The sequence below is a fragment of the Acinonyx jubatus genome, chromosome D3 (assembly GCF_027475565.1).
Source record: "Acinonyx jubatus isolate Ajub_Pintada_27869175 chromosome D3, VMU_Ajub_asm_v1.0, whole genome shotgun sequence".
Classification (NCBI taxonomy): domain Eukaryota; kingdom Metazoa; phylum Chordata; class Mammalia; order Carnivora; family Felidae; genus Acinonyx; species Acinonyx jubatus.
This window is the reverse complement of record NC_069392.1, coordinates 51291948-51363174: the sequence shown is the minus strand read 5'-3', so window position 1 is coordinate 51363174 and position 71227 is coordinate 51291948. Positions and strand designations below refer to the sequence as shown.

Genomic DNA, 71227 nt, shown 5'->3' with positions numbered 1-71227 from the left:
TCCGCTCAGGTCATGATCTCACTGTTTCTGAGCCTGAGGCCCGCATTTAGCTCTACTGACAGTAGGGAGCCTGCTTGGGATTCTTTCTCTCCCCCTCTCTCTGTCCCTCCCCTGCTCATGCTCTCTCTCAAAAATAAATAAATAAACTTACAAAAAAAAAAAAAAAAGCTCATAGGCTTTAGGATTTTTGAAGATTTGCTGACCGTGAAGAAAAGCTTTAAATCTCAGCCTTACTATGTCAAGCCTACAATGAACATGTTATAGTCACAGTAAATGACTGAATTGGAGCAAGAAAAAAATTCAGCATCTAACATTATTATATTTTAATGTTCCCTTTTACAAAGTTTTTAAAATAAACATCAATTTATTTTTATTTTTTTAATGTTTTATTAATTTTTAAGATAGAGAGAGAGACAGAGCATGAGCGGAAGAGGAGCAGAGAGAGAGGGAGACACAGAATCTGAAGCAGGCTCCAGGCTCTGAGTTGTCAGCACAGAGACCGACACGGGGCTCGAACTCATGAACTGTGAGATCATGACCTGAGCCAAAGTTGGATGCTTAACCAACTGAACCACCCAGGCACCCCAAACATCAGTTAATTTAAATTCCCTTTTTTTTTTTGCATAACACATATAGAAAGCATATAAAGATCATTTTAAAAATTTTCTACGTAATAAAAATATTTCTTAAAGCTCCATATAGTTCATTGCACATAAGGCTTCAGAAAATAAGTTATAGGACAATAAAAGAATTTGGATAGTTTCCTAGAAATCAGAACAGGACTTAACTTGCAGATTCAGTTTTGTTTTCCACAGTTATAACTGGGCGTACTATTTCTTCCAAGAATGATAATAATTTAAGCCTTGCCAAAACATTTTAGGTTTAAGCAGGAGAGAAAGAAAACAACACTATTGCTTTCAACCATTTTGGTTTTGATTAGCTGATTCATTTATCTCCATAAGGTTTTTTAAGGGAAAGGAATAGGGGTCTAAAATTCTGGAGTGTTATCTAAGCCTTCTCATCTTAAGGTAAGTCACCTAACGCCCTCTTTGGGTATATGTTTCTTCAATAAAATGAGAAATTGTACTAGATTAAATATATAGCCACTTTTAGGTATAATTTTCTAGGGTTTTATATGAATTAAATATGAGTGAAATGGTAATTCAGTATTAGTAATACTTAAAACTAACTTACTAACTTGGGAATACTTACTAACTTGGAATGTAGTGATTGGGTTAGTTTGGTTTTAGCTCCACACCTCCATGAATCTGGTAAGTGGTCCTGATAACATGTCTTTAGCTGACAAATGCATAGGTCTCTGTCTTAATCCTGGGACTCTTCTGATGCTTGGATTTGTATCATTTGTCTTCACCTGAAACTGAATTCCTAAGGAAGTTCCCTTTTGATTTTTCAATACAAGTTTCTTTAGTAAAGTTGTCAATAATATTTTTGGCAATTTCTAGTCTCTTGTAACTTAGACAAAGTTCCTCCCTGAATCTCAGCATTTGTATAGGAAATTTAAGATGGCAACATTCCATCATTTGTTTTTTTAGTCATTTTGCCATTTTTCCTTTAAAGGAAGTCTTATTAAGCCTTGTAAAGTTGACCCTCTAAAGAAAGGATGAACTGAATGGCTTCCCAGCAGATGTCTTGATATGATCCAGGGCTCCCTGTGCTAATGGGTAATATTGTAGAGAAGGATGGCCCTACATTCAAAAGTCATCCCATTTGAGATAGGACAGAAATTACATATAAATTCCGTTTGCATTTGAATATGTTCCATATTAGGATATCACAATCAAATAATGCTTTACGTTTTTGAAAAAGTATATTTGAAAACTAGATTCATTGCTTTCACCTAATGGTCCTCTTAACATTCTAACACTAAGTTAAGATAAAGTGTAACACTATGGATGAACTTTTGTATTCTCTTTTATTGCATAATGAGAGCCATGTAACTCCAAAATTAAAAGTATCATACTTTGCCTGAATATCCAGGAAGTTAATAAGCAAAATCCAGGACTCGATGATAGTAAATAACCCACCTCAATTGCTTTATTGATACCTGATTATTTTTATCTGCTTTATATAATTTAATTTGATAAGCCTTTTTAAAAGTGGGTAGGATATAAACTTGAGTTAAATAAACAAAATGCTTATCAACTCTTTTTTATTCTGATAGTATAAACCATCAAAGAGAGAAGACAACATTAACATTCTAACACCTGTCTGTGAAAGTTTTTATATTTTAAGTAAAACAAATCATTATTCTAATTATTAGTAGGATGAACAAGGACACAAAAGCCTAGACACAAAAACCTAGAAGATGGCATCCAAAGATCTCTGCCTCCCAGTATTCATGCCCTTATGTAATCATCTTCTGTTGACTTTAGAGTATCTCTGGTGACTTACTTCTAGCCAACATAATTAGGCAGAGCTAAAAGAAGATCACTTCTGACACTAGATTACAAACAGACTGTGTGTGACATCCACTTTGGTTACCTGATCTTTCCTGCTTGCTCTGAAGGAAGCCTCTCCCTAGAGAGGACCATGTGGCAAGGAACTGATGTCTCAAAGGAAGCTTGTCAAAAGTCACATAAGTGAACTAAGAAACAGATCCTGTGGAGCCTTGAGATGATGGCAATGTCAACTAAACACCTTTTTGCGAGTGCCTGAGCCAGAGACAGCTAGCTAAGCCACGCCTGCATTCTGTAGAAACTGTGAGATCATGAATTCTTGTTTTAAGCCACTAAATTGTGGAATATTGCAAAAGTGATGTCCAATAGATAAAAAGTGATGCAGTAATAGATAACCGTGTGTGATGGTAACGCAGCATGTCATTCCATTTATGTGACATTACAAGGAAGTCAAAATTACTTAATGATTGAAAGCAGAACGCGGTTGCCTCAGCATGGGGATAGGTATTGACTTGGGTCAAAACATTTTTCTTTTTCTTTTTAATTTTTTTATTGTTGTTTTTAATTTTGAGAGAGAGAGAGAGAGCATGCAGGAGGAGCAGAGAGAGAAGGACAGAGACAGAGAGAGGGAGAGAGAGAGAATCCCAGGCAGGCAGTGCAGAACCTGATGTGGGGCTCTAACCCAGGAACCGTGAGATCATGACCTGAGCTGAAACCAAGAGGTGGACACCCAACTGACAGAGACACCCAGGCACCCCCCAGAAAATGTCCCATATCTTGATTTGAATGATGGTAACACCAGTATATATATACATTTGTCAAGACTTATTGAAGTGTCCATTTGAGGCCTATGAATTGTACTCTATGTAAATTATACCCCAATAAAGAAAAATAAAAGGCTCCAGAAGCATCATGTTTGACCATTTGGGTGAGGTAAATTGGGACCTACTCAGGTATATAGATCAATCACATAGTTGGATCAAATGGGAAGGAAAAAAACTTTCGTAGAATTGTATGTTTTCACAAGATGGAAAAGCCAGAGATTCTAAAACCAAATAGGCTTACCCCAGGACAATTATGTTGAAAACAAACAATTTATAACTTTACTTAGAATCTCTAAGCAAATGGAGCTAGAATACCCAGGTCATGCTGACTTAAATTTTCGTCTTTTGTTTCCTTTTTATTTATTTATTTTTTTAAAGTCATCTCTATACCCAACATGGGACTTGACCTTACGGCCTTGAGATCAAGAGTCACATGTTCTACTGACTGAAAGAACCAGTCACCCCTTGAATTCTTGTTATTTTTGAAGTGTTCTTCTTCATTTTATTAATATAATGCTGTTGTCAAAACAGTCTCTTTCATTTTGCCTCAACAATAGCCAAGTACAAAGATCTACTGTGACCTAAGGACCACTGTTCCCATTTGTTCAAAATTAAAAGAGGGAATGAAGGGGAGGAAAAAACTCGAGGCCTTTGAACAAACTTGGGGGAAGGGGGACCTGGCATATTCCTGGCCAACTGCCATAACACAGTACTTCCTTCTATAAACAGATGAATTTTGAAGACTGTCATGGGAGAGCCTGGTGCAGCAAGGCTCAGGCCACCTTATTCTCAGGGAATCATTTATATGTTACAATATGGGAACATGGCAGAAAACAATATATCCTTTGTCTTTCATTTTGTCATAAGAACTTGTGTGTGCTTATCAATTACCAGTATCTCTGGAGAGAGAAAACTTGAATCTCATTGTACCAAATGAGAAAGGAACACGTGAGAGTGGGTGACACTGGTGTCAATTATCTTAGAAATATTACAGAAAGGCAGGTCATCGTAAAGGAGAAAAGATGTCCAAGCCATATCCATAGTGCTTGTTCCTCCCCAATTTCTTTTTGTCTCCCCTTTCTGGATGAGAGGAGTGTGGGAGACAGCGGTCTCCAGGCTCTGCCCAGACTTTGGAACAGGACAGCAGCTGAGGTCAGATAACTTGTCGTTAGATGTTGAAAAGCTGTTCCAGATAATATCTGATTGCTACCTAAATGTTCTCTTGAATAGGAAATAAAGTTCTTATGGATGCTTCTGAGTTTGGAATCATTTATTCTGAGACTTGTAAAAAAATACTTATTACTTTGAGGGCCTAGCAGGGAGATTTTGGCCAAAGATTCTTGTTTAAAAGGGACATATTATAGTTCAGATTAGACCTTTCTCCGACCACCATATGAATAGAACTTGTAATCTGGGAGAGACAGCCAGTTTTATTGAACATGTAAAGAATACTGCAGGGGCACCTGGGTGGCTCAGTGTGCTGACAGCTCAGAGCCTGGAACCTGCTTCGGATTCTGTATCTCCATCTCTCTCTATCCCTCCTCCTCTTACTCTTTATCTCTCCCTCTCTCTCAAAAATAAATAGAAAGCATTAAGAAAAATTTAAATAAATAAAAATATTAAAAAATAAGGAACACTGGCAAAGTTAGTCGAAAGTAGGGGGTGCCTGGATGTCTTAGTTGGAAAAGCCTGCGACTCTTGATCTCAGAGTCATGAGCATGAGCCCCACATTGGATGTAGAGATTATATAAACAAACAAACAAACAAACTTAAAAAACAAAGTTAGTGGAAAGTGACAACAAAATAGCTTTCCTGATACACACTCACATACCTACTAGAAATATTACTAGCTCTTCGGTCTTTTTGTTTACATCTTTGTAAATATTCAGGAAGGACCATTGCATTAGAGTTGTTTAGAGGAGTAAGATTCTGGTATAATCTTACATAGATACATGCACGTTAAGACTACAGCTTACCAGGGGCGCCTGGGTGGCTCATCTGGCTAAGGGTCCGATGCTTGATCTCAGCTCAGGTCTTGATCTCAGGGTCATGAGTTCGAGGCCCCATGTTGGGCTTCACGCTGAGTGTGGAGCCAACTTAAAAAAAACAAAGAAACAAAAACTACGGCTTACCATTTAGGAAATTGTGCAGCTTATAACATTGAAAGGCAAACAAATAGGACGCTTGAAAGGAACGCAAAGAAAGAACGGGGGCACTGGCTGAACAATTTAGCAAACACTGAATAGCTCATTGGTGGAAAACCTCATCTAGTGACAGAGGGCTTGAGAAACCGGGCAGGCTGAAAAGAAGAGACAAATCAAGAATAATAAATCTTGAGCAAATAAAAATAACGAATGGATCATTGATGATCAATAAAATGAATTGATAACAATAAATCAATACATGTTGAAGAAATAATTTACTGCCCATATAGGGAACTGGTGGGAAAAGCAGTTTTCTAGTTGTGAGCTAGACGATAGGCACTTGAGCTGGGGGATATGCTGCTTCCCCGAGCTGTGGTTGAGGAACCGTCCTCTCAAACGTGTGGGAGAAAAGAAGGCTGATGGGGCAGTGAATCAGAGGATGACGTGGAGATAAATGACACAGGAGATCTGGATGTCAGCCCACTCACACCTGTAAACCTTCATGCTTGAGCAATGCCCTTTGAACAGACAGATGCACACAATGAGCTCTTAGGAACATGAGAATGTCCAGGAGAGACGACAGCCTCACCCACTGGGAGGAGAGTTCCACTCTGAAGTAAAGGGAAGTGAAGAATCATGGGATGATTCCACGATGGATGAGAGGGACTAAAATTTCACCTTGTACCAGAGCTTTGTTACATTGCTTTTATCTGGTTCCTGGAGGGAGTTATTCCCCATACAATGGAGTTTTGTTTTCTCAGGGGAAATCACCATTCCTTCCAGCCCAGTGAGAAGTCACTGGAAGACCACTTCCCTGCCTTAAAAAGGCCCATGCGCAGAAGATGTTTGTAAGGGTGTCTCAAGATTTTAGTGGGAGAAGATTTGCTGAAACTCTTATAATAGTTCTTGAATCTTTAATTAATAAGGAGAGACTGAAAGGACACTTTCTTTCTTTAAATTTTTTTAATGTTTACTTATTTATTTTGAGAGAGAGTGCGAGTGGGGGAGGGGCAGAGAAAGAGGGTGAGGGGGGAGAGAATCCCAAGCAGACCCCACCCTATCAGCATGGTGGAGGTTGATGAAGGGCTCACACCCTGGAACCGTGAGATTCGACCTGGGCCCAAACCTAGAGTCGGTCACTCAACTGCCTGAGCCACCCAAGTGCTCCTAAAAGGAGCCTCTCTGAGCCTGGCACATTCTGTCTGGATTGGATGATCGTCATGGTGTTACTTATATTGGACAATTCTGAATTTGCGAAATGTACAAAGGTCCAATTTTTGTACGATTGCTGCCAAGGATATAGTGAAAAGCTACACCCCTGTGGATGGGAGTAAGTTTTCTCCTCAAGGGCATGTGTAGTCCCTCTGCCAATCACTCTGGGTAGAAATGAATTCTAGAGTGACCTGACACTGACAGACCCAGCATGGAAAAGGTGAAGGGGAAACTTCTCTGCCTGGTGGGCCAGGGTCATTCTGGTCTAGACTTGAGGTTCTCTTAGCTGCTTGGAGAATTTCCATGGGGGAAATGTACTTGCCATGGAAAGACAGGAGAAGAAGGAGGCAGACAGGGATTCTGGGATGGCTCTTTTTCTGGGCAACAATGCAGTATCATAGTTTTTTGTTTTTGTTTTGTTTTTGTTTTTTTATGTTATTCTTGACTTCAATTGTCTAGTATCCCCAAGTCTCCAGCAGTCTTTTTAAATGACCAAAAAGTCAAGGCTGTTCTCAGTGGTGTTCTGGGAAATTAGTGGAGAGCCTCTAGACACACTTTGGAAAGGTGATACAGGAAAAGCAGTGTCCTCTCCTGGAACCTGAGTAGCAATAGCAGGAGGTGGTTACTCTTGAAGGAAAATGACCACTTGGTTCCCAAGTATGAGGAAGGAGTCTCTCCGAAAGAGCAAGTGGGTATATTAAGGAGAGCTAACTTCCAAAAATAAAGTCTGCAAGGGCTCCCAGCATGTGAGGACACATTTGTACGGTATTCCTCACTGTTGATTCAACAAGTAATTTGCTCAATTACTGTTTATTACTGTGACCATTTATCCTAAGCAGTATTCTAAAAGTGCTTCTGAGCTACTATTCTAAAAGTGCTACATGAACTTGAGTTCATGGCAGAACTCATGTTACATCTTCAGAAGGCCTATTCAAACCAATCTTTAACTTGATTTTAATTCAAGCTTCTTTTCATACACTTCTTTCCTTACTAGCAAGTTTGTTCCAAAAATCATACAGTTTCCCTGGTTGTATTTTATAGGCATGGTTTGAGGAGACCCACACTTGCCATGTCATAGCCCATGCAAGCCACAGAGGCGAGTAGGTGTGTGAGACCAGAGCCTGTTGGCGTTAAGTTGTGCAAGGCAGCCTTGTCAGTGGGCCGGGGGTTAGCTTCCACTTCTCTTCCACTCTTTCTGTGGCCAGAGATCCCTCCTAAGTACAGAGAACTCTTAATAATCTTAGGTTTGCTTTCTACTGAACATTTTTGAATTCACCTGGATTCCTGAAGTTTTGTACTTCAGCCTAAAATCATTTCCCATATTGATCCTTTATTATTGCTGCCCTTACCTTTATTATAGCTACTCAGACTAAGAAAGTAACAAGGGGAAATAATGCTTCTTTCCCATTTTTGTACATTATCCTTTTAGGGGTGACTTCCAACTGATTTGGCAGCTTGGGAAATGAGTATTAAAATAAAGACATTTCAGAATAACTTTTTACGCTTTATGATGTCTCATGGTGATTTAAAGTTGACTTGATTACAGAAGGATCCAGTTCTCACAATGCTCAAACTGAGGTTCATATTGTAAATAGATTTTTAACAAACTCATTTTATATTATAATTTACACAGGAAAAATAAAAGTAATTTTAATTTATCCTCAAGTCACATTTATAATTATAACTGCGTAGGAAGATTCTTCTAAGCTATAAAAATGCATTTTCATTAGAGCGTAGACCAATCTACTCATGATGGGCAAGTACATGCTATAGCAAAACAGGAAATGTCAACACGGTAATTAAAAGTATGTCTGTTATTCAGAATTTGCAATTTAAATCGAAAATATCCCCAACATGCTTTCTTATCATATTTCTGGAATAGATTCCTATAACTTTTATTTTGTAGGAGCTAAAAATGGAAGCTCAGAGTAACTGTTACATAGTCAGTAGGCTTAACAATCGCCTCAATTACCCAGTAGAGCTGAAACAAGCAGATAATAGCTATCTTATAGTTTTAGTCATTTGGATGACAGTAATAAATAGGTCAGACTCGCTCTAGTAGATAAAACCGAAATCACTGAAAAGTAAGACTACTTAGAATACAGGAAAACATTTCAAGCCTTTTATTCCCTAGGAAAGCTACATGAAGACATAAATAGGTTATGAAGGAAGTTAATGACTTCATTAACTCACCCAAAGTGATAATTCTGTAACTGTAGTTAGCAACTGTTTTTACAGATTGAGTAGATGATTCTTCCATCTTTTCCAGGATGAAATTCAGCTCCTCAACCTGGTTTCTTATAAGCCTAGCTTTCTAACCTAATTCCCAGTCATTGGACTTCTTCTGAACTCCAGTGGTTCTGAAGAATCTCCCTTCCTATATTCCTGATGTAGGAAGGTGTTACCAGGCTCTTCAGTGCTACACCAGTATTGTTGCCTTTGTCTGGAACATGGTCCTGCCCTCTCCTTTTCTCTGTTGGTTCTTATATCAAGCATTTGTTCTCAGTTCTGAGGGTTGAGGGTTCAAAATTAAGGTGCTGGCCTATTTGACCTCTGATGAGGACTCTCTTACTGGTTTGTAAACACCCACCTTCTCACTGTGTCCATAAGGACACTAATTCCATCAGATCAGGGCCCCACCATCATAACGTCATTAATGTCAATTCCTTCCTCATCGGGCCTATCTCCAAATGCAGTCATAGGCAGGTTAGGTCTTCACCATATGGATTTTGAGGGGACACAGTTCAGTCTACGGCATCACCTATGTTACAGGAAAGCCATGATTCACTTGTGTTTCTAAAGGCTGTCTAGGGCCAGAGGAATCTTTGAGAGCCTTTTCCTGAGGTCTTGGGTAACATGAAAATGATTGGGGCGGAGAAAAGTTTGGAGAACTTTCTCTGAGACTGGAAGGCTTCTTTCATTCAGAGGCCTCCAGAGGAGGCCTCCAGAGGTGAGACAGGATTTCTGATGGGTGCCTTGGATGCCTCAGAGCTGGGACTGGAAGTGAATTTAGTGTCTGAATCCTCAGAGCCTGTGAGTTTCAGGGAAGCCCCAGACTTCAGTTTACAAGCCTACTGGATGGGCGGGGTGGGATGAATGAAGGCCATAGCACCTTCCCTGATTAATCTAGACTATCTGAGGGTTCTGACATTGGAACTTGTACATGGACTTTGAGGAACAGCAACGCACCTAAGGAGTTCCTCCTGAATCCGACAAGTGGGGGCTTTGGGGATACAAAATTCCATCGAGAGGGAAATAAAGGAATGTGTCCAGGTGTTGTTAGCTGCCTCTCCATTAAAACATTTACCCTGCTGGGCTAAGATGCTAACCTTTATGCCCTCCTAGACTTTGGGTTGCTTTGGGCTGCACTGGGTTTTGTACATTCTCTTTCCTCCAGCCCCTCGCACAATGCCTTGGTGACCTGGGTGACATTTATTGAGTAATATTGAATTTGCAAGCTTCATTTTAGAGGAGAAGCTTTTGGGTGGTAGATTTACTTTCCTTTTACCACAGACTGAAAAATGGCACCTTAGCACACTTACCATGTAATTACTAAATCAATACTTCACATAGAAGAACAAATTCTTTCTTAGAAGGTTCATATAAGGTCACAAAATTGGCGGTAAAGAAGACTCTTCATGTAATCACTCATATTTGGGACACTTCAAATGGTCAGATATCGGAGTTTCTTCTACTTGGTTTTAATTTCTGGTATACCGAATGCCAGTTTATTCAAGCCACTTGGGATAATCTTCCCTCGGTCGTTTATCTTACCATGTTAGTCAAATTTGTAAAGAATACATAAATGGTTTATTACCCGGGAGACATTGGCCGGCATTCGATCAGGAGCGGAATGAAGGGAGGATGCGCTGATGCAATGACGGAGGTGTTCCTGGCACCCCGGAGCGCCCGTGTTGGGACAGGGATCCCTGCAGGCGGATTTGGGTCCTGCAGCGGGAGCGCGCAGGCGGCGTCGGCCAGGGGGTTCGCTCCAGGAAGGTCTGGGCGGCCCGAGCCGCGCGGAGGGAAGGCGGGGCGGACGAGGGGCGTGGGGCGTGGGAAAGGCGGTAGAGGGTGGGCCTGGGACCGCTTTCCCGCGAGAGCCAGCGCCCGGCGCGGCCCCGGGGGAGCGGAGGGGCAGGCTCGGGCAGCTCCCTAGCTGCCCGCGTGATTCGACTTGAGAAATAACCAGGAGGGGCAGCCCGGCGTCTGCCGCGTCCAATCCCGTCTCAGGAGCGAACACGCTCCCGGGCAGGCAAGCCTGACAGATCCAAGGGGACTTGGAGAGGAGCGGCAGCGAGGCACGCCCGCACCGCTGCACCTCCGCCCGCTCCAGTCTCTGGCCTCCCGCCCGGCGCCCGCGGCCCCCTTCCTGCCTCGCGGCCCCTTTTCCGTCCCCCGATGGCCGCCGCCGAGCGTCCGACCCCCCTGCGCGGAGCCCTCTCCGGGCTGCTGCTGACCCTCGTGGTGAGTGGGAGCCGGGATCGGGAAGGGCTGGACCCGCCCTGTCCCGCGGGGAGAGCGGAGCCCGGGCCAAGCGGACCGAGAACGGACCGCCGCGCCTCCGCTCAGTCCTGCGGGGCAGGACCAGCCAAGTCTGGGCCTGGACGGGTGAGGGCAGAAAACGAGTCTTGGAGGGACGACTCGGGACGGGGTTTTGTGTTTGGGACATCACGGTCGCGCCCCGGCGTGTCTGCGCTCTCCTGGGCGGTCGACGGTGCCTGGGGCTCACGCCCTCCCCTGGCTCCCCAGGCTAGGGACGAAGGTGGGGGGGGTGGGTGGCACGTCTGGGTGGAGAGCGACGAACTGTACTTGGGCAGGTGTTTCAGGATCCCTGAGTGAGCGAAACACAGGTGTGAGATGGGGTTCAGGAGGCTGCCCCACCCCAGGCTTACCTGGGATGGGGACGTTAGTGACTGGAGGGGCTGGAACGGTGCCTCTGGGTCCCGGCGTGGAGTGAACTCTGAAAACCGACTTCCAGATTCTGCCTCCGCTAAATGTTATTCGGCGCTCACGCCGGAGTCTCCTGGCCCGAGGCGAAGTGTGCCTGAGGCACGGGGGGCGTGGGAAGGCTGGATCCTGGCTGCGGTTGGGGTCGTGGTTGGTGATGCGGGGGAGGGGGGACTGTCGGGGTGGGCAGAGAGCGTAGAGTCTGGGTGGGTGGAGTGGGGGGATAGGCGTGGGCTTGGGTGGTCCAGTGTCCAGCTCCGGGAAGTACTGCGCAAACCCGGAGTCCACCTTCGGGCCCTATGTGCCCCGGAAACCTGCCACCCAGGATCAGATTCACCTGGATAGGAAGTTAGGGACAATTCTCTGAGAATTCAGGAGACACACGGCGAAGAAGCCGGAACTCTGTCGGCGCGATTACGTGCGGAGATTCAGACTAGACCAGCGTCGCGCTCAGGCTGTGCTGTGGAAAGGAGCCGCGCGCGACCCAGCAAACCCGAATCTAAGGATGGGCCTCGGGTCGGATTCGGAGAGAACCTACCTAGCTGGGGAGTAGGTTGGCTGTGGCTACACGGATTCTTGCTGCTCCTCTGCCTTTGGGGCTAGTGGATCAAAGCTTTGTCTTCTCTTTGAATCAGCGAGTTATGAATATTGGGTTGGTATTTAAGATCTAAGTTAATTTATGGACAATGACTTGTACAAATGAGCGCGTCGCCCTGCAAGGCAGCTGTTCCAACAAAATGAGCTGATGAAATGACTCTTTACAAATAGGAACTGGTCTCAAAGTGTGATCTTTTGTAATAAATTTGAGTTTCCCAGTTTTGATGTTTAAAAGCGTGGGTTTAGTGTTGTGTGATTTTTCTGCGAAAGGGACTAGAGAATGGGGAGAGGAAACTGCAAAGGTGCTGTGTTGCCAAGATTTCCCCTGTATTCCCCCAGGGGAGGGTGTGGAATTCAAGGAACTGTTGCGGTGCCCAGAACGGGGGCGGGGTGGGGGGTGTGCGGGTGTTGGGGTGTGGCAAGGCAAACGAGTGTGCGTTACTCTAAATGGAGATAGCATCAGCTCTAGTATATGACCTATTCGTTTAGGATTGCTTTAAAGAAGAATTTCCTAAAGTTTAGACTAAATGAGGAGACTTGAATACTGGAGAGTGTACATAGAATAATTTATTTCATCCGAAATCCCCAGTATACAGATACCTTGGATTTCTTCCCTGATGGGTAAATTAAGGTCTCTACTGACCATCTTCTGTTGTATTTCCTTTTGATTCATCGGACCGTCAACTTTTCAGTATAATATTAAAGTCACAACACTTTTCCTTTTATAGATACCTTAACGAATCTCAAAAACAATTCCTTGTTTGAAGGGAGAGCGCTTCAAAGCAAGTCTTTAACACAAAACTGAGACTTTTAACAGGTTAGCCTTTCCACTGAGCTGGCCCATAGGCTGAGGAATCTTCCCATTTGCACCCTTCTCCATCTTTCACAGCCCTCTGTCCTCAGTACTCTGTAAACTGCCACAAAATACAACTCCTAATGGCCACCGCCACTCCCTCCCCCAGACACAAAGAAAAAGAAAACAAGAAAAAGAAAAAAGGATCAGGGGTGGGGATTGGGGGCTAGAAAATAAATATATCAGACCATCACTGGACTGTTGAAAGTGTAGTACCGAAAGTCTCTTAAAATGTTTCTCCTCTGACTGTAACAAAAATTGAAAACGAATTTGCATGAGCTCAGCTCTCCTTCTGTCCCATTACAAATAACGGGATCCTTTCAAATATGCATTTAATATTGTTCATCGCATCAAATCCACTTGGGGAATCGTTACTATTATATATTTTAAATAGTATGGACTTGGGCACAGTTAATCTATCATTTTCCTTCAAAAGGAATTAAAATAGTTTTTTTTGTTCTAGCATAGAATACTTTTTCCCCTTGGAATATATGAATTCTGCCTGTAATCTATGCTGACAAATGGGCATTCTAGCTTTTCCGATTTTATAGCGTTAATTAACAAGAATAACGTGACTGCTTTAGTAGACTTTTTGTTGTTCTTCTTGTTGATAACATTTGATGTAGTAATCTTTTAAAAATAAGAGTACAATAATTTCTATTAGCTTTTGCATTAGTGACAAAAAGCCTTAGGCAAATAAAGGAAGTAAATGAGAACTAGTCTATTTTAAAATCATAATCCTAAGAAAGTCAAGTTTTGGTATATATTTAGTGGGTGCATTATCAGGTATCTTTTTTTTTTTTTTTCTTAGAGAAAGAGAGCAAGCAGGGGAGGGGCAGAGAGAGGGAGAGTGAGAATACTAAGCAGACTCCAGGCCCAGAGCCCAGAGCGGGAGCCCTAAAAGGGCTCAATCTCAAGACCATGAGTGAGATCATGACCTGAGCAGGAGTCCATCACTTCACCAGGTGGGCCACCCAGGCACCCCTCAGCTACCTTTTTGAAAGTAGATTGTTGATGTTCATATTGAGATACAGCTAGATTCTGAAACACCTGCTGAATCACTAAATACATGTAAGCCTATGCACATTTTTTGGTCCTATTGTAATCCCCTTGGCAGTTTCCATTCCATATATGGAGCCTGTGGTTACCTGTGGTTCATCATGCTTTTCATTTAACTAGAACTCTTGTCTTACAAAGAGTTTGGTTAGAAAGAAATTTAATGGCATTACCTAAGTACCGAGAGTTAGTTACAGAGAGGTCAGTCTTAACGATTTACCTTTGAGCTGGTGAGAATTTGAAAGTAGTATTTCCATTTTGCAGAAGGTAAATGCCTAGAGGAGAAATAACAGATTTAAAATTTCATAACTATTATGCTCAACTAAGAAGATCCCATTTACTTTTTGGACTTTCCATAAATTTCCATTCTTTGGCTTCTTTTTCCTCTGTTGAAAAAGGATGTCATTTTAGAAAGCCTCCCTGTGAATTCACTGTAAAACTGTCCACAGGAAAAGTAAAACAATCTCAGATAACCCCTCTCACTTTCAATCTCCTTTTGGCGTTAATTTTCTTATCAAGATTTATTATTAGTATGATAGCTTTCTATCATACAATTAATAAAATTTGGATGATACTGTAAAATGAAACAAAGTAATTATTTTTCCCAGACTACATGGAGGATACTTTATATTATCTTTTTTAAAACTCCATTTGCTACATTTTAATTTAAAGTTGTGCAGCTCTCAGCTTTATAAATGAGATATTTAAAGTTGACCTGGAGGATTTTCCATTAAAAGAGATTTTTTTGAACTCAAATAGTCAATCCATAATTCGTTAATCTTTTTTTAAAAGCTATTTATTTTGAGAGAGACTGACAGAGTGTGAGAGGAGAGGGACAGAGAGAGAGGAAAGAGAGAATCCCTCTGCGAGGTCAGTGCGTAGAGCCCAAAGCCGGGCTGGAACTCACAAAACCGTGAGATCATGACCTGAGCCAATTCGTGTCCGACACTTAACTGACTGAGCCACCCAAGCACCCCAATAACTCATTAATCTTAAAATTATTTTTGGATGTTGCATTTTGTAATTGGGCATTCTTCCATACAAAATTTATTTTTAAATTAACTTTAAAGGTCATTAATTCATCATTGAAAATCTAATGGTCCTTTACATTTTTAATTTTACATTCAATAATATGTCCAATCTCCACAAATATAGTATCAAATTATTTTATAGTTTTAAGAAGCATGACATAACTTAAATTTATATATGAATATTATCCCTTTCAAAAATTATATTAATGAATTAATTGTGCATTATTTCTAATGATGTCCTATATAGCAATGAAAATGAATGAACCTCTCTGTATGTTCAGCATGGATAAATTTCACAAACATAATTTGAGCAATGAAATCAAGTAGCATATAATTAGCATATGGCTGCATATACGTAAAAGCTAAAAATTGGCAAAATAAAACTGTTATCTTCTTTAAAGACACATATACATGGAGGCACCTGGGTGGCTCAGTCAGTTGAGCGGTCGACTTCGGCTCAGGTCGTGATCTGGCGGTTTGTGAGTTCGAAGCCCCGCCCGGCTCTGTGCTGACAGCTCGGAGCCCAGGGCCTGCTTCAGATTCTGTGTCTCCCTCTCTCTGACCCTCCCCCGTTCATGCTCTGTCTCTTTCTGTCTCAAAAATAAATAAACGTTAAAAAAAAATTAAAAAAAAAGACACATATACATGGGATAAAATTAAGCAGAGGCAGGAAAGTAAATGATTAACACAAAAATCATCCATTAGTGATGACCTGAGTTTTAGGGGGTGTGGGAGGGAAGAAAATGCTACTGAGGAGCGATATATAGAAACATTGAAAATAATAGTAATATTTTATTTCTTAACTTTGAAGGTGAGTGCCCTAGTGTTCATCTTATTGTTTCTTAAAACACACATGTACGCTATATGTGTATGTAAGTGTGTGTGTGTGTGTGTGTGTGTGTGTGTGTGTGTATAGTCTTTTGTATGTATACTCTGTCTTACAAAGAACATTAAAAAAAGAAACCAGCAATAGAAATCAACAAAACCAAAAGCTATTCTTTGAAAGTAAACACAAATGCTACTATGATTGGGCAAGTAAACAATAGAGAAGACACAGATAAAGCAATATTAGGAATAAAAGGAGGTACAGTCATGGAGAAGACATGTTTTAGACAAACAGTAATATTAATGTATTATTTCAATTAATTTGAAAATACAGACAAAATGAGCAATTTCCTACAAAATACAAATTACCAACATTGGCTCAAAGAGGTATACAAAACTTAAATAGACTTAAAACCATTAAAGATATTGAATTAAAAGCTAAATGTCTTCACACACAGACACCTTCATATATTCATCAAGTCCAGGCTTGTGGTAGGTGAATTCTTCCATAATTATATGGAATGGATAATCTCTATCTTATGTAAATTGTTTCAAAGGACAGAAAAAAGTGGAACTGTCTTTAACGCATTTAGTAAGGATTTATGATATTGAAAAATAGTAGCCTGATCTCACTTGTGAACATATATTTGAAGTACTAAAATAGATACCAACAAGCCAAACCAATAACATATTTAAAAAGTTAGCATGTCCATGCAAGATTTGTCTCAGGAATGGAAAAATGGTTTCACATTAGAAAATCTATTATTGTATTTTAAGATAGTAATATATTCAGAGAGAAAAATTATTATGTTTCAAACTAAGTAGGAAATTATTTTTATTGCTATAAAATATTCTTAGTAGACTAGGAGTGTAGGGGAATGTACTTTATTTTTTTAACATACTGAAGCATACCTAACAATACTTAATGATTGAAAAAAAGAGAAAGGAAGAAAGAAAAAATGGAAAAGAGGACAGGATAGGAAAGGAAAGGAAAGGACAGGAAAGGAGGAAGGAGGAGGGAGGGAGGGAGGAAGGCAGGAAGGAAGGAAACTCATAATGAATGGTGAAATGGTAAATGTGTTATCTTTAAAGTTAGAAACAAATCCACAATGGTCACTATAGCTGTCCCTATTCAGCAGCTACGGGAGGTCCTAACGAGGACATACATGAGATAAAATATGTAACAGCAATAGGAAAAGAGGTTAAGGATTTAAGGAAGAGAAATCTGCCATTTTGCCAGCTATAGGATTAGCTACATGTGAAATCCTACACTTCTTCAACAAACTACTGAGAAGTAGTAAAAGTAAGCAAGGACTAGTAAAAGCAAGCAAGCAAACCCTAGAAAGGGTTTTCATGGACTTGGTCAGCTGGTCATAAGAATTTTTTGAAAGAGTAGAAGGCTAAAAAAAACAAACAAACAACAAATATAATTTAAAGGAAGATAATAAGGATTGGGTCACCAAAACAAATACTGCAATCTATAATAAAGCTATGTTAATTAAAACTATATAGTGTTGGTGTAGAGATAAACTCTGATGAAATAAAGCAGAGTCCTGAAATAGATTCTATAATTGGGGTCCATGCATATGATATATGCAGCAGTATCATTATTAGTTAAGAAGGGAAGAACTACTCAATGATGGTTCTAGATAGTTGGCTATCCATATGGCAAAGGACAAGATTAGATATCTACACACACAAAATAATTCCAGATGAGTAAAAGATTTAAAAGTTGGAAGTAACTTTAAAATTTTTGTAAAGAAGTATCAGATAGTGTGTTTATGACAGGGCAGAGGGGAGATATTAATATACAAAAGTATAAACTGGAGGAAAGTTTTAATGAAACTACTTTAAAAAACTAAAGGAAACACTTAATAAATTTGACTACTTTCAAAGTGAAGCACTGATTATCAAAAGATACCACTAAAAGATTACAAAAGCAAACCACCTAAGCCTACAAGTAAAATATGATTTAAAAAAGACAAGCAATACAAAAATGACTAAATGAGAGCAACAGACGATTTACAGGAGGTAAATGACAAATTAACACAAGAAGTGATGTTCAATCTCACTAGAAATTAAGAAAATGCACATTAAAGCATCAGCTGTAAGATTGGCAACAGTTAGAAAAGTCAAGTATAATGAACTGGTGTAGAGGATATGAGAAATAGAGGTATCTAATACTCTGGGGGACATGAAATAAATTTATGTTCACGCTGGACAACAAGTTGGCAGTAATTATTGGAATTGGAGATCCTCATATGTCTCTATCGCAGGTATGCATCTTAGTATCTTGCACCTGTAAGGCTGTTTACTGTAGTGTCATTTGTAATAGAGAAAGTAGGAAACAAGAATATAATCTAAATGACCATCATAGGAGAATGAGAAAAATAAACTGTGGTATATTCACAGAAAAATCTTAAGTGTATTGTTGAGTGAAAAATACAAGTTGTAAAAGGACGCATGAAGACACAAGCTGTGCACAGTATCAGCTTATACTTTATAGGCACATGTGTATATAATAAAAGTACAAAAGCCTACAAGGGAAGTATAAATGCCAACTTAGAAGAAACTATTCCTTGAAGAAGAGGAAGGAAATGGAATAGAGCATAGCCACATCTGTACATTTTAATTAAAAAAATGAAATGAAGGAGTGCCTGGCTGGCTCAGTTAGAAGAGCATGAGACTCTTGATCTTGGATTGTGAGTTCAAGCCCCATGTTGGGTGTAGAGGTTATTAAAACAAAATAAATAAACTTATAAAAAATGAAGCAAAAATTGCAAAATATTAATTTAAAAATCTGAAAATGTACATGCATATTTATTTTAGTATGTTCTATTTGATTTAAACATTTCATATTTAAATTCAAATATTTTTTTTAAACAGTTGTGATTAAAATGTATTGAACATGGCTTTCTATTGATATTCAGGAATACCAACTATAGAGCTAAAACTTATTTGGACCAATGGGTGCATTATTAAATAAAACCATTTTTCACCCATGGTGACAACTATATTCTTAGAGACAATTCAGTTGAGCATATATAATACGGTTGAATTGTTTTTAAGAACAAATAACTTATTACTTTATTGTAACAGCAATATGATTATGACTTTCTGAAAATGACTTTTTTGATTACTATATTTAAAATAAACAATACTATTACATATTGACTCTATTTTTGAGTTGTTTTCCTCGATAAATGTAGATAGATCTATCATTGATAGATCTTACATTGCAGTAATATTTAGAGCACATATTAGCATAAGATTTGATTATGCATATATGTATATGTGTATACAGTTTGTTACCACCGTGTTTTAAAATCTTTTAATTTTATGAAGGAACTTGTTTTATATTTGATTGTATCAGAAATGAAATACATTTTTGTAGTTATTATCCAGTTTTGTTTTGCTGAAGTTACATGAATTTGTAAATTTGGGATACTGCTCACTGCCGATTTGTAGAGGTGGGCGTGGAAAGAGTGATTTTTATGGTTTTTATATCATTTTTCAAAACTGCTTTTTCAAGATAATAATGTATACTCCATAAAACTCACCTTTGCTGTGTGCAGCTCAGTACAATTTAGCAAACTTAAAGAATGCACAATCATTACCACAATCTAATTTTAGAACATTTCTATCATCTCAGAAAGAAGTCTCATACTCATTTATAGCCACTCCCCAATCCTACCCCCAGTCCTAGGCAACTAATCTAGTCTGTTTCTGTATATTTGCCTCTTTTGGACGTTTTTATAAGTGAAATCATACAGTATGTGCTCCTTTGTGTCATTTCTTTCACTGAGCATAATTTTTTTTAGGTTTATCCATATTGGTATCGTAGCATTACACCAGCTCCTTGTCCCTTTTTATGGCTGAATGGTATTCCATTTGGATGTATCACATTTTGTCTATTCATTCATAACCTAATGGACATGTGGGTTGTTTCCACTTTTTTTTGTTATTGTAAGTAATGTTGCTGTGAATATTCATGTACAAGTTTTTCCATGGACATAGGTTTTTATTTCTTAAGGGTAGGAGTGAAATTGCTGGATTATATGTTGTATATGATCAACTTTTTAAAAAACTGCCAAACTGTGTTCCAAATTTGCCACACCGTTTATGTTTCCACCAGCAATGCATGAGGGTTCCGGTTTTTCTACATCCTTGGCAACACTTGTAATTTTCTGTCTTGTTTATTTTAGCCATCCTCATGGGTATCTCACTGTGGTTTGCATGACTGTAGTGCCTAAGGATGTTGGGCATCTTTTCATTCGCTCATTGGCTGTTTATACATCTTTGGATAAAATCTGTTCAAATCCTTTGCCCATTTTTTGTGTTGTTTGTTTTTTATTATTGAGTTGTAAAAGTTTTTTTTTTTTATTTTTTGATATAAGTCCTTTATTGCTATGTGATTAGAAAATATTTTCTCCCATTCTCTAGGTTGTAATTTCACTTTCTATATGGTATCTTTTGAGAAGCAAAAGTTTTAAATTTGATTAAGTCCTATTAATTGCTTTTTTATCATTTGTGCTTTTGGTGTTACATCATTGCCTAACCTAAGATCATTAAGATTTGTTTTTTAGTTTTCTTCAACAGTTTTAGTTCTTTAGGTCTGTGATCCACTTTGAATTAATTTTACACATGGTATGAGGTGGGGGTTCAAATTCATTTTTTTAATGAGGATATTTAATGATCTCAACACCATTTGTTGAAAAGACTGCTTCTTTCCCTTGAACTTACTGAAACCTTTGCCAAAAATTGGCTAACCACAAAGGTACAGGCTAAGTTATGGGATTTCAGTTGTGTCCTATTTGTCTCTACACTTACCTTTATGCCAGTACCACTCTGTCTTGATGATTGTATCTTTGTAGTAAATTTTGAAAATGGGAAATGTGAGTCCTACGACTTTGTTGTTTTCAAATTTATTTGGGTCTTTGGGTCCCTTGCGTTTCTACAGGGATTAATTTTTAATTTTTGGAGAAATACTTTTGAGATTTTAATAAGGATTGCATTGAATCTGTTTGGTGAATTGTGGAAATATATCTTCTGATCCATGAAGATGGAACACCTGTTGTGAAAGGAAGTGGTTGCTTACTTCTGTTTCCAGAGTTTTATATTGCTAGTGTATAGGAATGTAATTGACTTCTGTATGTTGATCTTGTATCTTGCAATCTTACTGAACTCATTTATGATTTTTGATAGTTTTTTTTAGTGGATTCTTTGGGATTTTCTATGTACAAGATCACATCATCTGCAAATAGAGACTATTTTTCTTCTTCCTTCCCAATCGAGATGCCTTTAATTTATGTGTGCATGTGCACATGTGCAATTACCCTGTCTAGAAGTTTCCATATAATGTTGAATAGCAGTGGTGAGAAAGGACATCATTGTCTTGTTCCTGATGTCAAAGGAAAGCATCCAGTCTTTTTTATTAAGTATGATATTGGTTCTAAGTTTTCCATAGATGCCCTTTATCATGTTGAGCAAATTTCTTTTTAGTCCTAGTTTGTTGAGGACTCTTAATGGTAAATAGAAGTTGGGTTTTGTCAGTTGCTTGCATCTATTGAGATAATCATGTGCTTTTATTCTTTTTTTGTAAACAACTTTATTGAGTTAAGATTGACATACAAAAAGCTGTACAGATTTACATATACAATTTGATGAGTTTGGAGATAAGTATACATCTGTCACATCATCACCACAGCCTTTGGCATAAATATATCCATCATTTCTAAAAGTTTCCTCTCACCCTCTTTATTTCTATTATTTTTTTATGACAGAGCTCTGAACATAAAACCTATTCTTTTAGCAAAAATTTTAAGTACATAATATGATACAGTTAACTATGATACAGTTACAGTTAACAGTGGATCTCTAGGACTTATTTTTCTTGTTTGTTTGAAACCTTATTCTTTATTCTACACTGTATTAATGTGACTTTTTTTTTTTTTAATTCTAGGTCTTCAGTTTTGCCTGTGAAGCCTGCAAAAAGGTGACATTTAATATACCGTCCAAACTAGAGGCAGACAAAATAGTTGGCAGAGGTGAGACATTTCAAAACAAGTGGTTTTAAAACAGAAATTTAGTTTCCTTATGCTGAAAAGAGCATGTTATCCAACCTTTGCCTTTTGGGTTTAGCCTTAATCTATTTATATTTAGATACAATTCAAGATGGTTTGAAATATATATTCTGTTTTTTATAATTCCATGGAATTCTGTGGTTGATTCTAGTGCAAATGTTCTAATCCACGTTTTTGTAGTAATTTATGTTTTAACAGCTTAGAGATTACATGAAGAGTTAAATGTAGAATGTAGCCCTTTCATTACCCTAGGATTCTAAGCACTGGAGAAATATTGAGAAGTAGCTGAGAAAATCAGAGCAGTATTTTTATCAATGCTAGAGCTGCCTTGAGGCACACCACAAGATGAGCCATTCCTTTCAAAACTGAACTTCATCAGCCATTTTCACATGGAGAATTTGGGGAACCTCAAACTTTCCCAACAGCTGGGAAGCTCTGCCCAGGTGGACTTGCCATGTGGTATAGGAATATTAGAAGAAAGCATCATGGTTGTTGTTTTGTTTGTTTTTGTTTTTGTTTTTGTGGGTTTTTTTAGAGCTATAGCTTGTCCCAAAGATACCAAATTTACTTTTTCAGCAAAGTGTCTCATTTGTGGTTAAGTGCCTCATTTAATTTTTATTAAGCAAATGTCACTTTCATTCCTAAGAAAAGGAAGAAGAAAAAGGATGTAAAAGAGAGGTCAGGGGTGTTCCTTTGAGGGGATAGACCAGAAGTTACTTTGCCAAAAATGTGAAGAGAGAAATATGTCATCATTACTAAAGATGTTCACTTCTTTTTGATTACGTGTTTCCATCTGTGACAGATTTGGATTAAAGTGAAAACACTTTACATGAGTGACATAGGAATCCTATGAGAAGTTATTCCTTAAGTGAACATTAATGTATCAGTTTGGTTGTTGTTAAACCGGATAGTTGAAGAATGAGATGGATTTGATATTTCTGACCGAAGTTTTAAACCACTTACATTGATATTTATATTTTATTACTTTTTTACCTGGGAAAACTCCCAGGGAGAGGAGACTTGCATGCGGGGTTTCAGTGGGGAGCCCTGGAAAGCTCGGAATAGGAACACGAAGAGAACTAAGGGCGGAAGGGGAGCCGATGGCTTGGGGGAGGCATGTAACAAAAAAGTGCCAGTGGGAAGAATTCAAAGAGACTTTTCTGGGGCTCCTGGCTGGCTCAGTTGGTGAAGCATGCGACTCTTGATCTTGGGGTGGGGGTTTGAGCTCCATGTTGGGTGTAGAGATTACTTAAAAATAAAATCTTAAAAAAAACCAAAGATAGACTTTTCTTACTTGACTATTTGCTAAATTCATACTGTCTATTACTCTTTGGGCTCATGTGTACAACTTCTGGCTGAAGACAGGTGTATCTTAAAAGACTCAGACTGTGGTGTTGAGGAAAACTTTTCTGTTTGTTTATTCAGCTGTGTGTGTTGATTCAGCTGTGTGTGGGGGCGTTATATCTCGGCTTCTTCGTGATTGCCACACACACTCCTCTTTAATAGATCATTTTTATAAGTCTTTTAGAAGCACATAAAGGTTGAAAAACACTTTCATGCCTATATACAATTGAGTTATTTTTTAATTAAAGTTTTTTTTCTAACTTTTAATTATTTTTGGGAGACAGAGACAAAGCATGAATGAGGGAGGAGCAGAGAGGGGGGAGAGATAGAATCCAAACAGGCTCCAGGCTCTAAGCTGTCGGCACAGAGCCTGCTGCAGGGCTTGAACCCATGAACTGTGAGATCATGACCTGAGCTGAAGTCGGGTGCCCAACCAACTGAGCCACCCAGGTGCCCAAGAATTCCTTTTTAACTGAAAGAAAAGTATCATTTTTTATACATGTGAAGAAAACTAGTTAAGATATTTGGTAAATGCAGAGTGATTGATTTATTTCATTCTACTTCATGATTTTGAAGAAAATGTATACATTATCTTAACATGTCTTTTTTTTTTTTCTTTTGCATGTGTTTCTACTTTACAACTTGGAAACTTTTGCTTGCAGTTAATTTGAAAGAGTGCCTCAGGTCTGCAGACCTCATCCGGTCAGGTGACCCTGATTTCAGAGTTCTAGATGATGGATCAGTATACACAACTAGCACCGTGGTGTTGTCTGATGAGAAAAGATCATTCACCATATGGCTTTCTGACTCCAAGACACAGGCACAGAAAGAGATTAAGGTGCTCCTGGAACATCAGAAGAAGGTATTCAAAACACGTTGATATTTTCAGGCGTGCTTTTCTTTTCATTTAAATATTTCATTAAAAATTGCAAAGAGGACAAAAAGATAATTGGGTTTTTAAGCCTCCCCTTCTCCTTTCCCTTCAGTTTGCTTTCTCTCCCTCCCTCTCTTTCTTCCCTTTTCCCCACCAACACAGGCTGAACATTGGCTTTGGGTTTGGCCTTGTGAAATCTACATGGCATCATCTCCTTTGGGAAGGCTTCTTCCACTTCTAACGTCCAACTAATTGCTTTCATGTGTCCGTGTCTGTCAGTTTGGTTGCCCCTCTTTTATAAGCATTTGGAATTTTTTATTTGTGTAAACAATTTGTCTGTAGTTGTTGAGGGCACAAATTGATCCTTTTTGTGCTTATGGTCTCAGTAATACCTAATTCCCGAGTCAATAGGTGTATGTTAAATTCACGTTAGGCGCAGAGGTTCCCCGTGAATAAGAGGTTGATTTCAAGTGTCACAGTGATTCTGGTGTTAAAATAGGATGGAAATCCTGAAGTGTGTAGGTATGAATAAAAGTGTACGTGGCATGGTATTGGCAGTTCTAGAATCCACATCATGAGAAACGCCATTGTGAAAGCAGTCACAAAAAAGATTAAAGGTTTAGAGTGGATTACAATGAATCCGTCTTAAGTGTATTAATGATAAAATTAATTTAAATGACTCTTTAGCACATCAATAAATGTTTAATAAAATTATTTATGTATTAATTCTCAGGAAATAAATTTCTTCCTCACAACACCATGAAATGAAATAGAAATCACTAAAAAGTCCCATCCAACTTTTTGCAGTGATGGAAATGTTCCGTAATCTGCATGGCCTGATATAGTAGCCCAATATTAATGGCTACGGAGCACTCGGCATGTGGCTACTGCCACTGAAGGATGGAATTTTACATTTTATTTAATTATAATCAATTTAAATTTAAATACAGTAAAACCTTGGTTTGTGAATATAATTTGTTCCAGAAACATGCTTGTAATCCAAAGCATTTGTATACCAAAGGAAATTTCAAGAACCATTGGCTCAGTTATGATCATGTGACGTTCGATGTCACATACTACTTGTATTGCAAGACATCGCTCATTTATCAAATTAAAATTTATTAGAAATGTTTGCTCGTCTTGCAACCCTCTCGGAACAAGTTACTTACTTGCAATCCAAGGTCTTGCTGTAGTCAGTGTATGGCTACAGCTACCATATTGGAGAGTGCAGATGGGAGTGATAAGGCAATGAAGAGCATGCATTTTCTTGCTCTGGTTCTTCTGAGACTGTGAGGTTTTAGCAGAAAGAACAGGTAAGGGCCATCTGTAGATTGTTATAAAGAGAATGTGTTCACTATGTGTATTTGGGAAAGAAGGAAAACTAAGAGTGCACTGATGATTTTCCTAACCTTGAAAGTATGGTCAGTGTTAGAAAGATATACAAAATGAAATTCTTCAGTTTATGAAACCTTTAAAATGTGGATGCATTCTTTCTTACCCACCTAATGCAAAAAAGCCTTAAAAAATACTTTAAAAAACTCCTGAGACTGAGCCTCCAGGGAGGCATTAGGTTTATGGACTGGCTACTCATTTGTAACAACGTCGTCATTGGCTGTGGTACTTTTATTTATCTAATTTCCTTTCTCTAAATTCAGGTGCTGAGGAAAAGACATGCTAAAGAAGCCGTTCTCAGGCGTTCCAAGAGGAGATGGGCCCCTATTCCCTGTTCAATGCAAGAGAATTCACTGGGCCCGTTCCCTTTGTTTCTTCAACAAGTAGGTTTTACATTCTTTCTGATTGGGAAGGTTTTGATTCCAGAGCCTGTTTTGTTCAGGCTTCACAACTCTTTAGACATTTAAATAAGCAGATTTGATTGAAGATTTTCATGAAGTATAATAAAAGTGAGTAAAATGAGAAAATCACTAAAAAACTAAGAATAATATGAGAGAGAATGCAGCCACTGAAAGATCTTTATTAGTTTTTTCATTCGTTTAGCAGCTACTTTTTGAGCACCTACTATGTCCCATGGAAGGTACTGCTGTAAGTACAACACTAGAAATAAATTTAGTCATACCCTTGCTCTCCTGTAGGCTATAATAGTGAGGAAGAAGGGTAGGCAGGTGGTTACAATACTGAGTGATAGGTGCTGTGGTAGAGATGGTTTGGGTGATCTGAGAATTCATGGGGTCAGCACCGAGTCCTGAGATGAAATGTGGTACAAATCAAGGAAAGACTTAGAGGAGGAGACAGCAGAGGGTGGACCTGAAGGATGAAGACATTGTGCAAGTAAGTAATTGTGGAGAAGGCGAGCTTGTTGGAGGAGTCCTCCTACTTATGGTGGGGCTGGAGCAGGGAGATGAGGCAGAGGACGCAGGTAGACATTAAACCATAATGGACTATGTGTGTCCTGTTAGGGAGTTCAACTTTTTCCCAAAAACAAGGAGAAGTTTTTAATCAGGTCAAGTTTACTTTTCATAAAGATCTACATGGAGCACATACAACGAAAGCCGTTGCTAAAGTAGGGCTGTGGCCTGGTGCTTGCTTTTTTCTATTATTGTGGCTGATGTTTCATTCCAGCGGTGGGACCTGTGTCCTATTTGTTGATGTTTTTAACTGTCTTTCCAGTGTCTTTTGCACTTTTTCAAAAATTCTGTTCATCGCTAGACCTTATTTTTCCTTTTCAAAAAAAAATATATATATATTTAATATTTATTTATTTTTGAGTGAGAAAGAGCACAAGAAGGGTAGAGGGGCAGAGGGAGAGAGAGAATCCCAGGCAGGCTCTGTGCTGTCAGCACAGAGCCCAATGCAGCGCTCAATCCCACGAACCATGAGATCATTATCTGAGCCAAAATCAAGAGTCAGACATTTAACTGATTGAACCACCCAGCCACCCCTCAAATTTTGTATTTTAAGCACTGATGAAACATATTAAGACATGATTTCTGATTACCAAAGTTATACTTATCATAGCTAATTTTAGCCTTTGCATTGCTAATCTTGTCACCACTCCTCAGTCCTCATTTCCTTGACATGTGTACATTTGCCATAGCTGACCCTTCCCTCTTCCTCCAAATACTTTATTCACTTGGCTTCTAGAACACCACTCATCTGGTTGTTCATTTACCTTCCTGGCCACTCTTTCATACTATGTTTTGCTAGTTTTTCCTCATTCCCATGTTTCCTCTTCTGTAAACTTTGGAGAGCTCCAGGCTCGACCCACGAACCTTGTCTCTTTTTTCTTTGTATTCACTGCCTTAATAATCTCATCCAGTCTTGTAGCTTTGAGTACTGTTATCTATTGGAGACTTAAGACTTCATATTTCTAGGACAGACTGCCTAATTGCTATTTCTACTTGAAAGCTTAACGGATATTTCAAACTTAACATATGCAGAAAACAAAAAATTTGTGTTTTCTCCTAAAAACGTCCAACCGTCTCCGTTAATGACACCTCATTCTTTCAGTTGTTAGGGCATCAGAGTCGGTTTGGTAAGGTTTTAGTTGTAGAGAACATACGTCCCTCTAAGTAGTTAACAGAGAGTGATTTATTACAGCACATAAGCCATTTATAGAATTGTGGCGGGGACTGAAGAAACAAACTTTAGGTTGAACTTTCAGGAATGAGTCTCCAAGCTACACTGCAGAATCCACAACCAAGGGACATGCTGTTTCCTCCATGATGGGGTAGCAAATAATTCAGGAACCAAAATGTCACTAAGTGGCTTATGCATGACAGATTTATTTATTTTATGTGAAAGTATGATCTAGTAGAGATATTTAATATAAAAAAATCACCAGGGACCTAGACTTTTTTTTTTTTTTTTTTTTTTTTTTAGTTTGACCATCTCTGCAGGTTCAAGAGAGCGCATCATTCTGTGTCCACATGGGGGGACCCATTCCTTCACTTTCTAGGCACAGTCTAGATCTTGCATATATAATTTTTGGTTATATCTCATTGACGTGATCTTTTCATGTGGCCATACCTAATTGTAAGGGAGCCTGGGAAGTGTCTTTCTTTTGGGCTATCTTGCACTCAGCTATAAATTCTCATACAAAGGAACATGGGCAGAATAGATATTAGGGGATGTCAGCACCCTCTGACATAGTGTCATCTTCATGCTACACGTCCAACCCATCGACAAATCCTGTTGGCTGTACCTTCAAATTATATACAGAATCTAAGCACTTCTCACCATCTCTACTGCTACATGCTGTCTAACAAACCATCATTACTCCCATGAATTCTTACAGTAACCAAGTGGTCTTCCTGCTTCTTTGCTTACCTACCCACCCACCCCCATTTTGTCCTAAAAAAACACCAAGTATTATCTTTTTAAAATATAACTTACACAATATCACTCTTGTCTAAAGTCTCCAATGGCTTTCCACCTGTTTGTAGGGAAGAGTCAACAGCATTGAAATCCCTGATATGATGTGGCCTTATCTCTTACTTCTTGCTGACTACTGCTTTCCCTGATGCAATCACAGTGGCCTCTTTGCTGCACCTTGGACACTCCAGACACAACCCTCACCTTTGTTATTCATGTTTCCTCTGCCAGGAAGAGTCTACCTTGCATAGGTTATGGTTTATTGTTTTTAATTAGATTTTCTTTGGTTACTTTTTATGTTGAACATTATTTTCATTAAATTGAGCAGTTTAAAAAATCTTTTACCAAATGCTTCTTACTATTTTGTGCATTGATGAAATGATAAATGTGATTATTATTTTCCCAAAGTGTATTTAATACAAAAAGATATAAATGCATAAGCTACATAAAAAAGATAGCATTTTAACAGATTTTGATTTAAAATTTTTACATCTGTGTTTTTTTCCTCTTAGGTTCAATCTGATGCAGCACAGAACTATACCATTTTCTACTCAATAAGTGGGCATGGAGTTGACCAAGAACCTTTAAATTTGTTTTTCATAGAAAGAGACACTGGAAATCTGTATTGTACCCGGCCTGTGGATCGTGAAGAATATGAAGTTTTTGATGTAGGAATTTTATTGATATGCATGATTTTAAATGATTAAACTGTGTTTCTTCTGATACCCTATGGACTCTTTTCTGTCTTCCTTCATTCTCTTCTTAGAGTCAAAAGAAATAAGTTGTGCAGTATTTTGGAATATTTGATTTGCTCTTTATCTTAACTTCTGTTAGGTAAGCCTAAAATGAGCAAAGAGGTTTAGTTGTATTTGGATGTATATTCCAGTATATTTCCAAGAGTTGGTTTTGTTTATGAGGTGCTTTCTCTCTCTGGTCATGCTACATTTGCCTCTCTCCAGGACGTGGCCACAGTTGATTAGAAGGGTCTTCTTCTCTCCTCCTTCCTCCTCCTCCTCTTCCTCCTCCTCCTCCTTCTTCCTCTTCTTCTTCTTCTTTTTCTTCTTTTAGTTTTCTTTTTTTTCCCCTCCTTCCACTTGTGTGATTCTCTGACCATGTCTGGGAACTAGATAAGGGAGCAAAAGTGGGAGACCAAATCCAAACAAGGTTAATAAGCCAGTCTTCTGATATTGATGAGCTTACAATCAATGGAGAATAACTCAGACAATTTTCAGTGTAATATGGTAAATTCTATGAGGTCATGTGGTTATCCCTGTGGTGCAGGGGGGAATGTTCCTCCATAGGAAAGAGGGATTCTCTTCCTAGAAGAAGGAAGAGATGCTGGTAAGCAAATGTGACTGATGTCCACCACATGACATTTCTTTGCTTTTGGTTAGAAAATTTTTAACTTGGTGTTATAATCACATGCTGAATAGAAATACATTCTATTTGATATTACATTGCCCTTCGATTACTTAGCAATGTGGAAACTGGTAAATGCATTTTGTCAGAAAAACTCTTATAAATATGTGATTTATGAAGTAAAACAATAAAAGGGCTTTGCTAGTTACAAATGGAAAAATCATGGTATTATTTAGATGATGTAGAGTAGGGATTTTTCTGTTTGCAGTGAGTTTAATTGTTGTCCCCAATATAACTTTCTGATTATGGATAGAATAAGAGTATAATCTGAGTCTAATGGACAGAATTATCTCTGACTTGGCTATACTATGGGGTTTTATTCAAAGTGTAGCCCTTTCTACTAAATATTGGATGCTCTTTACTGTACTTAAAGTGTTTTTCCATTCGATGCTTGGGTGATTAAAAAAGAATTGAGTAGAAGTTTTTAGTGGTTTGTTATCGAAAAGATTTGCAAAGAAGGTAGCAGGTAAATCATAGTGTTCTCTCTTGCTAGAATCTTGTATTAATGGACCATTGATATTGTTTTTCCTGTTTTACAGTTGATTGCCTATGCCTCAACTGCAGATGGGTATTCAGCAGACATGCCTCTTCCACTGCCCATCAGAGTGGAGGATGAAAATGACAACCACCCTATTTTCACAGAAGCTATTTATAATTTTGAAGTTCCAGAAAGTAGCAGACTTGGTAAGATAACTTTTAAATTGAACTTTCTTGCACATGGCTTTTTTTTTGCCATTTGTATTTTTTTCTTTTAGGAACTGTATGTGCATTTCCTTTGCTCTTATGTTCCTTGGTGTTTATCTTGCTCTTAACTGTTTCTTTTTTTAAATCTACCTAAAAATGCTCTTTACATATTAAGGTTATTAACCTACTGTTGCACTGCAAATATTTTCCCATTGTATTGCTGCTTTTCAGTTTTATTAAGTCTACTTTTTGAGGTACAGAGGTTCAGGACTTGCATTTAGTTAAATCAATCCTTATTCCTTTTGGACTTTATGGCAAGAGAACTTTTAAAAGTAAAATGTATTATGCTAAATATCTTTGTGCACATTTTTTTGAGACATTGGGTTTTTTTATACTCAAGACCAGATTATCCTGAGATGATATTGAACCAGTATCTACTTTCCAGAATACATTTAATCCTATCACATCCAAACAGAGTGTAACCTATAGGATATTAGAGGAGTTTGGTGTGGTCTATATGGTATCAATTAATTATAAAAGCGGATAACAGTTATTTAATCTTGGAATCATATTCAATTTATATACTTTATTACACTTGATCATTTTGTGGGTTTATCATCATTCTCTCCTCTAAAACAGGACATATAGGATAGAATTACAATAAAATTAAAATTAATAGCAATATTTATATTAGGTTTTATTTAAGGAGGTGTTAAATGACATCTACTGAGAACACAATTTTTTAAAGATTTCTAGTTTATATTACCTCTTTTCTCAAAACTGCTACTTTACTACTTCCAATTTAGAATGAATATGGGGATAACTCTAGAGAAGCTTACATCACATATTCTAAACACTTGCTCAGACATGGGAAGCCAAAATGTTCAGGTTAGTTGGCCCTGATGTCTTCTGAGACTTGCAACATGGAAAGTAGCCATTCACAATACTGTTGAACGAATGTGGACTCATTCATAAAGGGTGACTTTGCTAACTTGCCTATTAAAGTTTCTAGTAGTTACTTAGGTCTTCAGTATATTTTTATATCTGCTATACCCCTTTATATTTTACTCGGATAATTTGATGTAATAGATGTTAGCCTCCTTATTACTCATATGTTACAATTAAAAAAATAAAAATTGTTGGTTTGGAATTTAAAAAACCTAGTTTTTGATTTGGGGTCTGTGATTAATTCACTGTGGGAAATGGTGGAAGTCCCTTTGAGTTCCCTGACCTGTAAAAGGAGTTAATTACATTAGATGACCTATAATATTTTCAGCTTCAGAGTGACTGTGACTCTGGTACAGTTTACTTTTTTTTCAAAGAGAGATTATTAGTTTCAAAGTCTTTCTTGAGAATTCTCTTCTTTATGATAGTGATAGATGAGAACCAAGGGCAAGTACTTTGATTCCCAGATGAACCCAAGGTACTTTAAGCAACCCACACGAGAAGGTTCAGACCAGTTCGGGCTGTGATACTCTGAACTGCTGGGTGTTCTTTGAGTTTGCCTTAATTCACACACAGAATTTGGGACATGGGGTGCTCAACTAATATTTAAGTATAGTGCTCATGAAAAGGGGTTTTGAAGATTTTCGGAGGATTTTCTGTGATAAGTAAAACAGTTTTTAATCCAGAGAATTAACATAGTGTTTGTGTCCTGTCAGTAAAATCTCAGGAAGAAAATATTCTGCCTTAAAAAGATTAGGAACTTTTTCCTATGCAAACATAGATGAATAGCATTTGTTTTCTCATAATAAGATAATTACTTCATGTCTTCATATTGATCCACTGCAAAAGTCTTGTCACTATTTGTGAACATGTAACTGGACATTCTCTATAATGTTTATCTATCTGTGTGTATGTGTGTGTGTGTGTGTATGTATCTGTTCATGTACACACACATATATACAAATTTTAAAGACATATTACAGGGAAAAATATTTAAAACTAATATTTCTGGCATTAATTGGTTTTTGTTTCCTTCAAATACTGTATTTCAGCAAACGTGTGTGTGTGTGTGTGTGCGTGTGTGTGTGTGTGTGTGTGTGTGTGAATATCTGTGTGACTGTATATATCTATGTATTTGTTCTTCAGGCCAGCCCTTACTGGGCTATAGGCAAAGTGGATCTATGTATTACATTTCCATGGGCATTGGAACACTGACCTTACACTGGACAATACCACCTGTTTGTACTCTTTGATATGTATAATCCTTTACCTGAGCAATATTCTTACATTCCATACAGATGACAAATATTAATAGCTCCACATGAAGAAACAATTGACCTAAATTCTCCCTGAAGGATGAATAGTATGAAATCCCTTACCGAGGATTAAGTGGGGCTGAGGGCAGTGCGGTGTGGATGCTAAGCGGGTGAAAGATAATGAAACACGTTAAGGACTGGCACAAAAAAGAAAAAATACTGGAATAGAGACTAGACTGTGAAAGGTCAAGTTGACCACTTATACAGTTACACCCTAAGTCAGTCTTGATTTATCTATTAATCAGAAATTCAATTAAAAAATCTGATTTACCTAGGAAACATGATTTCTCTCTCCAGCTTGGTTTGTTATTGCAGTATGTGGGAATATGTGTTGAAATTATTCTTGGTTGCCATTTAAATAAGTTTTTAGTAATTTCTTATCAAATTTTCTTTAACTGTGAGCAAAGTAGAAGTGTGCCTTGATATAGAGTCTCATAGTATTTATATTATAAATTTGAAGCCCTCTTCATTGGTGCTATTGAAAGATGGAACATGTCTCATAAGAAACCCATTTAAAATTAGATTTCCACTACCATTGTCAAAATTTGAAAAGTGTAGATATTCATAAATATGTTTTGCAGTTCTGCAAATTAAAGACTCTTTTCTTTTTTCTTTTCTTTTCTTTTCTTTTCTTTTCTTTTCCTTTCTTTTCTTTTCTTTCTTTTTTCTTTTCTTTCTTTCTTATTTTTTTTTTTTGTAAAACATGTAGGTACTACAGTGGGAGTGGTTTGTGCCACAGACAAAGATGAACCGGATACGATGCACACACGCCTGAAGTATAGCATTTTGGAGCAGACCCCGAAGTCCCCAGGGATCTTCTCTGTGCATCCGACCACAGGTGCCATCACCACAGTCGCTCATTATTTGGACAGAGAGGTAGCTTTCCACTCCTTAGAATATAATTTTACCAGGGGCTTAGATCCCTACCCCATTTACTGTAGTTTGCTCTCCCGTGAACTTAGGGGTTTCTATTTTCTTTTATTTAGGTGTAAGACAATAAGAATTTCCAGCCATGTTATATGCTTTTTTTAAAAATATGACTTCTGTTTCCTTATGTAAGGAAAGCCATTGGAATAGAAATACAGATCAATTGGTGTTTAGAAGGAGTGGGAACAAAATACATTTCTTATGAAAGTTGCTGCTGTGGAATATTATTCTGTTCTTATGTGTGACTAATTGGTTTCAGCTCAGGAAAGCCTTCAATTCTCATGTAGGACAATTAATGTTGCATGCTCCATGGGTTTAGATCACATGCTGATTCCTATCCAGTTTTTGTGGATATGTACTTTTTATTAGGAAGGAATTAGTTGATGGCTTATTATGAAATCTGTAACACTATTTGGATCATAGTACTAGCACACTATCAGGTATATAGCATTTTATGTTCAAATTCTTTATGCATAATTATATTCGATCTTTATAATTTCCTCGTTTGACTAGATAGGTTGTTACATCCAATCTATAGAGGACAAACGTGGCGGTCAGAAAGATTGATTGACTCACCAGAATCAAATCATTGAACTCAATCTTCTAATTTTTGTTACTCTTGCTCTATTTTGTCAGCCTGTGTTTAACTCACAGACCTGAATTCCTGACTGAGGCAGATTAATCAATTTCATGTGTACAAAATAGCTCCATTAAAACACTCAGTGGTTCCCACTGCACCCTGAATAACACAAATAGAAGGATCGATATGACTTGGGCAGATAATGTACAGAAGTAATCAGTGGAATTGGTTGGCAAAGAAAAAGGAAGGGATGATGAGAAGCCACGGAAAGGAATCAAAAATAGTACAAAGGTTTTATTTGTCATTATTTTTATTTTTGGGTGTGGTCAGTACATTTTATGTGATAAAGCACGTGATGATAATAACAAATGGGAAGGTTTGAAGGAGCAAGATGAATGTGTTTTTTGTATATGTGGAAGAGGTAGAGCTGATGTAGTGACCAAGTGAAAACAAGCATTTTCCCTCAGTTTTTGCACATTGACAGTGAGGCTTAGAAAAATTAAATAATTTAAGGGCACACAGCCTGTAAGATACAGATTTATGGTCACACCCAGGTCTGCTTTCCTGATCAAAAAAAGTCAACAGAGGGGCGCCTGGGTGGCTCAGTGGGTTGAACATCCTACTTTTGATTTCAGCTCAGGTCATGATCTCACGGGTTTGTGAGTTCAAGCCCCACATTGGGCTCTGTGCTGATAGTGTGGAGCCTGCTTGGGATTCTATCTCCCTATCTCTCTGTCCTTGCCCTGCTTGCTCTCTATCTCCCTCTCAAAATAAATACAAATAAACTTAATTTTTTTTAAAAAGTCAACAGGATTTTGGGGGGAACTGCCACAAAGTGTGTTGTGGGGAACAACACAGGAAATAAAGAAATGAACAAGGGAGATATAAAAACAAAACCAGTGCATTTAGAAGAAGAAGAAGCAGGGTATCAGAAAGTGGAGCCAAAGGAGGAGCATCTCAGGGTGAGAATATTGGTTTCCAGAAAATGGAGAAACGTAAAAAAAACAAAATGAAACAAAACCAAAAGGAATAGCTAAAGAATAGTAAGAGAGAAGAGAAAGTTAACAGGATTGTGTCACAAAGTAATCAATTCATCATCCATCACCACCCCACCATTTGCAAAACTCTGTTCACAGAAAGTCAACAGTGACCTCCCAGTTGCCAAATCCACCTGTTACCTAAAGCCCCTGTCCATTGTTGGCACTTGCTAAAACTCTCTCTTCTCTTGGATTTCTGCTTCTTTTCCTGTTTCTCTGATCTTTCCTTTTTATTGTCCATTGCTTAGTCTTCTTACTTCCCCCATGCTTGACATGCCACTGTTACTTCTATCCTTAGCTCTTCTTATCCTTTAACCTCTTTTCGATAAATCTGATGCCTGCTACAATTTCAGCCACCATCTACATACTAATGGCTCCCAGAGTGCTATTTCTGGCTATGAACTCTCCTGTAAGTAGGGGGCCACACATCTAAGTGTCTTCTGAACATTTCTCCTTAGATTTCCCATAGGCACATAAAATTCAGTATATGCCAGGCACAACTCATTCTTTTTGACCATTTTTGCTCACCCTGCTAGTGCTCACTTCCTCAGAGCACAGGCTGTCCTTCTGCATTTGCTACATTAGTTGGTGATACCCCTCTGCTTTATCCAAATAGGACACCTGAGCATAATTCTCAACTCTCTCTTCTCTGAAATTTTATATAGAATCTACCATCACATCCTACTAAATGCTAACTCCCAAGAAGCTTTCCTGTCACCCTTACTCTCATTGCCACTTACACTCCTCATTGCCACTGCCTCAGATGTGGATCACCTATCTTAGACTATTTCAGGAGGTTTTTAACTGGTTTCCTTTTTTTTTAACTTTTAAACATTTATTTATTTATTTTGAGAGAGAGGGAGACAGCGAGCAGGGGAGGGACAGAGCGAGAGGGAGAGAGAGAGAATCCCTAGCAGGATCTGCACTGTCAACACAGCCTGATGCGGCTCAGTCTCACCAACCGTGGGATCATAACCGGAGCTGAAACCAAGAGTGTCATGCTTAACTGATTCAGCCACTTAGGAGCCTCTAACTGATTTCTTTGACTTTCAGCTCAGTTTACTTCAAATTATGCTGAATCTACATTAAGAATATTCTTTCTGAAACTCCAGTGTTCTTATTTTGTGCTCCCCCTATGACTCCTATAAAACTTTTCCCTATTAGCCAATTAAAATATGTCTAAATTCTTCGTATGGCTCTTTGTAATTTAACCTCTGTCTACCTTTCCAGCTTATCCCTGTCTACCCAATTCTTAAAGTGTCTGCAAATATGGAATCAAATAAAAGCGTGGATTCACACAAATGGAAGACTACACAACTGAAGTTTCATTTGTAAGTTGGAGCAAATGTTTTCAAAACTAATTAAGTATTTGCTTTGTTTCCAGACTGTAGATAAGTACTCACTGATAATGAAAGTACAAGACATGGATGGTCAATTATTTGGATTGATGAGTACATCAACTTGCATCATAACAGTTAAAGATTCAAATGACAATGCACCCACTTTCAAACAAAATACTGTAAGTATATAATATCAAAATCTATGTCTACTTGTCAATTGTTATTTGTTATTTAATATAAATTAATAACATGTGTCATGCTTTGAAGTATGTATGTTTATTTTATGAATAAAATTGAAGTTTGAACAACTGACATATAAATCTCCTTGATTTACTCATAGTAGTATTTTATCCTCTTGTAACATTTGTCTTCATTTATAACGAATTTCTTTCATTTCAAAGATAATCCTTTGAGAGATTCATGGCTTTAAAATACACTAGCTAAAAACTATAAGAACCAATACTTTTGGAGTGGAAGAAATACTTTACTTTCTTTGTAAAACTTCTCTTTATAAAGTACGTTTTTAATGAGTTCTTTCTGTTTCAGTATGAAGCGTCAGTAGAGGAAAATGCATACAATGTGGAGATCTTACGCATACCTATAGAAGATAAGGATTTAATTAACACTGCCAACTGGAGAGCCAATTTTACCATTTTGAAGGGGAATGAGAATGGACATTTCAAAATCAGCACAGACAAAGAGACTAATGAAGGTGTTTTGTACGTTGTAAAGGTACAGTAATAATGGATACTTGACAACTTGGCAAGTTAACAAGTTCTCTTCAACTATTGGTTTAATCAACCAAACAGTTTCAGATCAAAGAATCCACAAGATGGAATAGAGCTTCGTCTGTTTAGTCCAACTGTTCCCATTGAATGCTGTCTTTCTTCCATAATTTTATTGCCAGTCATTAGTCACCTAGCTTATGCTTGAACATTCTCAGTTCTGAGGATCTCCACTGGCAGCTTATTCTGTTTTTGGAGAGCTCTGATTCTCAGAAGTCCTTACTTCTACTGTGCTCGAATTATTGTCCTTCTAGCCCATGTCTAGGTTCTGTCTTTAATGGTCTGGCTCTAATCCTATACAGAAGTATAATTCTTTTGAAAAGGTTGCTATGTCCATTTGAAACTTACTTTCTCTAGGATAAATATTCCTAATTCCTTTAACTATTCCTTACATGATATAATTCAGAAGCCCATAGTCTTCTCACTTACTCTCTTTCTGGAATATATGCCTGGTTGTATCTGATCCTTTATAGGTGATTTTGAGGGTGAAATACAGTGTTATATCAGACAGCATATATCTTTATTCTATATATTGTGTTTTTGGTTGCCCTGTTTCATTCTAGGGTGCAGGTTATGAGGGCAGAGAAGGCCCTATTTGGGAAGGACCCTTGGTTTTATATTTGTTGCCCCGAACAAGAAAGAAAATTGTCCTATGGGCAGGTAAAGGAGTCATCCATTGAATAAAGCAAACTTTCCTGCCAACAAGAATATGGTGTAGACTTTGATACAACAGTATCTATTTGTAGTTATTTCCTCACTAAAAATTTCCACAGATTATGTAATCAACTTTGGCAAGTTCTATCCAGATGTGAATAGTCAAATATATTTGTTCCAGGTGACTCTCAACATCAAACCTCCCTCTATTTCAGTTTTCTATAATATGATCCACTCAAATTGAATACTAAAAGCAGCCACTTAAGAAAAATGAAGTTTTATAATTGATAGTAGTAGGAAAGGAAATAAGCAGGTGGTACTGGTCATATTTTCTTTGTATTGGCCCACCTCAGTCAGTCTTCCTTTGGACTCTCCAGAAAGCAGAACACGAGGCAAGGACCTCAGTGAAGGAAACTATTTAGGAAGTGGATCCTAGAAAGCCAGAGTAAAAATGGAAAATTAAGACAGAAAAGAACACAAAGCCAATCAAGTCTGCATTACTGACTTAGTCACCTCTGGTGTTCAATCATGCAATGAACCATGTAGAATGTACTTCAGAATTACCTCCTCAAAAAGTGGTACCCAGGGCATTTGTCCATCAACTCCCATTGTTGATACCCATGCCTCACTGGTTGAAGGTTGCTTCCAGGGAACCTCAGCTCTCCTGCACTTCTGGGCGTGGCTGTGCCTGCCTGAAAGAGAGCGCCTTAGCTTTGGACCAAACTTTGAATCTGAAGAGCTGAATCTTTGTGCACTTGAGGTGTGAGTCTATCAGTATAAATGGTAGAGGTGTTTACCAGAGCTGCAGCTTAAGTCAGGTAGGCTGAGGGTCTGTGGTGTGTAATTCTTTTGTAAAAGGCTGCTATGCATCAGTTTCCAAAGCTGGACAAGCATTTGCCTCAAAATTGATGTGATTGGCAACAGATGTTTTGTTAAAGTTTTCTCCCGTACACCTTCCTCTGCATACCCCTCAACCCCACCTTTCCTTCTTTCTAGAAATAAGTCAAAGGAATAGTTTGAGATCCAAGATGGGTAGATTATGCCAGCTGCGGTAGCTCAGGTCAAAGACCCATGCTCAGACCTTTTAGAGTGTTTTGTATCTACTGCTTGGTTAGAAGGCTACTTCTCAGTTCTCTCTATTCAAGGCCATTATTAAAGACCTGTTATTATTATTTTTTAAATCACAATAATTTTATCTTGGTTCGGGAGGCCAAATCAAGTAATGCAGGAATTAAATTTTTATTATGAGTTTTTTGACCAATACAAAATGAATTTTAGGAAGCTTTAAAAAAAATCATAGTATGTTGGCACATTTGATTTTTTTCATATTCAGAGTGGATTTTTTCTCCTCAAGGAATGTTTATCACAGAGACGTTAAGAAAGATGTTTGCACATATTTTCAGAAATAATAGACTGTATTCTAGAATATCTCTTACTCCATGTGACTAATAAACATCTGGTGAAATATTTTATTTCTGGTGAACAGCTTCTGGGTACCATCCCAGGATTCTTTAGGAGAGAGAGCAATTACATGGTGATACTTTACTTTTTTTCACTGGTTCAGTTTGAGTTAATTGGACATATGAAGAATATAGAAAATCCACACACCCCTCCCTCTGCAAGAAAATTTATATGCATTTAATCCCGTTATCTTTAAACATAAGATAGTTGCACTGATAATTATATGCTAGTTATTTTTTTACATTTTTAAATGTTTTTATTTATTTTTGAGAGAGAGAGAGACAGAGCATGAACAGGGGAGGGGCAGAAAGAGAGGAAGACACAGAATCTGAAGCAGGCTCCAGGCTCTGAGCTGTGAGCCCAGAGCCCGATGCGGGGCTCGAACTCACAGACTGTGAGATCATGACCTGGGCTGAAGTCGGACACTTAACCAACTGAGCCACCCAGTCGCCCTATCCTAGTTCTTATATCTAGGAAATTCTTTTAGAATTTTAAAAGTAGTTACCAAGTACTGATCACCTTTCATGTCAAGGGAATGATACTAAACACCTTACGTAGGTTTTAACTAGTTGTCATATCCCCTTTAGGATACAATACTATTATTATCCCCATTTTACAATAAAAAATATAGTTTTCTTAATTTGCACAGTTTCTGTTTAAATCAATATTAGGTATGCTTTATAAAATTAATTTATTTTGCTGCTTTTCCCATGTTTTGAAATTGTAAAGGAAAAAAAAAACCTCCAAAAATGTACAGGACTCCAAAGATTTATTTTTAACTTTCATAACAACCCAGTGGTTGTTCCTATCATTCTTCCCATTTTCAGATGAAGAGGCTGAGTCAAAAGAAGTAAAGTCACTTGCCCCCATTCATAGAGATAGAAGGTGACAGATCCAGGATGCAAACTGAGACATTCCTGATGCAGAACCCTTCGTCAGAGCTACTGTGCTATTCTTCCTGCGTGCTACCCTTGGGTCATGTTCCCCTTAGCTCTCCTCTTTTCCATACTTGGGTTACATGGCTTGATAAAATCATGACTTCAGTTGCACAAGGAGGTCTTCTCTTTTTGTATCTTCAATAAATTTCTACTTCTATGAGTTTACTCTTTTTTTTTTTAATGTTTTTTATTTATTTTTGAAGGAGAGAGAGAGAGAGACAGAGCATGAGCAGGGTAGGAGCAGAGAGAGAGGGAGACACAGAATTTGAAGCAGGCTCCAGGCTCTGAGCCATCAGTACAGAGTCTGATGTGGGGCTTGAACCCACAAACTGTGAGATCATGACCCGAGCCGAAGCTGGACGCTCAACCGACTGAGCCACCCAGGCGCCCCATCTGAGTTTACTCTTTAAATTATCTCTTTCCTCTGTTATTATTAGCTCCTTTGGTATTTTTACCTTCCTTCTTTCTTTAAGCCATTCATAATATTCTCTAACATTTTGGGCAATAAAATTTGCATTCTCTCTGGTATATCTTCCTTTCTATATTTTACGTAACCCCTTAGAAAATCTGAATTCATTACAGAGATCCTTTGGTAACTGCACTGGTCTTTAAAGTTATTGTATCCTTGGGGAGCCTGTGTGGCTCAGTCGGTTAAGTGTCTGACTCTTGATATCAGCTCAGGTTATGATTTTTGGTCTGTGAGATTGAGCCCTGCGTCAGGCTCTGCATTGATAGCGTGGAGTCTGCTTGGGATTCTCTCTCTCCCTCTCTCTCTCTGCCCCTCCACCACTTGCTTTCTCTCTGTCTCAAAATAAGTAAACAATATTTAAAAAATGTAAACGTACCTTATCTTTTACCTTGCTAAAGATTTGTGTTCGTGTACTTAAGTTATATATGTAAGTACTTTGTAACATTGATGAGGTATCTTCTATTTTAAAATCAAACACTGTATAACCAAGGCATTTTGAAATCCATCTTTCTTTCACATAGGCTATGTACTTAATAATGGATAGGAATGAACTTTATTCATTCCTCTATACCAAAAAAGAATTAAATAATCAGTAATTCAAGCCAAAGATTGCTCAAATATACTTCTTTATCTGAACAAAGCTTCCAAACATTGTCTTGTTAGTTTGTGTCTCCTATTATGCATCATATTGGATGTTAACAAAAAATACATCACCTTTTTCTTTCGACTGGCTGCGTGACAGCCGGAGAGATTACTAAAACCTATAGTGTAAAGCACTCGCTGTGGGCTTACAATGTTAAATAAATGTTATTCTTACAACAGTTGTGCAGAGGACGAAACTTAGTGTCAGAGAGATTAAGAAACTTACCCAAAGTGATACAGCTAGGATGCAGGAGGACAGGATTTGAGTGAAGGTCTCTTTGATTCCAAGTACATGCTCTTAAGCACCATGTTCAATTGCTTTGCATAGCTATGTGATCTTGGAAATTAGCCTCTGTATTATCTATCGAATATAAATAATACTTCTCTCTGCCTCCCTAGTAGCTATTCAATTATAATAACGAAAGTGAAAACACTTGGTAAACTGTAGGATATTATTATTCTATTTTTAGAAGCCTTACATGTTATTGGGTCTTGTGTTAGAATTGTCCATGTCGGAGAACTTTTCTGGAACTGTAGACCCTGAGCTGATGCAGTCTTCAGCTCAGCCCTGGGTAATCTTTCCATCTCAGCATTTCCTTTCTATTTGAACAGCGGCAGTTGCACATGGGCTTGATGAAGAAGATACTCTACTTGGTCATTCTCGACATAGAGAGTCCGCCATAAAACAGCACTTCATTTTCTAGCGAGATACTAGCATCTCAGTGCAGATATAAGATATTTTTGAACATGTTTTTAGTTGATGAAACAGGTGCCTGGGTGGCTCAGTCGGTTGAGTGTCCAACTTTATTTACCGCAGGTCATGATCTCACGGTTTGTGAGTTTGAGCCCCACGTTGGGCTCACAGCTGCTAGCCTGTCAGTGCAGAGCCCACTTTGGATCCTCTGTCCTCTTCTCTCGGCCCTTCCTCCGCTTGCACTCTCCCCGAAAGAAAAAAATATTAACAATATAAAATAAATTGATGAAACATTAAAGCTACCGTGTGGTGGAAGAGAATTCCTGGTTTTTCATTGATCGCTGATTTCATCCTACTAGATTTCCAATCTTGCAGAGTTTTAAGCCTCTAAACCAATATGCAGTGCAAACCTCGAAAAATTACATAAAGAAATTCTAAGGCTTTAGTAAGTGGCCCTGATCAAATCACTGCACCTCCCCCAGAGCAGCAGCTGTTTCCTGACTTTCTATCCATGCCTCATCTCCAATGAATGCTTTCATTCTCTGCATGATCATATATCAACACATGTAATTTGTGAGAGTGTTCATTAGCAATAGATAAACATATTAATTCTTTTTCCCTTCTTGCCTCTCTGTTTTCTAGAATGTTCATAAAAAATTTTTAAAAAGTTTCACCCATATTTTGTGGATTCTAAGATTCAGAAATTTTCTTGACTTCTTAGCGGACTTATGATATTAGTATCTCAGCTTGATAATAGCTAGGTATGGGGAAAGGTTTAAAATAAAAATGTTACTCCTCATTTTTTATTTTGTTCAATGGTCAGCCAGTGATGGTTTTGATAAGCAGAAAGAGAATCAAATAAAAAAAAATACTTCAAATTTGCAGTACAATGTAAAATAATGTTATTATGGGTTTGCTTGATTTGCTGTCTAAAAATCAATTATAATCAAAGGATTCACTTAAATATTTTTAGAGGCTGGTGAACCAATTAAGCAGCATAGTGTAGCAGAGGGATTATAGTGTGGTGGTTAAGGAAATGGACATAGTCAATAGGAAGTAGTGAGTCAAACAAAATTGCGTTCCCCTGGAGTTAGATGCCCCTTCGGCTGGTCTGTTAGCGCTCTAAAGCAGGGTCATAAAAACACTGTCATCTCTCTGCATTGTCTCCAGGTTCAGAATAATCTTCCTTAGTAAGAATGAACTATGAGAGTATAACTGGAATTGTTTTTCCACAACTCCATAAAACCATCTGTAGAAACTTTTGGACCACTCTTGCTAAAGGCTTAGTGAAGAATCACCTCTCTCTTTAGCAAATGGTAAAAGTCCATATTGATTGAATGGGAGCATAGAATTTATGCACCACCGTTCGTATTTGCAGATGCTCACTTGTTGTTTGAAATTCCGAAGGTATTTTACACTGATGCTGATATGCATGTGCTTTTTTAAAAAGCCGCTGAATTATGAAGAAAACCACCAAGTGACCCTGGAACTTGGAGTAAGCAATGAAGCTCCATTTACTCGAGATTTTGCACTCAGAACAACCATGAACAGAGCCTTGGTCACAGTTCACGTGAGGGATCAGGATGAAGGACCCGAATGTAGCCCTGCAGCCCAGTATGTACGGATTCAAGAACACTCAGCAGTGGGGTCAAAGGTCAATGGTTATAAGGCATATGACCCTGAAACTAGAAGTGCCAGCGGCATAAGGTATGAAGAAGTCTGTAACCACATACTAATAATGTATTTGTAATAATTGAGACAGTAATTTATTTTAATATGTTTTATATTGCTGAAGACTTTTTATTTTATATTAATAGGTACAAAAAATTGCATGATCCTAAAGGATGGATCACCATTGATGAGATTTCAGGGTCAATCACAACTTCCAAAATCCTGGACCGGGAGGCCATGACTCCCAGAAATGACTTATATAATATAACAGTCCTGGCAATAGACCAAGGTAAAAAAAAATGTTAATTTTATTTAATATGGTATCTTAGGAGGAATTGGACAATAAGCTGCAATTATTATTGTGCAGAATTGTTGTGATAGGTATTTTTGAATTGTCAGAAATTACTTTGAAGAAGGTTCCTATTTCCCTTAATCATTTAACGAGGTGAACCTTCATAGCAACAACAAGCCATTTATTTATCTTTATATCCCCAGCATGGTGGGACCTCACATGCTTATAGATCTCTTTGTTGGAGGGCAAAGAGGAAACTTAAGTCTTGGATCGGATGAGACGATCTCACCAGAATCTTCTAGATCTTTTCATGCCATTTTAAATCGAATCTTTGAGTAACCTAGCTGATTATTAGGTCACAGTGACCCTTTGCTTGAATTCTGTTGCTTAAAACAACTCAGAGTTTCTTACCCCTGGCTTCATATTACAATAACTTGGGGCACTTAAAAAATCATTTTGTAGGGGCACCTGGGTGCCTCAGTCAGTTAAGTATCCCACGTCGGCTCAGGTCATGATCTCACCGTGAGTTCAAGCCCTGCATGGGGCTCTGTGCTGACAGCTCAGAGCCTGAAACCTGCTTCAGATTCTGTGTCTCCCGCTCTCTCTGTCCCTCCCATGCTCACGTTCTGTCTGTTTTTCAAAAATAAATAAACATTTAAAAAATTAAAAAAATCATTTTGTAGCATTGACTTAGATGAAATGAATCAGAATATTTGGGGAACCCAAGCATCATATATTTTCAAAATCTTGCTAAGTGGATTAAATGTGTACCAAGATTAGAATTACTTTTTGTAGACTTTCTAGTGCTCATTAACATCTGTACCAGAGGGGACCCCTGCGAATACAGAGTTCACACATTGATTTTTCTTGTTTGGTAGAGATCCTGGCAAAAAGTTTATTGGCAGTTGTAACTGATATTATCAATGGCAGTACTCATTTTAGATGATCTACAGGTTTCATTTATTCTTCTACATTCTTATTTACCATTTTTTCTAATATCAGCTTATTTGAGGAAACATATATCATATATAGAAGGTAGTTAATTTATTTTATTAAGAAAATGTTAACGCATAAAACTACACTAAATCTTTTACCTTTCTTCCTAGATGGTAGATCATGTACTGGAACACTTGCGGTTAACATTGAAGATATGAATGATAACCCACCAGAAATACTTCAAAGTTATGTAACAATTTGCAAACCAAAGATGAGGTATACTGACATTTCAGCTGTCGATCCCGATGAACCTATCCATGGCCCTCCATTTTATTTCAGCTTGGCAGACACTTCTCCAGAAATGAACAGAATGTGGACCCTCACCAAAGTTAATGGTATTTAATAAACAGTAATGATTTATATGCTCTAAAATAACTGAGGGTGAATTTCCTTGTTTGCTAAAATATTCTCATTGACATGTTTTAGAAGCCTAATTCGACCATTTACAAATATTATGATGGGGTCTTTATATTGTATATAAAATGAAAGAAATTATCATTTTTTATGAAGGCAAAATTTACATTTACAACAAAGACAAAAAAGCTTTGCTGAAAATATTGGGCAACTTATCATTAAGACGAATTGTTTCCGGTGTGGTTTTAAAGTGACTCCAGGGAGGTGAAGAGAGAACAGAGATGGGGCGTTTAAATTTTAGTGTAAGCAAACTCTGGAAATGAGAATGTGGGTATAGGAGGCAAGCACTCTATGGTGTTCTGGAAAGAAGCATGGTGAGCTATGGACAGAGATGTTGGATGGGAGCCGTCAGGACAGCATCCTGTGATAGTGATTTCTGGGGGAGTGTAGTTCTATATTTCAGCCACCATTCACTGCTGTTTTCTTACTATCCATTCTCTTCCATACAATTGGATTTTTGTGTATGCTGTCCCTTCTGCCTAGAATACTACCCTTCCCATTTCATAGCTTGGTATTAATTCATGAGGTTCTTATGGAGCCCCTACCATCTACTATGCACCGTTCTGACCCTGGTGATACACGTAGAGATTTACAAGACAGACATGACGGCAATTCAGATGCTCACATCTACGAAGTCTTTCTTGAAGTAGAAGGAGTAGCACCATGACCTTTTGTACCTTTATTATAGCTCCTTTTGTGTTGTGTTATCACCTGTTTACCTTTCTTTTCCAATACATGAGTTTCTCAGGATAATTGTGATTCATTTGTGTTTCGCCAGCACCTAGCCCAGTGCTTAGTAGACACTAACTGCTTAATAAGTGTTTGTTTAATAAATAATTGGTTAATAAATATGCATAAAGAAGGAAAATGCTAAGGGGATAAATAAACCAGTGTTAGAGTTTAGGTTTTAGCAGGAATGCCCAGAGAGGGGGTGGGGGGAGTGGCTATGGAATCTGGTGATGAAGCACCTTTTGTAGTAGGCTGAGGAGACTGACTTTTGTACAGTCGGTGACAGCAGGAATGCACTGGGAGTGTGCCAGTAAGGAATGCTGTGCCCAGATTTGTCTTAACAAGGTGACATTGGTGACAGGACAGTTTGAAGAGGGCAGAGTTGAGTGACAAGGACAGCAGAGGTGACTATGGTACAGCTTGTGGTCTTGAGGGAGGAGAGGAATTTGGAGGATTTTACCTTAGCCACAATAGGAGATGGGAGGGTTCCATCTAAACCTTAGCAGTAATTCACTCTCCTCTGGGGAGCTCTACATTTGAGATGCAGGCAGAAATCTTTGAAGTTCTTAACAGCTGCAACAGTGCGTTTAAGAAAGGCTTAGACATTACAGATGACTTCCAGGATGCGCATGGTGCTACTTCCTCATTTCACTTACTGCAAAACTCAGAAGGTTGTGATTGGCATTGAAAATGCATGGAGCTTTTGATCAGTTGATAATAAAGTCATTACAGTAGGTATCACGACTATTGGGGAAATATCATAGTTGATAAGAACATATTGTTATGATACAGATACATCTGTTTTTATGTAAGCCTTATACCCAGCCTGGGTGGCATTAACTAGCTTTGTGGTATTGAGATTACTTCTAGAGGGAAGGCATAATAACAAAGGGTCTATTGTACTTTGAAAAGCTACCTTGTACATAAAGATAATGGACAGATACCAGAAAATAAATGGATAAGAGAATGTTGACTTCGGACATGCTTTGTGTGTAACAATTGTTAATTCTTTATAAGTACCATAAACTGGTACTATAGAAAAATGGTTGAAGTGTGTGTCAAGAGCCAATCTAGCATCATTGGTTTGTAAATAAGGATGTAGATAAGTAATATTAAATACTGCAGAAATGCTACTGGGTCACTCCAATGCCAAGTTATTTCTCTAAGCCTCTCTTCTAGAAAGTTACGATGGGCAACACATACATGGTAATGTTAGTGCTGATAAAGGTAGCACTAAGAATAGAATAGAAGATAGAATAATAGAAGGTAGTTGTCCATTTTTATTCATTTTCATGTGGCAGGTGGTTCCTTGAGAATAACATGTTTAGAAACAAGTGTGATGAAACAAATGCTAGAAGTAAATGTCCATTAAAAATATAATTCTTTCATTTTCTTTCAGATACAGCCGCCCGTCTTTCATATCAGAAAAATGCTGAATTTCAGGAATATAGTGTTCCTATTACTGTAAAAGATAGAGAAGGTCAATCTGCAACAAAAACCGTGAGAGTTAATCTGTGTGATTGTACTCATCCAAGTCAATGTCTGCCGACCCGAAGGAGCGCAGGAGTAATACTCGGAAAATGGGCGATCCTGGCCATACTGCTGGGCATAGCATTACTATTTTGTAAGTCCTTTTGCCTACTTAAAGTTAAAATATATCACAAAAAGGGGCCCTGGGTGGCTTAGTCGGTTGAGCGTCTGATTTCGGCTCCGGTCATGATCTTGCAGTCCCTGAGTTCTAGCCCTACATCAAGCTCTGTGCTGACAGCTCAGAGCCTGGAGCCTGCTTCCCATTCTGTGTTTCCCTCTCTCTCTGCCCCTCCCCCGCTGGTGCTCTGTCTCTCTGTTTCAAAAATAAATATTAAAAAAGAAACTAAAAAAAATCTCTATATCTATCTATCTATCTATCTATCTATCTATCTATCTATCTATCTATCTCACAAATGTCTGAGTGCAGGAAAAGGTCTTTAAAAAGTAATCCTGTCCAACTGTCCAGCCGGGGTGAGTCCTCATTACAAATTGCTTTCGTGTTATTATCAGATTTCTGATGGAATATTTTCGGGAAGAAGGAACAAGATCCTTTTTGTGATACAAAATTTCATATTTGGACAGGGCTGCTTAAAGTTCCTTAGATTTTTCCAAATCTGGCAACGTATAGTTTCCATTTCTTGGTCCTAGTACTACCCCTTTTAGGGCAAAATCAACACTCTAAGACTACTGCCGTATGAAAGTCCACTATAAGCCACTGTGACCTCTTGTCATCATTCAGCCACGGACTTAGGGCACTTACTCGGATCACAGCAATATCTCTTCTTGGGTGTATCTTGCCAGTTTTGGATTTTTTTAACCTCTTGCTTGTCAGTTGTGTCATTCCCAATCGTACCATATTTTATCCTCTTTTTTTTTAATTTCCATCCACTCTTCCAGCCTAGATTAGCTGTTGTTCCTTTGTTCTGTGATAGGACTAGTGGTTAAGAGCAAGACCCAGGCACCAAACCATTGAGTTCGTAACCCAGCTCTATCATTTGCAAGCCATGAGACCGGAGGCGAGTTACTTAACTGTGCTTCAGTTTCCTCATCTGTGAAAGGGGGTATTTGTAGCCTCCTTTATGGGGCAGCACTGAGCATTAATTGGGTAACTCATGTGAAAAGCTTCGAACAGTACAATGCTTATTATTTTTCAACAACTCAACAAAATAAATATACATTGAGCACCTACTATATTCCAGAAATTGTCCAGGTGCTTGGGAGTCATCAGTGAACAAAACAGACAAAACCAAATGCAAACAGTGTGCCTTGTGACAGTAAACTGATAAATAAGTGAAATGCTGTGGAGGAAAAAATAGAGCGAAATAATTAGGAGCTGTAGTGCTGTGGAGCGTGTGTGTGTGTGTGTGTGTGTGTGTGTGGGTGTGGGTGTGGTGTTGGGGGTGGTGATTAGGGCTAGTGACTCCGGTTTTCAGTGGATGGTTTGGCAGGCCTGACAAGGTTATCTTCAATGATTTTTGTGAAAGGTCAAAGAATCAGCTAAGTACAGTACTTGGGGGAAAGAGTTTTTCAGTCAGAGGTCCGCACAAAGGCCCTGAGGTGAGAGGGTGGCTGGAGGAGTCAAGGCATGACAGGGGCACTGGTGTGGCTGGAGTGGCGTGGATCAAGAGAGTGGGGTAGGACACGGAACCAGAAAGTTTAACAAGTGGCCACATAGAATAGGCAGAGATTGGTACCCTTTTTCTGTAAAGGGCTGGATAGTATATATTTTACATTTTGCAGGCCATGTGGTTTCACGTATAACCCGGGAAATCTACCCTGCTAGTAGGAAAGCAGCCATAGAAAATATTTAAGTGATGGGCATGCCTGCGTTCCAAAAGAACTTTATTAATGGATGCTAAACTTTGACTTTCATATAATTTTCACATGTAATGAACTACTATTCTTTTGATTTAAAAAAAAAAAACATTTAAAAATGTAAAAACCATAGTCCATGGGCCATTCAAAAACATGTGGCCATCCAAAAAATTCATGGGAAGGGGTTTGGGGCTGCAGTTTGGCCATCCTTGGTGGAGGCGCCTGTGGAACATTGTAAGGAACTGTGATTATTAACCGTTATTATTATTACTGCTAATCTTATTGACACATATTTCAACCTCCCACAGGTATGACATAGAATGAAAATTTGGAATAGACAAAATACGGAGTAGTTTTAATTAAGATACTTGGAGATAAGATATTCTAGAAAAAAAGTATGTTTGTCATGCTTTTCATACAGGCAAACCGTTTTTTTGGGGAATGAGTAAATCTCTTAAAGTCTCTGTCTTAAATTAATGTCATTGAATTTTTTGAAAATTTACTATTTAATCCACGATTGTGAATACTTTAACATGCATGGTAGATAGAATTCGAACCCTTAAAAGAACTGTTATCAAAATATACATATAATTAATGGGGCTGCTGGATGGCCCAGTCGGTTATGTGTCTGACTCTTAGTTTAGGCTCAGGTCACAATATCACGGTTTCATGAGTTTGAGCCCTGCAATGGGGCCTGCTTGGGATTCTCTCTCTCTTCTCTGTCTCTCCCCCTGTCTCTACCCCTTCCCCACTTGTGCTGTCTCTGTGTCTCTCAAAAGAAATAAACTTAAATATATATATATATATGTATATATATATATATATATGTATATATATATACATATATATACACACATATAATTAATTCACATTTTTAAAATCCAAGCTAAATCATGGCCTATTAATTTAGAAAGGCCAAGGTAATTCATGGGACCGTGGTTAGTGGTTTTCTTCCTGTGCACTTGAGGTAATAAAAAATAAAAGATGAGTATTTTATTCTATGTATGTTAAACTTTTTTTTTTTTTTAAATGCAGCTGTATTGCTAACTTTGGTATGTGGAGTTTTTGGTGCCAAAAAAAGAAAAGGTTTTCCTGAAGATTTAGCACAGCAAAACTTAATCATATCAAACACAGAAGCACCTGGAGATGATAAGGTGGTAAGTGTTTTAAATGAGTATCTCTGAATATCTCCCATAATTTCTTTTACTGATTCTCCTGAAGTTATTTTGAAATTTAGGGGTTAACTTACATTTTTAATTTGGTCAGATTTTGTAGACATAAGTATTTTATCTGCCGATATTCAGATATTTATGTAGTGGCATTTATTAGAATTCTTAAAACGTGTTGTTTTGGGGTGCCTGGGTGGCTCAGTCAGTTGTGTCTGACTTCGGTTCAGGTCATGATCCCATGGCTTGTGAGTTCAAGCCCCGCATCGGGCTCTGTGCTGACAGCTCGGAGCCTGGAGCCTGCTTTGGATTCTGTGTTTCTCTCTCATTCTGCCCCTCATTCATTCATGCTCTGTTTCTGTCTCTCTTAAGAATAAATAAAACATTGAAAAAAAATTACAAAAAGACATGTGTTGTTTTAATTATCATTTTTCCACCCTCTAGTGCTATGATTTAAAACTTTTTGATGTGGATTTATTATAATAACAGTGTTTCAGCTGCTCTGTACCATGTACATTTCCAGATATCATTTGTTTCTCTCTTTGATCATATATAATGGGGGAAAAACCTACTAAAAGTTCTGATGATAAATTAAGAAAATACCAAAGAGATATATATTTTTATATGGTGGAGGGTAGATTACTTGGAAGATTATTGTCACTTTCTTTCCTTATGTATTTCTTGGGACTGCTGAGGTGCTTAGTACTAGGCTTCTTCTTTGGGGGGGGGCGCATATATTTCAAGAGTTCTTACAAGGCATATTTTTCCCTCAAAAAGATTTCAATGTACTTGTGAGCAGTTGAATCTACTTCTATGGGAAAAATAAGTAGGAACATTTCAGTAAACATTAGCACCATGACAGAGCACTGTTAGTTCAAAGACACTTGTGATACATAAGTGCATTCGTGTTGTCTGGATCAACCTGAAGGGCCTGGTGAAAGACGTACAGATCACTCTGTAGCTGAACGAGTAAGAAGGGGTTGAAAATGGAGAGATTGTGGGAATAGTTAAAGAGGAGGAAAACAGCCTTAAGAATAAAACAGGAGGGGCGCCCGGGTGCCTCAGTTGGTTGAGTCTTGATTTCAGCTCAGGTCATGATCTTGCAGTTAATGAGTTTGAGCCCCGCCTTGGGCTCTGTGCAGCGCAAAGCCTGCTTGGGATTCTCTGTCTCCCCCACTTTCTACCCCTTCCCCACTCACTCTCTCAAAAGAAATAAACATGAAATTAAAAAATAAGGAATGAAAACGGGGATGACAAAGTTTAGGGATTACTCAACAGATAGTAAAGAAATTGTTTTGAGATGGAAGAAATGGTGTTTTAGAATAGAAGCTTGAAACTTAGGGTTTTGGGGGAGAGGATGTAAGAGATGGGGCTATCATATGCCACACTAAGGATTTGGGGTTTATCTTCTTGGAAAGGAAGGGCCAGTGAAAGTTTTTCTGCATAGATTGGCATAATGGGAACAGCATGATGCTGAGTCAGTAGGGTGATCAGTGAGAACAGGAAGACACTAAGGATGGGGAAGTTCAAGGGTTAGAATCTTGCTATAGTTTAAGCAGGAGATAACTCTAGTAGTCTAATGATAACTGGAAAATTAAAATAAGGATAATCAGTATTTCAGATATGTAAATGATAGCTTATTAACTTTAGAGTAACAAAATAAAAAGTGAAGCCAAAGTGACAGAGGCCATAGCCAGGGACAGTGACTTCATATCAAGCCTTTGATATGTCAAAGATACCTTTCTTACTGACTTTCTCTTTTTAACCTCCTCCCACCATCATGCAAAGTCATAGCCCTCCTGTGCTTGACATGCCTCCATGTGGAGCCCTGTAATTATTTTCCATTCAGAAAATCCATTTAGTCCCTGATAGTCCTTGGCTCAAAGTAAGATCTTATTTTATATCTGAGAATGGAATGATTGAGATGTTCTTCATATTTGTTCTTTACCATTTGATGCTGGAGCTGATGGTATTAATTGGCCATTTCACCATAACATACTCACACCTATTTACCTGTTCTCTGTTAGGAGCACTTCTCAGAAGGACTTGGGATTATTAATTTATACCAGAACATAATTTTAGGCATATTTTTGCAAAATGTAACAGGGGCGCCTGGGTGGCTCAGTCAGTTAAGCATCTGACTTCAGCTCAGGTCAGGGTCTCGCAGTTTGTGAGTTCGAGCCCCGTGTCGGGCTCTGTGCTGACCGCTTATAGCCCAGAGCCTGCTTCAGATTCTGTGTCTCCCTCTCTCTCTCTGTCCCTCCCCACTCACACTCTGTCTCTTTCAAAAATAAATAAAAAATTAAAAAAAAAATTTTTTTAAATGTAACAGAACTTTGTAGTGAATGGGTAAGCTCATTTTAGTACAATGAGTAAAGATGATGTTACTTTTCGAGCTAAGTTTAAGTCAGAGGCAGTTCAGATGGGGTTAGGAGCTGGTTGAAAAGTCAGGACTGGAGAAGTTAAATCTGGAAATCATTGACGTGGAAAAGGAGCTGTTGATACCATGTGAGAATAAACTTTGGGCAGAGCACCTGGAGATGGTCAGGAAGGAACAGAGAATAGAATGTGAAACAAGGAACTGTGGACTCAGCTTTGGTTTTAGTTTATCTTCAAGTCTCCCGGTATTAGCTTGCGTGATCTCTGAACATGTATTTATAATGACAAAAATTATACCATCAAGGAGATTTGATAATCAGGATTTTTTTTTTTAATAGAATTTCAAGGTGGCAGCAACCTAAGCAAAAAATATAGGGCAGCAGCGCCACCAAATGGCTACTTTTTAGTTCTCCTTTCTGGTATAATTTTCTAAGGCAATGAGATACTATGTATGACATTTATAGATACATTTCAGACTCTGAAATATCTGAAACTCCAAATCATCTGAACTTGAAAATCTTCCAGTTTAGTTAGAGACTCTGCATATTCAATAGAAGAAAAACAAATTGGCAAGAAGATGGCACAACGGAGCCTGATTTTAATGGAGGTCTTGTCTGAAAGTAACGGTTTATAATTAGAACTGACACCCTGAGGTTGCCACAGTAACTCGACTTCTCACCCATGGCCCAGACTTCCAACTGAGGTTCCAGCATTAAGTTACTGTTGAATCAAGTCTTTTTCATCTTCAAACATTCCCTCAACTCTGTCTGCTCTAGTTCCCTCCATGTCTCTTTTTCTTTGAAACTGAACTCTTTGAGAGATTTAATACTCGATTTCTCCATGACATTAGTTCCTGGTCATTCAGCACTTCGTGGAAATTCTTTTGACACAGATCACCAGTGGCCACTCTTTTACTTGAATCTGAGAGGTGATTACTTTACTTGGACCAGTTCTTAAACAACTTTGATGTTTTCTCCTTACCATAATCCTCTCTGCATGGCTTCAGAGTTTGTCTTTTGGATTCCTTCATTCTCTCAGTTGCTATTTCAGATCAGTTCTGTCTTCTAATTCCTTTACCAACCCTTTAAAACATTTGTTCTTGTGTTCTGTTATTAGCGTTCTTTTTGTTTAGTCTACCATTTTCCCTGGGTGTTATAATTTATCCCTGTGACTTCAACTACCACCTATATGGTGGTGACTTCTGGAATTATAGCGTCAGCTCAGCTCCCCTACCTGAGCTCCAGACCCCATATTCATATATGCATTGTGGACATCCACAGGTTTCTTAAACTTGCCATGCCCCAAATTGAATTGTTCCCCCTCCTCTCACCCACAAACACATCCTTCATCCCAACTTCAGGGAATTATGCTATCTGGAGTTGCACAAGCAGAGCACATAGGAATAATTCCTTCCATTTGCTGCTTCATCCATCTAACTGTCAGTAAACTTTGTATGGGGTCCAGCCACTGTGAGTCATCTTTGCTTCTATTTTGGCTTAGATCCTTATCATGTTTCACCTAGAATGGTTCAGGTGATATCTGTGATATCTCTCTGATATCTGTGACACTCAACTTATTGTCTCCTTATTTGTCGTTTACATTATTGCCTAGAATGACTTTTTAAAAATATGTGCCTTGCCTGTCTATTAAAACCCTTCTTTGAGTCTCCGTAATCCTCATGATAGTCTATATGTTTTTAGCATGGCATATAGTTCTTTATATTCTCTGGCCTTTTATAACCTCTCCACTTCCTCTCTTACCCTGAACCCTATGTGGCAGCCATTCTCAATAGGCTGAAGCTGAAGACCCCCAAAGCACCCTGTTGCCTTTGCCTGTAGACCTTCCTGCAGGTGGTGGTTTTTTCCTCCCATTTCTCAGTCGGAGCCCCTACTCTCAGTCTTCTCCACTTTCTCTCTCTGGATGTGGATTTTAATGTGTTCCTCAGTGTTCCTATAGCATTGTGCATTCACCTACATATACATTCTTAAAGTGATCATCTGATTTTTCTGCCTCACTGGAATAAGAGAATCTTAGAGCTGGTGAGGGATCATGCCCATCTTTGTATCCCTAGACTGGGCACACAATTAGAAAATACAAATGTCTGTTAATGAACAGATGAATCAATAAAACGTTGAATAAACATTCTCTCTCCCTTGCCTTCTTATCACTTGGGATCCATTTCCTCCTGATACAAATGGTCTTATTTTATTTTATTTCAGTGTTCTGCCAATGGGTTTATGACCCAGACAGTCAATAACTCTGGCCAAGGCTTTTGCGGTACCATAGGATCAGGAATGAAGAATGGAGGGCAGGAGACCATTGAAATGGTGAAAGGCGGACACCAGACCCTGGAATCGTGCCGGGGGACAGGGCATCATCACACCCTGGATTCCTGCAGGGGAGGACATGTGGAGACGGACAACTGCAGACACACCTACTCCGAGTGGCATAATTTCACCCAACCCCGCCTTGGTGAAGTGAGTTTCCCTCAGCGTTTCCATTCTCCGGTTTAAATATCCAAGTGTAGAACAAGAGGAAATTGAAATTAGCACACAGTTGCAGAAGTTGCTTTTCCCTACGTATCTTTTCAATGTATCTTTTCTCTTTCATTCTCTGGTCCTTCCCAGCACTGCCCTCCTCCACGCCTCCCCACCCCCATGCCCTTTGATTTTGTTACATTATTTAACATAAAAGAGATTTTATTCCATCAGTCATATTTCTTTTAATTTCTAAAATCTCATGAGATCTGGAAGTTTCTAATATCCAACCTAAAGCCACATGCCACTTCTAGATGTAGTTTACCTCACGAATTATTTTCATATAGAAGAACGTGAAAAAAAAATCTTACTCCCTACAATCAAAAAACTCCCCCAATCAAATCTACATCTCTCTCTGAAAACAAAACATCTGCACACAATTCTAGGATGAACATTAAATAATATGAGCTGTATAAACTATATTTAATGTAAAAAGCACCATTCATATATAAAACATTTTTATTCAGGGGACAGCAAGGATGTAAAACAAAGGAGGGATTAAATCATGATTTTTGAGTCCTGGGAGCACATCAAAATCCCCCTGGAGCTTTTAAAAGATATTAATGCCTGTGCTCCACCTTAAGGATTTGGATTTAATTGGTTTGGCTTATTATTATTATTTTTTTAAATTTGTATTTATTTTTGAGGGTGGGGGAGGGGCAGAGAGAGAGGGAGACACAGAATCTGAGGCAGGCTGCAGGCTCTGAGCTGTCAGCACAGAGTCCAATGTGGGACTGGAACCCATGAGATGGGAGATCATGACCTGAGCCCAAGTCACACACTTAACTGACTCAGCCACCCAGGCGGCCCTAGTATTATTATTTTTAAAACTCCTCAGGCAATTCACATGTGCCACCTGGGTAGAGAACCACTGGATTGAATATTCTTCCTGGTACTAAGTTTTCTTTTTATCAGAGTGTGCCAGTACCATTGTAACACCAACAGTGGACCAGAAGCCCTTATTCCTTTAATGGATTGCAACTAGGCACCTTTCTGTGACGTGGCTATAGCTTATCGCATGTCCATAGCATATTTTTTCCCGTCAAATTCAAGTGTTAATCTCTTTTCTGTTTCTAGACAGTCAGTATTCATGTAAGATCAGGCTGGGAAGGAGTGAAGCTTAAGAAGCACTCCTAGGGGTGTTCTTTAGTGTGCACATCACATAATGGGATACGAGGCTGAAGCGGTCATGAAGAAAGACACTTGATAACATAAGCCAAGGAAATAAGCTCTGGGTTAGAGAGGCAGGGGGCACACAGGTGAGGAGGAGGAGCCGGGGGGTTAGACAAGCTGGCCAGTAACAGACTGTGAGGGTGGATGTGGCTGAATGCATGGCCTCTCCAGTGCAAAGGGCTGGTTTTTGCAATCCGGGTTATGTTGAGTATTTTTAATTTCACTAAAATGTCTTGCGCATCTCTCTATTTTGTCATGTTTTGGCTATCTCGGAAAACGTCATTCTGAAACCAATGTGATAATTCTTGCCTACTTTAAAACTGCATGTAGTAGTGGTTTTAGTTAATGTTTTTTGAATATTTACTATGTGCTGGGCAAAGGAAGAGTATTTTTCATGCACTACCATTTCATCATTATCGTGAGATAGTCACTGTGTATATTCCCATTTTAGATGTAAAGAGAGTGAGAAGTGAGACTGAGAGATGTTTAGTGACCTGCTCAAAGTCACATACGTAGCTGGTACAGCCAGAGCTGGGACTCAAAACCCAGACTGTTCCGACATCCAACGTCAAATTCTAGGCCACCGCGCATAGTGTCACCGTTTTGTGGACTAGCCTGAACTCCAGATAGAAAGTTTAGAGTTAAGCATTTAATGATAATTTAAATATACATAAATATAACATTTGTATATATATAATTTTTTTTATTTGTATGGATTACTAGAAATGTAAGATATACTGACTTTATGGTATGGTTGTGATATCGACCAATCATGTGCATTTTTTGTATGTAGGACTCCATTAGAGGACACACTGGTTAAAAATTAGACATAAAAGGTAAATAAAATAATAAATTTTATGTTCATATGTTTAAGAATACTTAAAATAATACAACAATACAATCCTTTTTTTTTGTTTGTTTATTTTACAGAAATTGCATCTGTGTAATCAGAATGAAAACCATGTGCCATCTCAAGATTATGTCCTTACGTATAACTATGAAGGAAAGGGATCTCCAGCTGGTTCTGTAGGGTGCTGCAGCGAAAAACAGGAAGAAGATGGCCTTGACTTTTTAAATAATTTGGGAGCCAAATTTACTACATTAGCAGAAACATGCACAAAGAGATAATGTTAATGTGCTACAATGAGATGTGTTTTTGCCAGACATTCTGGAGGTTTCCAAAAGGGATATTTAAAGTTCAATTTCAATTGCTAATATATACATATATGTATATATATACATACATATATGTATATATTTAGCTAGATATATATTAGAATTTCAATTTCTAATATATATAGATATGTGTTTTTAACATATATATTAGAAAAATAGATATGAAGTTTTCTAAATTTTTAATTGTACTATTTACCAATTTGTAGTTTTATAGCAATTTGTTGCTTATCTTTTCCAAGAAGTTTGAAATGTTAAAACATATTTTGCCTTCTTTATTGCAAAATAAATAGACAGCTAGCAAAATCATGCTGTAACATTGGATTTAAGGTCTATAAAGGATCTGCTATTCTTTATAGATAGCTTTCCAACAAATGTGTTTAGTTAATATCAGTCCAATGATAACTATGCTGTACTTGATTGAATATAGAACAGCTATCTGGGCTAGAAATTCTGTTCTTATTCCAGATTTAAGTTAATAGGATTGTATCAAACATTATGATAAACTGTACTGCAATTTTTAGCTCTTTAAAAATTTTGTACCACTGAGTTAGTAGCTCCAAAGACCACTAGAATTTCATTTTCCTTCTGGTTGGCAACTAGATCATGAAGGGCAGTTAGTTCTGTCTGCTTGGTTACCCTAATAAGGTCTTAAAAAATACATAGCCACCATGTTAAACTACAACAGGAAATTGTAGACTGAAAAATTGTGTTGTTTTTATGCTTTTGAGTGTGTGCTTTATGGTTTGGAGAAGGATTATTATGAGGAATATATCTAAGTTTCCTTATTCTCAAGGAAGAGAACTATGTTCACTATACAGAGTTATTGTCAGTATTTGAACAAAAAACACCAAAGATCTTCTGTTGAGAATGTAATCCTAAGTATTAGCATCTTTTTCCCTGAGATTCAGGACTACTGAAGATATAGAGAGAGTAGAGAGATAGATACATAGATAGGAGAGAGAGAGAGAGAGTGATATCCCCCACTTTTCAAAAGTTCATGTTACGCCACTTCACTTGCATGAAAACCTTGCATTACTACCTGTTTTTGCTAACCTAAAGGTACCTGAAGAAGAATTTTGCTTATATGCAAAAAGAGAGGATAGCATTTAGCGTTTACCTTGCAGTGAGCCTTATAGAGGCAGTGTGTACCCAGAGCAGAGAAGGGGGGCCCACCAAGCTCCTTCCCCCGGGGAACTTCACTCAGCATCTCAGTGTCAAGCTGCCTCAGCTTTGAACTGTGTCTGTGAGCATCTCTGCTTTATCTCCATTTATTTTGTACATCACTTAGTAAGATGTGTCCTAAGGTATCAGAGAAGCCTAAGAGAGGTTAAATTTTGGGACTGGGAACACTAAAAAAATTTTCCATGTAGATGAATGGTAATTGCTTCTTTGCTTTATGCCATTTCGGTTTATGAAAGTTTTCATAGGAATGCTCTACTTTTGGATAAGGATAAACACATACATGCACACACACACACACACACACACACACACACAGACACACATATATATATTAGTTAATGCAACATTTAAAATAAAATGAAAACCAAAAGGGAAGATGATGATATAAAGCCGAATGTATCTGACAATAGGAATCTAAAGTTCTACAAAGAGAGAGCCTCTTATACTTAGTTCTTATGTGCTGCATTAACTAAGCATATTAGGAAATTGTTCATGTACATTTGGGTAATTTCTTTAAAATTGTATACAGTTAGGGGCGCCTGGGTGGCTCAGTTGGTTAAGCGTCCAACTCTTGATTTCAGCTCGGGTCATGATCTCGTGGTTGGTGAGTTTGAGCCCTGCATCGGGCTCTGGGCTGATAGCGTGGAGCCTGCTTCACATTCTCCATCTGCCTCTCTCTCTGTCCCTTTCCCACGCTCACTCGCTCTCTCTCTCTCAAAAATAAACTTAAGAACCATTTTTTAAATTGTATACAGCTAATTAAACTTCTCTGGTTTCAGTGGGAAGGGAAGAGGGAACTAGATGGAACAGTAGCCTTGCTTCACAGTTTCTTTCTGCATGCACAAATGTGGAGCCAGCCGGCAAATGGCTGTTCCAGCTCAGGCTCCCTGACTCCCACCAGCAAGGCTCCAGAGATGAAATGCTTTTCTTGGAGCTAATACTGAACGCTTTTAAAAACCTAATTCTGGTAAAAAGATTCTATCACCGTTTTCCTTCCCTTTTCTATTAATCAACGTTTGTAAAATTTAGAGCCGATAAACCCTGCTGTGTTGGTCAGATTTTAAAGGCTAAAGGGAGCTGCGAGGGGGGCACAAATCTTACTGAAGGGACTGAGTGGGGCATGACCATCCTAAGATTCAAGACCTCAAACCCATCACCATCTGCTGTGTTCTAATTCAAGCCTGGGAATTGTAAAATGTCACTTCCCCACTCACAGCCCTGTTTTTTTGTTTTGTTTTGTTTGTTTTTGTTTAAAAATTTTTTCTTAAATATTTTATTTATTTTTGAGACAGAGAGAGACAGAGCATGAGCAGGGGAAGAGCAGAGAGAGAGGGAGACACACAATCTGAAGCAGGCTCCAGGCTCTGAGCTGTCAGCACAGAGCCTGACACGGGGCTCAAACCCACAAACCGTGAGATCACCACCTGAGACGCTTAACCGACTGAGCCACCCAGGTGCCCCTCACTGCCCTGTTTTAAACTGATGTTGGTGTGATTCAAAAGAAATCCAGCTCTCCCATCCATCCCCTTTCTTTAATCTCTCTCCCAATGCGATCAATAACACTTAGGTGGTGAATACTCCAGGCTGTCAATCACCCTGTAGTATGAATTAATTTCTATGAGCTTGCTTTCTTACAAGGGTGTTTTAAGTAATAGAAGAAATAGAAATTTTGAATACAGGAAAGAAAAAGACCCAGTGGTCATTTGGGAACACAGGGAACTTAGGGGGAGTGCAAGTCCACGTGTGGTATTTGGACAGTCAGCAACATGAAAACCCAGGCCTTCGAAGGCAAGGAGAGAGACCAATAAAGAGACACCGAGTGGTAGTAGAGACAAAATTAGTTGCTACTTAAAGTTTTCTAGGCCAGGCTCCCCCTTTGCCTTCTTTTCTCAGGCCAGTGGTGGCTCCCATTTAAGTTTGGTGAAATATCACCAACCCTTTTTCCATGCCTCACCTTATTTAGAGTGTGGAATCAAGGGAAAAGCCGGCTGCATGTCAAGTCTTCAGGCATTTACAGAACGGGCCCAAACTGGCTGCGCAGAACAAATGGGGCATTCATGGGGAATACATTCTTCCTGATGTAGCCCTCTGGGCCCTGAGGTACAATGTCTTCAATTAAATGTGTGTCTCAATTTTTATTTGATTCTCAATTTTTATTTGTTGCCACTTTTCCCATTTTCTAATTCCCCCCCCAAATCTAGATTTTACAGACCTAGACTTTGAAAAGGGTACTTTTCTTTCTTCCTTATAAGGGTCTTCTTATGTCTAATGTAAACATTTTTAACATGAGGCATTCTTCTTTCCATATATATGTAAGGGGGAAATTATGCTAGTTTAGTGTAAAAATAACTTTCATTTTTTTCCAGCGAATGTTCTTGAATTTTTAATGTCAATGTACAGATTGTTTTTTCATATTTTTATAAGGAAGCAGTTAACTGTCTAAAATGCAGTGAGGTTTGGTTTGTAGCATTTTTAACAGAATTTTGAAGTTTGCTATTAAAAGGAATTGCTTTGCTTTTAAAGGGACATGGCAGGTTAAAATAAGCAAAAATTGAATGTATAAAGTAATAGTTGCAGATATAGAATGTAATGAGACTGTTAACTTGATAATCTTGTCTTTGCCGTATTTAGAGATAAGATGAGTCCAAGGTGATCACGTTGTAAAATTGTGCTTAAGACTGGCATGAAAATAGATCCTCAAGACTGTCTTCATTGTGTTCATTGTATTCATTACTGGGATAATGTTTTAGGGGTCATTATCAAATTGTCCATATATTTACATATTAAGCTATTTGGGGGGAGAGCACTATTTGGGGCATAGCTTTACAGATGATATCTATCTGTATCTCTCTAGCTGATTTTTCTTGGGTAAAGAAGTATTGGAAGGTGGTTGTAATTGTAGGGTGTTCCAGAAATAAGATGCTGATATAGCATTCTTACCTGGAGCTGTGTAGTCAAGGGGAAGCATCATGAGTTAAAAAAAAAAAAAAAAAGCAAGCAATATTCCGATCTTTGTTCTGTCACTTACAGAGTATATGACCTTCAAGCTTTGTTCACAACCAGATTATGGTGCTGTGTACCTCACAGCAAATCTTTTCCCTAGCTGTGTATGTGTCTGCTTTCCCACAAAGGTAAGACTGACCATTTCAAAAATGGTTGTATCAAAAGCTTTACATTGTAGTGTAAACTCAAGCCATGATTTCAATTTCAGAAACTTTTATTGTGATTATTATTTTTGTGTCTAAGTATTTGTCTTTAAGAATGCTCATTGAATTTTTTGTTTCTTTTCTTTTCTTTTTTTTTAAGTTTATTTGTTTATCTTGAGAGAGACAGAGACAGAATGAGCGGGGAAGAGGCAGAGAGAGAGGGAGACAGAGAACCCCAAGCAGACTCCATGCTGCCAGCACAGAGCCCAACATGGCACTTGAACCCACGAAACCATGAGTCAAAACCAAAAGTCAGTTGCTTAATGCACTGAGCCACCCAGGTGCCCCGAATTTTTGTTTCTGATATCCAAACATTTGGTAAATGCCAAGCATCCAGCAGAATTGATATGGTCAGAGTGGTTGAGAATGGATGCCTCTAGAGTCAGACTTTTTGCAGTCTCAGTCTTAGTCTGAGTTTTCTCACCTTTTTAAAAAAAATTTTTTATGTTTATATATTTCTGAGACAGAGAGAGACAGAGCATTAGTGGGGGAGGGGCAGAGAGAGAGGGAGATACAGAATCAGAAGCAGGCTCCAGGCCCTGAGCTGTCAGCACAGAGCCCAACGCGGGGCTCGAACTCACAAACCATGAGATCATGACCTGAGCCGAAGTCGACCGCTCAACTGACTGAGCCACCCAGGCGCCCCGAGTTTTCTCATCTTTAAAAGCAAGATAACAATACCAACCTCAAGGGGTTAATGGGACGATTGAATGAGTTACTATATTCATAGCATGTAGAACTGAGAAGGGAAGTGGGCAAAAGTGAGAAGGAAATCTGGCAAGGGCATAAAAAAAGGGGGTCAACCAGATGTCTGAGACCAGATGCTTCCCTTGAATGGTTTTGATTTTGGTAATCTTGCTTACCTCCTACACTCCTGCATCTACCAACTGCCGGAGTAGCACCACTGATAAGTGCCCCCTCCCCTTTTTCATTTTTTCCCCTTGAGCCCCTACAATCCCAGCCATAAAAAGAGGCTGATGCCAAGGTTCGGGGCTCAGCCTTTGGAGATGACTCCGCTGGGTCAGCACCGGTGCAGAAGAAACAGTCTTTTCTGATTCCCCGAGTGCGTGTCACTCGTCTCCTCCTGGGCACTGAGTATTTGTGGTAACAGAGCACTGCCTGTACATAGTGAAAGATGTGCAAGTGTTAGGTATACAGGCAATTAATTCATGTTGTTGAATTTACTAAAATATTTAATCTCTTTTTAAGGAAAAGTTTATGCTTCTATATAAAAAAAGATCTGAATAGATTCTTTCCAGACAATGGAATTACGGTTGATTTGTATTTTGTGTTCATCTTCTACAACGAACATTGATAATATTTTATTTATTTATTTATTTAAAAGAGTTAATCCCAGCTCTAGACAGCTTCGTTATGACTCTTGGCGTTAGTCAGGATTAGGGTTGGCTTGTGGACAGAAAACATGGTGGCAGCGACTTAAGCAAACACTATCCAGATTAAGTTTGTAGGTTTAGCTGTTCTTTTTTTTTTTTTTTTTAAGTTTATTTATTTTGGGAGAGAGTGCATGAGCAGGGGAGGGGTACAGAGAGAAAGGCAGGGAGAGAATCCCAACCAGGCTTCACACTGTCAGTGCAGAACCTGATGCGGGGCTTGAACTCACCAACCAGGAGATCATGACCTGAGGGGAAACCAAGAGTGGGAAGCTTAACCACTGAGCCACCCAGGTGCCCTGCAGGTCTAGCTGTTCTGTTTGCTTATTTTGATTTCATTTAATTTGAGCCTCAGAACTTTTGTTTTCCCCGTATTGTTTTTTTTTCTTTTAATTATGGTAAAATTCACATAACATAAAATTCACCTACTTAAGGCATTTTAATGATTTTGTTTTAAAGTAATGCCCCTACTTGAACCATTTTGAAGTGTAGAGTTCAGTGTCATTCGTTCAGAATCTGGTGCAGCCATCGACACTAACGAGTTCCAGAACATGTTCATCCTTCAGTTCCCAGAAAGGAAACCCTTTAAGCTGCCAGTCCCGTTTCCCCATTCTCTCAGCTCCTGGAAGCCACTAATCACCAAGCCCAGTGGTGGTTGCTCTGGGCTGGTGGAGGTGGGGAGGAAATGGGGAGTTGCTGTTTAATGGGGATAGAGTTTCAGTCGTGCAAGATGAAAACGCAACCTCGTGCTTATAGTTAACAATGCTATACTGTGCAGGTAAACCTTTGAAGGTAGGTCTCAGCTTGAGTGTTTTTCACCACGTTGGAAAACAATGACCACCATAAAAGAAACATACTTCCTTTCAGGATAAACTGGTTTTGCAGTGTTCTTTGGGCGAGGTCGTTTCCATGAATCCTCAAGGTAGGAGAGGCTGGGTGTTCTGCCTTTGCCTCCAGCTCTCAAGGTGTCAAGGCTCCTTTTCAATGATCTGTGAGAGCAGAGGACACACCCTTCAGTCACACCTACCTACCTCAGCTGTGCTCCAGTACCGACCGGAAAGATACCTGGGGCTGCTCAAACCTGTGGGCAGTGCCTGAAAGCACTGTTGTTACTCTACGGGGACCTCAAGAACAGAAGGGTGTTTGGAAGCCACTTTGAAAAATGCAAACATGGGCAGAAATACCGGCAATCTATCTGCCTTGTAATTGTTCTTTGTCTCCTGAGTACATTGCAACCATAGCGGGAGGTAAATACGCACCGCGGATATTATAAGCCAGCAGTTTACGTCCGGGGAAAGCTAATAGGTCCAATATGATGCCAGAATAAACTTGAGTATTTGCTACTAACTTCCCACATGATTTGTATTGATTTCACTTTCTTTTCAAAGTACATTAAGCTAAAGATACGCTGTGTGAGATTAGTGTATTTACATTTATTTCATTAAAAGATTTACATTCTAACCTTAATAGATTCACTTCCTGTATAGAAGTAAATCTGAGTCTATGGAGTTAAACCGCATTGCTGGTTACAGAGTTCTGCTGAGGCTGGCCTTCTGGCTTCATACACCATGCAAGTTTCTCTGACATGATGCGGCAGGTTCCAAGCTAAAGGGCAATTTCACAGAAAGTCCTAATTTCAATTTCTAATTGAAATTTCTGTGGTTTCTTCCCCCTTAATATGGATCATCACAGACAAGTTAAAGCAAATACGTAATAATATAAGGTTACTTGGGGAAAGGCAGGAAAATGGCTTAAGTATATTAGACATAGGGAGAGAAAGAGTAGAGAGGAAAAAAATGATGTGAATTTTACTGGAACCAAGCTGGGTGGGTTAGTCAACATTTCTGTTCTGTGATTCTAACTTGGTGAAGCTGGATGTATCTGATCGACAAGGAGAATGTGTCCCAGAGCGAACCAAGAATACCTTTTCCAGTCCAATTCTCAACACACTGTGTTCTTTACAAGGGACCCTCCCTCCCTCCCACCCTCGTGCTTCAGAAAGATCATACATCATTTTGAAGGAATTCTGTTATATATGTGTTTTCTTGGGCTACAGATAGTATCCATGATCACAAATTCAGATGTACAAAATGTCAGTATTTTGTCGTAATTTAATTTGTCTTTGTCTTGACACCCCCACCCAACAACCCCTATTAGGGTTCGCCCTCACTCTCGTGTATTCGCAAGTCGTGTCTGAGTTTCAGGGAGTTTATGCTACTTGCAGCAATTGGGAATCAGAGTGAAGAATTTCTGGTCCTGAGATCTTAAGAACCAGAATATCCCCCCACTTTTTTCACTATATTTACTAACTCTCAAAAAACTTGTATGCTCTTATAACCCATCTTTCTGACTAGATTTGCTAAGTAATCTAAGAATCTGAATCCATTCAAATTATTGAATCAAAGTATTAGCTCAGCTAGCCAATTAGTCTAATTTCCTATCTTCAATCTACACATCAACACACATACCAGATATGTAACAATAGAATAAGATCATTATCTTGACAGATGAGGCTAAAACAACATAAGAACAATGCTCAAGGGGCACCTAGGTGGCTTAGTTCGTTAAGCATCCGACTTCAGCTCAGGTCATGATCTCATGGTTCATGAGTTCAAGCCCCACCCACATCAGGCTCTGTGCTGACAGCTTGGAACCTGGAGCCTGCTTCAAATTCTGTGTCTCCCTCTCTCTCTGCCCCTCCCTGACTCCCGTTCTGTCTCTCTCTCTCAAAAAATAAATAAACATTAACAAAAATTAAAGAAAAACAATACTGTAAGGAGAAGAACAACAAAACAAACCAACACACACACACACACACACACACACACACACACACACGTATACACAAACAGAACTTTTAAATTTGAATGCAATTTCTGTTGTTCTTTTAAATGGTACAAAAATTGCTGGGCCCAGCTTGGGAAAAGACTTACCATGTAACTTGGATAAGCTTGCTAATCTCTCTGTGCTTCAGTTTATTGTCTAAAGCAAGGCTCTTCATTCATTCATTCATTCAGTTAGTCAATCATTCAATCAGTCAGTCATTGGCAATTATTTCTTGGTCACCTACCATATGCTAAGTCTAAGTCTAGATGCTAAAGGTACAGCAGTGAATAAAATAGCCAAAGTCCGTGTTCTCACAACTGCATCCCAAGAAGATAATAAACAAATATACAAATATGTGCTTAATGTCATGCTGTAATAAATGGTACAAAGAAAAATTAAACAATAAGGAGCAGAGAATAATGGGAGATTTTTATTTTATTAAGAGTTATAGAAAGTCCTTGTGTAGGTGACATTTGAGCAAAAACCTGAAGGGAGAGATTAAGCAAGTCATGTTGTTATAAGGGCAGGGGGTGGGAGAGAACACTCTGAGGAAAGGAAACCACTAACACAAAGGCCCTGAGGTAGGATTCTGCTTGGCATATTCCACAAAGCTAGTACAGTGGAACTTGAGAGGAAGAGTTGGAAGAGGTGGGATGAGGAGGGCAGTGAGAAACCCAATCATCCAGGGTTCTGTGATTATAATAGTGGTTTGGGATCTTTGAATAAGCGAGAGCCTATTGGGGGCTTGAGTTATAACAATGCCTACACCGTATGTAAAATGAGTTAGCATGTACACAAGATTTTCTTCTTTCTCTTCCTCTTCTTCACCACCTTATTTTCTTTTCTAAATATTCTTTTCCTCCTCAGTTTCTTTCTTCCCTTCTTTTCCTTCTCTTCCTGCCTGACGTCCTCCTCCTCCTTGTCCTCCCCCCCTCCCTTTCCTTTTTGTCTTAGATGCTGCCTGCCAGAATTAGAACTGGGTTTGCATCCTAACTTTGCCACTTGCCAGATCCTCGCATTTGCACATATGGTGGAGGCACCCATGTGAATGACTTGGGAATATCACAGGGAATGCATAAATAGGCATAAACCAGCTGGTCTTTTTGAGAACCTAAGTTGCTAATGTCAGCATTTGGCCTCTTGTTCCTCTTCTAACAATGAGAATCTGACTTGTCTTCTGACAGGTCTTTATAGCTATGAGCCTGATCTGATTTCAGATCTGATGTTTGCCTTCTGGCTGGTTTATATGACCCTTGACGCTTTGTCTCCACCCCAAGTCAATCCATTCTGGCTACAATGCTTGAAAAATATCCCTTTTAAGCAGAGCCTGCTTGTCCTCTCTAATCTTTCATCATGACTTGGGCCTTCTATATTCCACTGTCTAGGTTTCTATTCATCTCTGCACCAGCAGCCCTATAATTTTATGTGCTGGTAGGAAGGGTAAAAGACATAAATATTCATGTTCCCAGGAGCCTACCAAATAAATATACTGAACCATCTCCTTGATGAGTAAGCAGATTTTAAACTGCAAAGATCTCAAGGAGATAAAATTTGGCAATATAGCTACATTTATTATAGATTAAAAATCATCTCCATTGTGTTTACTGACTTTCACTATAAAAAGAGATGACACTTGTCAAATTATTTTGCTAGAGAGCTAATTTTCTCTTTGGGTTTTTTTATGTGTCCAAATAATATGTTTTGGATATTTTAGGAAGACATCAATATGACTAGTGTATGATACAATGATTATTAACGCATTTTATCTATTCCTAATTATGTCAGCTGTACCCAAACTCACAGTTAATTCGGTTTTCTTTTTTTTTCTTTTCCCTTCTCTATTTAAAACCAAACGCTTTATTTCACACACCATAAAAGCTCAGTGCAATTCATGTGTGGTGGATAGATATTTATAAGTGCTTTCTTCCTGCTGCTGCTGCTTATACCAAACATGAATCAAATAAATGTACTTGAGATGGTTTCTATGAGAAAATTAATTTATTTTTCATACCTTGCCACCATTAGGTGAAAATCCCAGTTTGGGGCTACGGGCTATTTTTCAAAACTTATATTTTAAAATTAATGAGGTTAAGAATTCAGGATAGAGACCAAATACATAAGTGTCTTTCTTCCACTTCTCTTTAATTTCCTACTTAAAATAATACTTGCTAAACCTGCAGCTATCCACACTTATACCTCTGTTGGCAGTATGACTTTTTTTTTCTTCCCCAAATCAGGGCAGTTTCAAAAAAATGGGAATTTTTTTCCAGGCAGAGTTGTAGATTTTAGTAATTTCCTTATGACCCTAGAGACAGAAATAATGGGAAATGGTACCCAGTGTATTAGTTTATTCTTAATTCAAGACAGTTTTAACAGACAGATCTCTTTCCATTCTTTAAGAGCACCATTGCACGGCAAGTTGGCATAATTTCTGGACTCTGAAATTTCTCAGAAGAATTTTACAAAGTACTTTTTTGGAAGTGACATAGACTCATAAATCTCTTGTCAGAGATTTCACTCTGAATAAAGTAAGAGTCCACTGGTGACGTTTAATCAGACGAGAGACGTGAGTTACAATACCAGTCCCCACCTCATTGGATCGCTCTGATTACCTTGGCCAGGACAGTACTTAGAATATTGCCTGGTCCGGAGTGAGCATTCAGCAAATGTGAGCATTTTTTTTGGTTGCTCAGTTTTACTAGATCTAGAATCAGAACTGGGTTTGAAGTCCCAGCTTCATCACTTCCTAGAATCCCTCATCTATGATATTGTGGAGGCTCTCACAGTGACTTGAATGACCGTAATATCATGACCCTATGAAAAATACACTGAGGGTCATATACTAGCGGGTTACATTTAGAACCTTCACCCTCAGCAATTATTTGGCATCTTATCCCTAGTGACCCAAGAACCTAAACAGACAAAAAAACCTATTGGATGCTTAATCACCTGAATGTCTTGGCACAAGGGTTAAGATGCTATGTGTTAAGTAACAATGTTATACCTTACAGTGATCCTTGATCAAATTCTTTCTGTTAACCTAAAACATCCCTGCCCCTTTCAATGCGATTCATACTTTTTCTCTCTGGGAAGAGTAAATCCCATTAACATGAAATAAAATGTAATTTATTAAGTTAGCTTATTGAGGAGTTTCCTGGGAAAGAGAGGGCACAATCACATCCCCACCTAAGATCCCCTCCCTCTCTTCAGCTTCTTACAATTAGGGTGCATCCATGCTATGCCTTCTATAATCCTGCATGGTTTGCAAATATCTATAAACTAACCTGAGTCCTTGATGGTAACTAGTCACCCCACATCCCATACAATATTTGAAAACAAGTTCTAAAGCTTTGGCACGTTAGCATGAGCTCTTTCAAAGAATGTGTTTTTATTGATACTTTCTGAGATTTTTCTCCACTCACTTTTCAACTCGCTGCTTCTTTATTCCTCAGAAGGTTTCTGATTTTACTTGTCCTTGCATGCATTTTGTTGCCTGAGAATTACTTTTGTACATTCATTTTCTATTGTTGCGCAACAAATTAGCATGCGTTGGGTGGCTTCAAACAGCACACATTTGTTCTCTCCACCCCATGGGGCAAGAGCTTGAGCACCGCTTAGTTACGCCCTGTGCGCAGGGTCTCATGAGGTTGTAACTAAGATGTTTGCTGGGCTATGGGCTCATCTGGAGGCTTGCTATGGAAGAATCGCTTCCAAGCTCTTTTAGGTTTTTGGCAGAACTCATTTCCTTGCAGCTGTAGAATTGAAGGTTCCCTACTTTGGGGCTGACTATTGTCCTTATCGGTTGCAGGTCCTTCAGGACGGGCAAGTGTTCAAAGCCACTCTATTTCCTTGTCCTGTGGATTTCCTCAACACAGCTTCTTGCTTGTCTCTCCCTCCAGTCTGCTAAGCCACCTATTTACATAATGCAACCTAATCATGGCAGTGACATCCATGATCTTTGCCATATTCTATTGACCAGATGCAAACGACAAGTCTAATCTGCATGCAGAGGGGAGGATGACACAAAGACATGGACACCAGCAAACCATAGGGGGTCACTTCTGGGTCTGTTACCACAGCCTGTCTCCTGGTCTCACTGAAAATGGAACTTCAGGGTTTTATGTCTATTCTGCTCTCTCTCTCTTTTTTTTTTTTTTTTTTTTAAGTTTATTCACTAATTTTGAGAGAGACAGAGACACTGTGAATCGGGGAAAGACAGAGAGAGAGGAGAGAGAAAGAATCCCAAGCAGGCTCTGCACTGTCAGCGGGGCTCAAACTGAGGAAACTGTGAGATCATGACCTGAGCTGAAACCA

The 71227-nt window shown here is 38.6% G+C and overlaps 1 protein-coding gene across 2 annotated transcripts; it reads left to right on the top strand.

Moving 5' to 3' along the window:
- Nucleotides 1-10685: 10685 nt before the first annotated feature.
- On the top strand, nt 10686-62198 carry DSC3 (desmocollin 3). 2 transcript variants are annotated; one of them, XM_027068695.2, is made up of 17 exons: nt 10686-11064; nt 21872-21956; nt 23999-24198; nt 25866-25985; nt 29052-29207; nt 30498-30642; nt 33613-33779; nt 36832-36966; nt 37334-37519; nt 43881-44137; nt 44248-44390; nt 45500-45724; nt 47932-48156; nt 50913-51034; nt 55642-55899; nt 57926-57968; nt 58063-58199. In XM_027068695.2, the coding sequence occupies exons 1-16, from the start codon at nt 10999-11001 to the stop codon at nt 57950-57952; spliced, it is 2517 nt and encodes an 838-aa protein (XP_026924496.2). In that variant the 5' UTR covers nt 10686-10998; the 3' UTR covers nt 57953-57968; nt 58063-58199. The 2 variants fall into 2 exon arrangements, with proteins under 2 accessions (XP_026924496.2, XP_026924494.2); XM_027068693.2 differs by lacking the exon at nt 57926-57968 and having other exon boundaries at nt 58063-62198.
- Nucleotides 62199-71227: the final 9029 nt, after the last annotated feature.

Bases quoted from the DNA above. Each gene is read 5' to 3' on its own strand.
- DSC3 (XM_027068693.2), top strand. From the start codon at position 10,999: ATGGCCGCCGCCGAGCGTCCGACCCCCCTGCGCGGAGCCCTCTCCGGG. The intron at 11,065-21,871 runs GTGAGTGGGAGC...TTTTAATTCTAG, and splicing joins GGCTGCTGCTGACCCTCGTG to GTCTTCAGTTTTGCCTGTGA. The intron at 24,199-25,865 runs GTATTCAAAACA...CTCTAAATTCAG, and splicing joins TCCTGGAACATCAGAAGAAG to GTGCTGAGGAAAAGACATGC.